General features: G+C 28.4%; 1 long non-coding RNA gene across 1 annotated transcript; it reads left to right on the plus strand.

Annotated features, from left to right (window-relative positions):
• The first annotated feature begins 5,381 nt into the window (after nt 1-5,381).
• Nucleotides 5,382-37,244, plus strand: LOC136084214 (uncharacterized). The gene is made up of 3 exons (XR_010640396.1): nt 5,382-5,466; nt 36,686-36,787; nt 37,013-37,244. It is a non-coding gene; the product is annotated as an uncharacterized LOC136084214 (long non-coding RNA).
• Nucleotides 37,245-72,089: the final 34,845 nt, after the last annotated feature.

Here is a 72,089-nt window from a genome sequence, read left to right on the forward strand (position 1 = left end):
AATCAAGAGGTTTATTAACTAAATATTAATTTTTTTATTTTAGGTGCATTTTAGCTTAATTTAGTTACTTTGCTAAAGAAAATTGGTGGAACAGTGCTGGTAAAAACCACTGAATATGTTATGTCGCAACGTTACTAATTTTTTTATGTCAAAAATTAAACATGGATGGTACAGGAAATTTCGGAAACTTCCATTCATAAAATCCTCTATTAATAAAGTTGCTCTGTTTAATTCCAATTTTGATTTATGAACTTACATTTAAAATGTCAACTATTTTACCCTAGTTTTTTGCGGTTACAAATCAGGTTACTAAATCAGACGATCAGGATACTAATGTAGAAGATGATGTTGCACAAACAGGTGCATGATAAACAAATGGTAGACGGTATTCTAGGAAGATTTTTGATAATGCATAAACCAGAGAAAACAGTGATCCAAAATATTTGTTTGAGAGTTTATTAATTTGTAATATTTGACTTAACGTAATTTTTTATTTTCTGCTAACTCTCGTTAGCAGAAAATAAAAAATTACGTTAAGTCAAATATTACAATAATTTTGGATCACTGTTTTCTCTGGTTTATGCATTATCAAAAATCTTCCTAGAATACCGTCTACCATTTGTTTATCATGCACCTGTTTGTGCAACATCATCTTCTACATTAGTATCCTGATCGTCTGATTTAGTAACCTGATTTGTAACCGCAAAAAACTAGGGTAAAATAGTTGACATTTTAAATGTAAGTTCATAAATCAAAATTGGAATTAAACAGAGCAACTTTATAAATAGAGGATTTTCTGAATGGAAGTTTCCGAAATTTCTTGTACCATTCATGTTTAATTTTTGACATAAAAAAATTAGTAACGTTGCGACATAACATATTCAGTGGTTTTTAATTTAATCTCTTAAATTAAAAAAATATTTGATAGAAATTGTTACTATAAAATTTCCACTGCAAAAATCTTTATCATTTAATTTTTTTTAATAATCGAAAGATAAACAATTATAGTGCACAAACATTTTTTCTCTAAATCCCCACAATATGAAAACGTTTTAATTAAGTTTATAACTTTATATATAGTTTTATAAAATAAAATTATAGTATAAGTAGTATAGTATAAAAGTTTATAAACATATTATAATAGTTATAAAAAAATATCAAAAATAAGACCAGGTCTTTTATAACTATATCTTATTTATAAATTTCAAGACCTATATAGCTCTTATTACTTATGTAAAGTTAAAAAGTTTTAAAGTTTTAAAAGCTTTATATACGTATAATAATTCTATAATAGACGTCTAAAATACGTTTGAATATAGACGTTTTGTGGACGTTTGTTCTAAACGTTAATCTGGGTTTCATTCTAAACGGATAATCGACAAAATCTAAACGTTTTGTCGAAACGTTATTTTGACGTTTAATAGACGTATGTGTGTTTACTGAGAACATGGTTATTTCTACTATTTGTATGAAGCAAAAGAACGGCATTATCCAAAGATTTTAAATGATTCTAACAAATGAGCTGATCCTGTATAAGATTTATTCAATCGAGTTTAAAATGATCAACAACTTTATTTATCATACTTTCATTTTTAACTTCAACAATGTTTTTTGAACCAAAACTATCACCTCTCTTTTAACATTTTTTTTTAAACATCTTCGCTTCCAACAAGGCTGCACGCAGACACTAATTAAAGTTGGAAGTTACTGAAAGAGAAAAGATGAAGATTGTAGAGCAAGATAACGATTGACGGATGACTTAAAAGATTGCAAATTATATGAATCAGGAAAGCAAGATGGAGGAAGTGAATGGAGAAAGATATTTAAATATTACGGTTTTTGTAAATACGTGAGAATAGGGCTCGGTGATAAGACTAAATTAGTCTTCTTCTTGCCCTGTCAATATTTATTTTTATTTATGTGCTTCAAAACTGTATGTATTATTTAACGGCAATTCCAAAGAGCTGATGTTCGAGGAAAAAAACTAGACAAATAAGAGTTTTTGTAGCACTTAGGAACAGTCACAGAAAAAGCATGACACTTAATTCAATGACGAGTAACACGAGAATGAATTATAGTATATGGCATAAGAGACGCTAGCTCTTTAGAGCAGTGCCCATTATAGTATTTGTAGAAAAGAGAAAGAGAAGCAACATTACGACGATGTGATAATGATTGGAGGCAAGAGCAGGTCCAACTATGTTTACAATACGTTTTTGCACCTTGTCTAAAAGAGAAAAGGGCATCATTAGAAGATCCGCCCCAGATATGGCAACAATATTCCATACGAAGCCGGATTTGAGATTTATAGAGATAGAGAATAGAATCAGAAGTAAAAAAGTGACGAGCTCAATAAAGAGATGCAACCTTAGCAGATGCTAATTTTGCAACTGATTTGATATATGGTTTCCAAGCAAGGTTGGAAGTAAGAGTTAGTCCTAGAAGATGAAGAGTAGGTGACTCATCGAGTACATCACCGTTCATAAATTTAGGAAGGTCTAAATTATTGCGATAACGATTGGCTGAAAAAAATTGAGTTTTATCTGAATTAAAATTCACCAGCCACTGAGAGCCCCATGCTGTAGCAGAAGTGAGATCCTTTTCAAGCTCAAATGCCTCCTCCAAGCAATCAGAGGTTGTTGGTTTCTTATCACGACAAGAATAAATGGTAGTATCATCAGCAAACAATGCCACCTTAGATGTGAGAATATCTGGAAGATCGTTAATGTAAATTAAAAAGAGTATAGGGCCAAGGATAGAACCTTGAGGGACCCCTGAAGTTACAGAATAAGAAGAAGAGTGTTGTCCATTGAGGATAACTTTTATGCTACGATTGGAAAGGAAGGATTCAATGATCTTAAAGATGTAGCCGGATACACCAAATGAAGAAAGCTTATGGAGAAGACCAGCATGCCAAACTTTATCAAAAGCTTTTGAAATGTCAAGAGCGATGGCCTTAACCTCTCCACCTTTATCTAATGCACGATAAAACCTGTCAATTATTACTGTTAGCAAATCAGCTGTGGAACGAGAAGATCGAAATCCATATTGATGGTCAGAAAGTAAGTTATTAGATTCAAGATGAGAAATTAAGTGTTTGTTAATTAAAGATTCAAAAACCTTGCTTATGATAGGAAGAAGACTTATGGGACGGTAGTTAGACGAATCAGATCGCTCTCCAGAATTTTTGAAGATAGGGATAACAGATGCCGCTTTCCAGCAGGCTGGAAAGCAAGACTCTGATAAGCACTTTTTGAATAGTTTTGAGAGTATAGACGACAGCTACGGAGAACACTTCTGCAAGACAATAACAGGTATGTTGTCCGGGCCACAAGCTGTAGAAGAGTCTAGGCAGGAAATCACTTTAGATACAGATGCTGGAGTCATATGAATGTCAAGCAGTGGATCAACCTGTTTGTTGGCAACATCAGGTAAAACGCAACTAGTGGAATCAAGAGATGATATTGATAAAAAGTACACAACAAACATACACAACAAGCATACAAAACAACGTCTATTTCTTAGATTATTTAATAACACCTTGTAATATTATTATATAATTTTTTTCATTTTTAGTAATATAATAAAAATCTTTAAATGATTTAATTCAAATATAATAAAAAAAAATTTGTAAAACTTTTCTATCCAGGAAATATTAAAAAACTGACAATGAATATTAGAAGCTTTTATTATTTACCTTTAAATAACTGGATTTTAAGTTTGAGGTAAATAATTGTTGTTCTAATTCCTTTTTAATCGTTTTATGATGTGGATTTTTAGTTTACGCTATGCAAAGTTTTCAAATAAATAACGTACAAGTGTACATCATGTGTAAACTTGCGTATATGTAAACGCGTACATGTTGAAAAAAGAGATTAATTATTTAACAGAGTTTTAGTTCTTTAAATTTTTTAGGTTTAAAATTTTTTTTAAGTTGTAAAATGTAGTTTCATATTGTTTTCTAACATCATTGGGCGTAAATATGTGTTTTAGAAAAAAAAGGGCAAAAAATATATGTAAATCGGACATAACTTTTATATAACAAACCTTTTTTTTATATAGTATTTTCTTACTTAAATTCGGCTGAGCAATATTTTGTAAAGTTTGACAAATACAGTTTCATGATCACAGTATGAATGAAATAAAAAGGGCAAGCTTAGTGAATTCAATTTCAACTCAATTTTAGTAAATTCTAGATTAAAACGTACGACAAAATCGAACAAACAAAAAATTGGTTTACACTCAGTGAATACTTTTAGTATTAAAATAAATTAAACAATTTAAAAATAAGTTTTAAAACAGAACAACAGGAACTGTTGTTTATGTTAAAACAGCAAACCATTTTAACAAAAGCGATGTTCAAACGTCCTCGTCTATTGCTTTAAACTTTTTATCGTCGTGCTGTACATTCTTCCCAGTAGATAGTAAGAGACAAGACTTCGTCAAAGAACATAAAGTATATCGTTTTGGATAAAATATTGCATATCGGGCCGGATCCTCCTCTACCAACCTTTTTCGAGTTTGTTAGTTCAAATTTTTGACTTATAAGAATAAATAATAACAATAAAATACTAAAGGTAGTTTTTTTAAAAATCTCTTTTGTAACTCTGACATTAAACCACAACATTCTTTATGTAGAAGTCAACTTAAATGCGTACTTGTATGTTTACTATTTTGTAGATCAAAAATATGTTTTGCACATACGTTTTTTTTTTAGACAGTTAAGACAGTTATTGATTGTTTAATTTATCCTAAATATTTTTATATTTAGGATATATTAAACAATCAAATATACAACATCCTTTACATATTGCGGTTGTATCCGTCTGTAAGTTTCTGTATTGGTTGTTTCCGCCTTTACTATTTTTGAGTAATTTTTTTAATTTTTTATTAAATGTGTTGACTAAAGAGTATGCTGTTTAAGCTTTTCTAATTATTTCGCTTTTTTTGTTGCATATAGTTTACTTTTTTATTCGTTTTAGATTTTTTATATCTGTTTTAAATGTGAGGGGCTATACTAAAAAATGGTTTTTTTTATTCGTTTTAGATTTATTATATTTAGGTTTATTATATTTTTATTCATTTTAGATCTATTATGTTTAGACTTGATCAAGCCATTCTTTACCCTTGTCTTGTATAGACACGAGTAATGAGTAATGATGGCATTTACATTCAGCAAGAGTATATCTTGTCTGTATGCGGATATCCATCTCTGAAATTAAGTTAAGAAAATTAGCAAAGTAATTTTTACAAATCATGACATCAATATTAAAGTTGCAAAGTATCTTTTGTAGCCTTTACAATTTTTGTATTAAAATCTATGCTATTAAAGCTAAATCTATGCTATTAAAGTACCATTGCATAAACTTTATTTATTTTGAAAGATATATATTGTACCAATAACATATAACATGCATAAAGTGAACCAAGTGTCTGCGGAGCCATGGCGATTAGAGGGATCCGTCGGTAAGGATTTCATTTTTTCTTCTGTAAAATGAGTTATGAAATTTTAAACAAAAAATAATCACAATATTACAACATTTTGTTAAATTTTTATCTATTTAATTTACTGTTTTAAAAATGAAATAAAAAACGGCAAATATTTTTATATGAGTTCTTATGCATGTTAGAAAACTATATATCTGAAAATATAATAATCTTTCATGGGTCAGCTTTTTATTAGAAGTTAACAAAAATAATGAAGATTTTCACATCAAAATTTATGTATCTTTATCTACCCACCACTTTGTTTCACTAAACAAAAATAGATAATTTTTGTTAGGTTACGAAATCATATATTTAAAGTAACTATTCTGTAGTAGTATTTATTTTCTTTTATAAACAAACAGTTTATTGGCATAACTACGGTAACAGTCTCCAAAAAAGTAACTTATACAAAACTGCTACTTAAATGAACACATAAGTTGACAATGTTGTGAACAGCATTGATATAAAATGACTATCATGTTACCATAACATTTAAGTTTATTATCATCGTCATCACAATGTGTACAATTGAGTTTATTAGAAAGTATGGAATTTAGCAGCAAATTAAAGTAATTATAAAACAAAAATCAAAAAATGTTTGCGCAGGAAAAAAAGCTACGGTTTTAGTTTTGATGTAAAAAAAAAAAAATTTCAATATAATTATTTGCGTAAAAATATTTTGAAAGTACTAATTACAACTTTAAGAAACCGAAGTATGAACATTGTGATGAACAAGTATTAACATTGACTTGAATGTTTCTAACATTGAAGTAAAAGTTAAATCGTAACAATTAATGCATTTGTTTAATTTCTCGAGAAGTAAACATATCCATAAAAAACACGAAATTATTTATAGGTTGGTTTCTTATAAAAATAAGGATTAAAACTATATAAATATAATTTTTTTCTTTGCAAAGTAAAATTCCAAATTTTCAAAATCATCATGCATTTTTTTTTCAAATCTGTTTGATTATTTATGAAAATCCTCAAAAATCCACTGCAGATCTTTTAAACAAAGAACTTATTAAAGCATGTAATTTGTTAAAAGAAAAGAAAAATTGTTAAATTTATGGACTATTTAAATTTACTGGATTACGTTTCCCCCGATAGACTATTGAGTAAAATAAAATCAATACATTGGTTTAGTTTCTTTGTTTTTATGTAAAATAAACATGAATATTCTGAGTTATTCTTTTGTTCAGGTGCATAATTTTATCTAGAACTCTTATATGATTGCACAATAATCTGTAAAAAAAACACAGTGCTAAACAAAAAATAACCGCCAAACAATAAAATTTCTCTAAAACAGAAAATTTGGAAGTGAACTTATCTTAAAAAGCATGTTGGTAAGAGTACTGAATTTTCACAAGAAAAACTACATGGTGAAGATAACCATTTTGAAAAAGAAGGAAGAAAATCTGAGATGGTGGGTTTTAGGTCTGTCCCATTTTCTTATGAAATATCCCATTTGTAAACATCATTGATATAAAATGACTATCATGTTAACATAACATTTAAGTTTATTATCATCGTCATCACAATGTGTACAATTGAGTTTATTAATTGAGTGAAGTTAAAGGATAACATCAGCATAACATCAAACACTTAGTTAAATACTCTGTAAATTTAAATATAATCAATATCTCAAAAAGAATTCACAACTAAAAGTCTACTTACAGTTATATTCCAACGTAAGCTATTGGAATTTTTTTGGACCAAAAATTGTATTATAATTTAATATTGCACTTTTAGGTACGTTATACTGAAAAAAATGCATAATAATTGATAATGCTGTAGCAGATTTAAATAAAACGATACAATGATTAGAAGCAAAAGTAGCCGATTTAACTAAGAAGAATGAATATTCTAATTAGGGTTGTTCGGCGAAATACATTTTCATAGGGGAGAGCCGGGTAGCCCCGGACACTTAAGTAACGGACAAATGTAATAATTTATCTATCAAACAAAAAAATAGTTATTGACAACTTTAATAATATACAAAACGAAAAAGAAAAAATGTTAGAAAAAAGGCATGTTTCAAAATTGGATGGTAGCTTCCGACACGTAGTTTAACCAAGAATTTATATTACTTTTACTCGTGTGACACAAATATAATATATAACTATTTAGCATTGGACTGTTCTCAACAAATTTAAACAAAAATTGATATATATATATCCTCTGATATATAAGGAATGGGAATGAAAATGTCATCATTTAGAAATATAACCATTAGCTTTTTACTAATGAAAATAAACACTTTAAAAGCACTTTTTTTAAATCTTAGGTTTTTTTATTGGAACTAAATGAATTACTATTATAGGTTTGTGTATAATCTTAAACTTATTATCATTTATATAAAAAAGTTGCTTGTTTTTAACATGTTAACCAATAAAGTTCTCCGGAACCACCCTCCAAACATGTGTCCGATACCACCCGATCATACCTCATTCGCAAATACTAATTTTAAAACCAATGTATTAAAGTATTAAACGAATATTTTTTTTATTAACTATTGTAAAATCTTTAATCAATAAAAATTTATTTGTTTACTTAAAAATTATTATTATGTGAATCATATATGATGATACATCGCTCTTCTGGTGGTGGGAAACAATATCTTGCACTCCCCGCCAGTCGCTTAGGCATATTATAATAGATATTTTGCATATGCCATATTTTCACTGCCTGTTTCTTAGTTAGTTTTTGAACCAGTCAAGGATTATATTTTTATCCCATAAATTTTCGTCTTTTTAAGTAAGATATTTTAATTTGCAGTATCAAATGCTTTTGACAGGTTTATAAAGATTAGTCATCTGTTTTTTTATCAAAAGAATATACTGAACATACTGTTTTTTATCAAAAGAATAACCTATATTATTAACTAGATCTAGGATTACGTGTTCAGCTGAATATTGTTTTTGGGAACCGAATCACTTATTATTTAGAATTTTATTTTGGGCTAAGTACTCATATAATTTGCTATAGATTACACTTTCGAGAAGCTTAGAAAAAGTATAGAGTACCGAGATTGGTCGCTATTAATTAAGATTCACCTTTTTTAAGTTTTTATACTACTTTAGCTACTTTTAACCGGTACAACTCTGTTTTAACTTAACCGGTACAACTCTGTTTTAACTTAACCGGTACAACTCTGTTTTAATCGAAGACTTAAAAAGTTTTAATATAGATTTATTTATTGTTGTAAAGACATTTGCCACTACCCTACTACAGATATCATCTATACCTGGAGTATTATTTAATTTTAAGGAATTTAGAGCAACATTAATTTTTTGGTAGTTTAGTTCTTTGTATTTTAATTTGCTCTGATATCATCATTTAGGTATGATTCAAATAAGTTATTAGAAGACTTAATTTTTGAGGCAATATTAGGGCCAATGCTAATAAAAAGTTTGTTGAATTCTTCAGTAATCGTATTTTTGTCACTGTACTCTATATTGTCTATGACGATTCGAGGAGGTAAACTATTTAATTTAGCTTTTTTGTTCCCAAGTATCTCTCTTCTAGTGTTCCATGTTTTATTAATGTCACCAGTAGCATTTTTTTTTTTTGCTTCGAGTAGTAATTTTTCTTTGAACTTTTTATTATTTTTTCAAATAAATTTTCGTATTTCTTGAAAGTATTTAGATTCTTTTTCATTTCTATTTTTTAAATACTTGATGCAAAGTTTTTGTTTTGTTTTTAAAGATTTTTTTATACCTCTAGTAATCCATGGACATTGTAAGTATTTTACTTTTAATTCTTGTTCTTTAATTTGGAAGTGACTATTATAGTGCTTTAAGAAAATTACTATAATTCATTATAAACGGAGTCGGTATGCCCAAGGTTGCATTCTTGATCTTATAATCTTCATTGTTTAATTCTTATTCGTTGAATGAAATTTTAAAAAGTATATTTTATGAAAGTCTAGATTTATTTATAAAAGTTTACAACTGAACTTTATCAATATCATATAAAAATTAGCATTTTAGTTTCAAAGTTTATTATACATATTTGATTCATTAAACGTAATTAAATATATTTTTAATGTCGTGTTTTATAAGCTTTTTTTCGTTAACAACTGTTTCTCAAGTTGCTGTGCGAAATAGTTTCGTTTTTATCATTATTTCAAAAAGTAAAACCTTAAAATGTTACAATGTTGCAATGCTGAAAACAAACTTTCTTTATAGACTTCAAAACGCCGTTTAGCGAAAGAGCTCATATCGCAAGTGCGACTTTAGCACTACTTTCGTATGTTGCAAAATAGTTTTATTTCGTAATTCAACGTGCATAATGCTACATTTTTTATCTAGCATTTGCAAAATGAACATCGGCAATTTTAAATATTTCGTTATATCCGTACGAAAAAAAAAAGAAAATCCTGATTTTGAATGAATCGGCGAATGTTAAAAGAGCGGATGTCCAATAATGTAAACTTTCAGGAAAATATAAAAAATTTGCAATTTCCCCCGTAGTAAATTTGTGTTAATGGTTCAATAATTTTTTTTGAAGATGAAAAACATTATCCTATTCAAAATAAAAATTATTAAATCATTAACAAACATTTACTACGACGGAAAATGCAGTTATTTTTAGTTTCCCGAAAGCTTTTATAGTTTGACTTCCGCCCTTTTACGATTCACCGATTCAAATATCTTTCCGAAAGAATTTTATTTTTCCGGAATTGTACGAAATCTTCCGCTTAACAACTCTAATATTAACAACTTTTATTTTTTAATGCTTTGATACGTATATTGATAAGTATATTTTTATTGAAACTTTTTATAAGCACAACTTTTATATTTTTGTGCTGGGCTTAATAATCAGTATAAGCCCTGGCCTTCTCTTTTTAAGAATAACACACTCGTGTTTAACAATAATAAGGCGTCTACTAGTTGTGAAAGATTGCGCTTGATTCAAGGAAAGATATGTTATATCTTTTTAACATTTTCCCAATAAATCTTACAGGTTTTATATTAATAAATGAAAAAATTAAATTAACTTTCAATAACAACAAAAAAAACTGTTAATATTTGGATGATCAAAAAAGGCTGAGATTGTGTTGATTTGATCAAAGCAGAGTCCTAAACATCAATTATTGATGGTAAAGTACGTTTTACAAACAGTAGAAAAGTGCTTCAGCGGGCCAAAGATAAGCAATAAAGTCTCATTTGAAAAAATAACCCAGTAACTTTACATTTATTAAAACAAATGTAAAGTTACTGTGTTATATTTTCAAATAAGACTTTATTGGTTATTTTTTGCCACACTTTTCGACTGTGCACTTTTAGAATGTAGTAAAAATTAAGCTATAATAAAAATTATATGAGCATATATGTGTACACACGCACGCGCGCTCATATCCGCGCACATACTTTTAAAGCAATGATAATTATAACAAAAATTGCAATGACAACAAAAAAATTTCCTCGTATTTAAAAAAGATACAACAAATTAAAAAAAATATTAAAAAAAGATACAACAAATACAAAAAGTTAAATGAACATATATGTACACACACATACGCGCGCACACTCACATATAAAGCAGCATTAATATTAACAATAATTGCAATGATAAGAAAAACTTCCTCTTGTTAAAATAAAATAAAATACAGCAAATAAATACCAAAAATAAAATTTTATTCTGCTAATCAGACTCCGTTAACTTTTTCTTTCAGCCAAGAATGATAAAATATAAATAATGATAAAATAATACACAAAAATCAATGTATAAATTAAGCACAAATTTTGTCATCAATTAAAAAATCCATCTATAATTTTTCTGTTTGTTATTTTGATTTTTCTATTAATTTTATTCAACTCGTAATCCACTCAAAATAAAAGTTTGAATAAAAATAAAATTTTGAATGAAAATAAAGAAAGCTTCAAGTTTTTATCGACCTGAACAAATTTCTTGATATGTCGTTATTGATACAACTTCATCTAAAAACATAAAGTATGTTGTTTCTGAAATAATTGTGCATATTGGCCCAGATCCTGTTTGCTCGTAGATTTGTCTTTTAGCTCTTAAGTGGTTTGAGTCGATAAATCTGAAACTTTGCGTTACAATAAAAAAATTATTAAAGAAACACAAGTTGCATATTTATTGTTTATTGTTGCATATTTATTTGCATTATTATAATGTTGCATTATTATTATTGTTGCATTATTATTATTGTTGCATATTTATTGTTTATTATTGTTGCATAATTACGTAAATAATAGTCTTGAAAATTGTCGAAGGAAGCAGCCCTAATATAAGCTAACGATATAAAAACCTTGTGAAAACAACGTTTTTTCTAATATGAGTCATAATGGTTAAAAAATATAAAATATAAAAAATATAACTAAAGAAAAAATCATGATTCTTAAAGAATATTTAAAGTATATCTTGTTTTAATATTTTGTTTATTAACATATTTTGAATTTTGAATTTATTTTCTCATATAAAAATGCAAAAAAACTTCTTAAATAACTTTCAACATATATATCGTATATCAAACAGAAATATCATAAATATTTATTAAATCGGCATAGAAACAAAACAAAAATCGTTATTAAATTCTTGATTGTAATTATGCCGATAATTCTATTCTGTTAACGTTAATGGTTAAAGTATTGATGGCACCAAGGTTTATTGTGTTTTATCGATTTTAATCATAATCATAAGAATAGCGTTAAAGAGCAAAGAAACAGCTGACAGAAGACAGAAGAACATAACATAAAAAAACTTAGTAGTTTTGGGTACTTTAGTCACACACAAAATATTTAAAGAAAATCTATTTTTATTATATAAACCATATGCAAAACACGCTAAGTCGTGTTTTGACCAAAGAGGAGCATTTTTTTGGAGTAAATCCATGATTTCAGATGGCAGCTTTTCCCAGGTAACTTTGAAAACATCTATTCATTTGTAGGTACATTTCAGATGTAGGTACATTTGAAATTCAAGGTTTAAATTGTAGATGATGTAGGTACATTTGAAATTCAAGGTTACAAATAAATAATTAAATAATAACCTAACAATTATTAACATCGAAATATATATTCTACAGATAACTTTGTCAAAAACCACAATTTTTAATAACTTAAATATAGATCAGATAATAATTATAATTTATTTAATTAAAATTTAAATAAAGTAATAAATTATTTCTATTGTTCTAGCAAAAGACAAGAAATTCATAAGATAATTGAGAAACCAGATAATTCATTTATACTATTTTGGTCATTCTGAAATTCGGACTTAGGCCAGAGATGTTTTTTATCATGATTAGTTTACATCTCAGACTAAAAAAAAAAATGACTCAAAAGTTTAACTAAAAGTCAAGACAGAAAGAGGTTTTTCATTTTCAGAGAGAGAGGTTTTCAGCCATATTAAAATATATTTATTTTTTTCAACCATATATTAATATATGGTTAAAAAAAAAAAAGATTTTTTTTCTCAAGGTTATGCGTTCTGCAATATTCGATTATTGGCAACTTTGATATTTTTAAGAAGCAGGTGGATACGTGCCTCAAAGCTTTTTATTTTTTTAAGTCTTTAATTTAAAAAATGAATTACTTGAGGAGCAAAGTGCCTAAAAATCAACTTCGAAAAGTTACGATAAACCTTTGTTAAAATTATATAATTTTTGAAAAATGGCAAGACTCCTATATATTTATATATATATATATATATATATATATATATATATATATATATATATATATATATATATATATATATATATATATATATATATACAATTTATTTTAATAATGTAATTTATATATATCATAATTAATAAAAGGTGTGTGTTTAGGTTTGTACTCACTATTTATATACGTCAAAATAAAACATTTACTTTAACATAGGTTTGGAATGTTTCATTCAAATTAACAATTTTTTATTGAACTTTTCTATTACATTTAAGAAATCTTTTTCAAAATTTCTTCTGATAAAACATTCCTCTTAATAACTAATAAATGATTTTTAAAATTAACTGAGCATTTTCAAGTTTTTAGCCCTGAATGTTAAACTTTCTTTAGGAATAAATTTTCCTAAATTTTTTATAATGTCAGTTTTCTATCGCCTTCAATACCAAGAGCTTGAATGATTTATTTGGGAAATTCCCTATTCGCCAATTTCTTCCAAAAATCCAACTTTTTATAGTTTGATTCTGGTAATTCATTGAAGTCACTAGTGAAAAACAGGTTTAGATTTCCTCTCACATCTTTTAATTGTTTGATTGGTTAGGGTAAGGTGATGTGGAACTAATCAACATTGCTAATCAACAAAACTGATATAAAGTTTTTCAGTAGAAAGGTTTTAAGTAGAAGTTTTTTCTCTCAAAAAATTACTGGAAATGAAGTATGTTATAGGTGGTCAAAACAGCTCTCTAAATTTTAGTTATCAGTTTACAAAGTTTTTAAGTACAATTATATTTTTTTTATTCAAAATGGCGCATACATTTAAAAAGAGATTTTTTTAATCGAAAACCTTAAACTTCAAAAAGAGGGTGTTAAAATGGGGTCTAACACATAGAAATTGTTTTATCTGGAAGAAAAATTACCAGATAAATAGGTTTAATTAAGACGAAATGATGCATAGTTTTTTTTGAATCAAGTAACATTTTTGGGTGGGGAAATGTGGGTCTATATGACAGTGTGCTTTGTTCCGTTAAGAATATAGTGCTTATACAACATCAAATACCTTTAAAACAAAAATTAGATTAAATTGGAAGTCTGACTATGTTTCTGGATACATTTTTCTAGAGTCATGTTGCTATGGATTCTAATAGATGATTATTAAAGATATAATGATATCATATTTTCAATTAAAACTAGTGAATGACGCAGCGTAGCAGTTTTGAAGGACTTTTTTTGATTTTTATTTGTTTGTTTATTTCACCGTTTAATAACTTTTACAATTTAAAAGTTTATCAATAAAAACACTGGCGGGGCAAGTAGAAGACATTATTTTGTCTTAGCACCGAGCCCCAATCGTACATATTTACAATAACCGTTTAATATATTTATACTTTACAAATTATTTATTGAAAATTATAAATGTAAAAAATAAATAACAATTAGTTTAAGAAATACTTCAAGAACAACACTCATTTAGATTAATAATCAAGTAAACAAGAAAAAAACAAAAACAAAAAATAAATTAATAAATTAAAGAGCACGTGTTTACAAATGCCATACTATATACGCATAATATACAAAGTATTTATTGAAAAATATAAAAATAAAATATATGACAATATGTAATAAAGTAATATTTAAATAAAGAACAAAAAATAAAAAATAAAAGTGTACTTAATTTATAAAAACCTTAATATTTATGTATATTTTAAATACCAATTTGTATAAGAGTAAAATAAATAACAATTCATTGATAGTTAAAAAAACAAGAAAAAATATTCAAGAACTCAGATTAGATTTCAACAATAACATTTAAGATTAGCGGAAACGCTATAACTGAATTAATGAAAAAGTTGATAAATTCTGAGACATGTTTTATATAATTGAATTTTAGTTTAAAAGAAGCATTTAAAATTGAATATGTTAAAATCCATAAGTAATAACACCTTTTTGATTCATTTTTCAACTGCTGTATAGTAACTTTTTTCGTATTTGCAATATTAGGAAACTTTTTCCACAAATATGGTCCACAATATTGAGTTGAATATGCAGTTTGTTTTGAATTATACTTAGGGACAATGTAGTTATTATCTGAAAAATTTGTCGGGTGTTTATGCAATATTTTTAAAAGTAGGACTGAAATATTTTACGAGTCCCATCTTTATTTTATACATGAGCATTAAAACTTAGAGGAGGCTTGCGTGGTACAATATTATCAGCTCCAAATAATATTCTGCACGCATGTTTTTGTTTACTGTACAATATTTTTGACTTTGTATGATTATATGAATTTCAGAAAATTAATCAACTGAACTTGCTTGTATTGAATTAGTTGATCAAATAAATAATGGCTTCAAAGGATTGAATATGTAAATAATGGCCACACGGATTGAAAACAATTTGCTTTAAATTAAAAACACGGAAAATTAAAATCCCGTGTTGAGTACCGCAATGATCGACACTTGGTCCTCTCTTAATCGTAGTTTATGTAAATGACTTAAATAAGGCATCAGTAAAGTTAAACCCAATTATGTTTGCGGATGATACCTATTTCTTTCCAACAATAGTATCAAACAACTTTATGCAGACATGAATTTTGAATTAAATAAGATAAATGACTGGTTTATGGCGTATAAATTCTCATTAAACGTTGAAAAAACAAAGTATACCTTATTTCATAAAAAAATGCAAGAAGAAAATCTTTCCCTTAAATCACCAGACCTATTTTTAAATAACATACAAATAAAAAATCATGACTATATAAAGTTTTTAGGAATACTTGTTGATAATAATTTATCTTAGCTTCCCCATATTAAATATTTACAATCAAAAGTTTGTAAAACCATTGGTCTGATGTACCGAGTTAGTCCAAATGTAAATACAGTTTGTCTAAAGTTAACATGCTTTTCTTTAATTTATTGTTTCATTAGCTATGCTAATATTACATGGGCTAGTACACAACCATCAAAACTTAAAAAAATACATAGTTTGCAAAAACACACGTGTTGAATTATTTACGGGAAAAAAAAGAGGAGAGCATACTAAACCCTTAATGAGAAATATGAAAATGATGAGTGTATACGAAATAAATTTTTATCAGCACTTAATTTTAATGTATAAATAATTAATAATAACTCCAGCTAATTTTATTTTTAAGTTTGAGAAAAATGTAAATGAAAAGTATTTCTTAAGAACAAATCGATAATATTCCTAAACTGCCTAGAAAATTAAATAAATATACAGAATATTTGATAGCATATCGAGGACAAAAGTTTTGGAATTCTTTTTAATAAGCTAATGCAAATATGATAAAATCATTAAACTCATTTAAGTTTTAAGCAAAAAAACACATTTTTAATTTTGCGGAATAATAATTCCAAAACAATTTTGTAAATTTATTCAAATGAATTTTACTTATTATTCTAAGTAGTTACTAATGATATACGTGTCTTTTAATGTATTAGTTATTAAATCTTTTTGTATATGTTTGTATTCATTTCTTTGAATACCTAAAATTGCAATATAGTTATTGCAAAATATCATTGTAATTGTAAAAATAGTTTACTTTTTTATTATATCTTTAGTTTATTTTATATATTTTTTATTTTACTACTTTTATATTTTTAATGGATGTTTATAACTCTTTTTGAATATTTTATAATTTAAAATATCAAATTTTATTATATATTAAGGGGCTCTATGAAAAGGTCGAGGTGATATTGCATCATCCATATCTTCTGTGAGTCCCCATTTTTAAAATATTTTATTTATTAATATTTACCATGTAAAATTCATCTGTATTTTTATTTTAACAGCGAAATATAAAGTAAAATGAAAAAAAAAAAAATTGTACTCGCCCATGTAATTTTACAATAAATCAAATAACAATAAATGAAAGAAAAATATAAACTTTTTAAAGATTTATTATTTAGAAATGGTTTAGCCCTATATATCATGGCAATACATTTTGATATTTTTCAATGCTTTTCATATGATCACTCCAACGTAAATGTTCATCTAATATTACACCCAAAAAGTTTAATGAAATTTCTCTTTTAATGTTAGCATTATTGATTATTATATTTGGAAGTTTAATGGGAAAATTTTATTATTTAATTTCAACCACTGCATGTTGAGTGGAAATTTTTTTTTTAAACCCAACTGTTTTGAATACAACATATTGTTTTCTGATAAATAATTAAATAGCCTGTTGTAGATTATTCTTTCAAGCAATTTTGAGAAACACGGTAATATAGATATAGGTCTATATATAAAAATAGTCATTGCCAGTCTCAAAAACCGGTGTGATTCGTGCAATTTTTAATTTTTGCGGGACAATACCTGTTTTAAAAGAAAGATTAAAGATGTGAAACAAAAGAGTTTCAATTATATCCTAAACAGATTTTACAACATTAGTGTTAATTTTATCAAATCCAGCACTTTTGTTAGTTTTAAGATTATAAAAAGCGGTTCGCAATTCCATTAATTTAAGATAAGTTTCATCCATAACTTTATCGTAACTTTTAAAATAAGACTCAAATGAAGTTTTTGATGCCAAGTTTGGACCAACATTGATAAAAAAGCTGTTTATTTTTTCAGCAATAATAAATTTATCATAAATATTTTTTTCATCAAATGTTATTTTTAATTGGCAGAATGTTTCTCGCATAAATATTTTTACCAATTACTTCTTTAAATACATTCCAAATTTTTTTGGTGTTTCCGCTTGCTTGTATGGTTCTCATCAGATCATGCAGGCTATTGGTAAAACTGAAAATGGTAAGATAATCTGTACCCTAAACACAATGGAGAAGTAAAAGACGTTTAGCTTAGGCCAGGAAGCGGGAGCGATCGCTCTCAATTACTGACCACAGAAAAAATATTTAGTTGCGAAAAACTGGCCAGGTTTTTTTGTTGTTTTGAGAACATTTAAGTTTAAAATGTATGTCCGTGGAACAAAAAATTTTTGTTTTACGGATATACATGGAAACATAAATAAACTTAAATGTTCTCAAAACACCTTGGTGCGGAAGAATAAAAAGAATATTCGCGAATACTCAAAACCCGTCAAATCTAGGAACAAACTAATTCTATCGGTTCAAAAAATATACGCTGACTAAGCGAAAAAGTTCTAGAGTTTTCTGTTGAATTGTTTTAAAAATTGTATTATTCGAAATGTGTTAAGGTTTGAGATGTCTAGCATAAACTGTTATAAGTAGGATTAGGACTATTGTAATTGTAATGAAAACAATAACAGTAACAATAATTATTGTTATTGTATTAACTTAATTTAGAAACAATAACAATACTTGTAATTTACAACTATTGTAATTCTGTAATACAATAAATATTGTATTGTAATTTGTCTTTGTAAAACAATAACAATATATTGATATTGTAATAAAAGACATTAACATTTTTATTTAAGAAGAATTATTATGTTTAACTGTTTGTGTTACTAAAGTTAATTTTCATATATATTATAAGTTCCTTTGCAGCATTAAAATCAAGAGGAAAAAATAAAAGGGCTGAATAAAATAATTTATGAATGTTATTTTTCATAATAGTAAGGCTATCATCAGACAGGCAATATTTTGCGGCCATTTAGAGCTTAGAAATACATAACAAGATAGGTGATGCGAAATCTAAATATGTAAAAAATATAATTTGCAATATATTGCAATTCCGTAAATAAAAAATAACAATAATAATAGTAAGTTCGTCAGAGATGAAATACGCTAAAATACGTTTAAATACGTTAAATACATTAAAATACGTTAGCTTTTTACTTTAATGTAAAGTAATACACTACAATAGTTATTGTAATTTTATTTCATTAAAACAATTCAATACAATAGTTCTCGAATTTTATTGTATTGTTAGAAAAAAAACAATACAATACTTATTGTAATTGTTTTTCATTTCAATACAATACCAAAATAATTTTTTTTTATTGTTTCTGTAATATGTGACGCATCTGACCAAAACCAGTCGGATGTCGCGTTATGTTATATTGTGAAAACCATCAAAACATCTCAAAAATTCAATTTTTATTATTACTTATTTTTTTGCATAATTGTTTACATAATTATGTAAACAATTATGCAAAAAAATAAATAATAATAAAAATTGAATTTTTGAGATGTTTTGATGGTTTTCTCAATATAACCTAACGCGACATCCGTCTGGTTTTGGTCAGATGCGTCACATATTACAATACAATATTTTTGTATTGTAATGTGTAATTGTATTTGATTTTTACAATTACAATTACAATAGCCCTACTTTTAACAATAATTGCGTTTTCAATGAAATTATTAATAATCATCAAAGTTGATAAAACTAATTATGAAATAAATATACAAGAAGTTTCTGGTTATTAAACACAAACATGCATACAAAGTAACTGGCGAATGAGCAAGCACCGCGCCTGAGGTCACAACACAATACATATATATATATATATATATATATATATATATATATATATATATATATATATATATATATATATATATATATATATATATATATATTTGGGTGGCCCTTAGCTGTATTGAACTTTTCGAAATTGAAAATGTTGCACCTCCCAAATAAAGAATTGTGCAAAATTTTAGCTCAATCGGACAACCGCAAGGCGACTCTCAAACCCCTTTAGGTTGCAACGTAATATGCATAATGATTAATTCCGTTCAAAAGCGACATACTCTTGTCTATATCGACCAAGTTCTTATTTACTGCACCAAAAAGCTATAAGGCAAAAGCATTTTCATGTACAACAATAACGTCAATAGAATCAAGACATAATGTGAATCAATAAACCTTGAACATTACTGTTTCATAAGACAGGATTTAGTAGCAGTTGGGTACTTTTTACGGTCTCCGGCAAGTATCTGTAAAACAAATTGTCTCTCAATTTCGTCTTTGGTGAGAATGTTATTATAGTCCTGAATGAGCTTGGCTCCTCTTTCCGCAACATCATTCACAACCAGTATTTTCTTAAGTTTTTCAATTCCACTTTTATAACCAGGATTATCCTTCCATACTAAAAAGTCTTTGTTCAGAAAATCGGTGCTGAGAGAAAGTCTGTTGAAGAATGTTTTTGTACCAGGAGTTAACAGAGATGGAAACTCGATGTTTGGAAAGGAAGAAAAGTCTTTTTCGGGAAGAACGTATCTCTTGACTTGATTTTTTTCTTCCTCCGCTTCTTCATCTTTGTCGAGCAAAACTTGAGCCATATTTGCCTTAACTGCTGGTGGAACATTGTCAACAAATAAGGCGAGAGCAACAGTTTTGGGAACTAAGTATCAGAGGTGGTTGGAAAAATTCTTTGCAGCAACCTTACTGACTTGTGGATCTGTGTCTCGATAATTAATCAGTTGGCACATGAATAGGAAATCATGATATGGTGCTGTAATTGCTTCTGATGATAGAAAACAGGCTTGAACGTACACTCGAGCAAGGAACATACATATTCTTCTTAAAGAGTTTTTCTCCGTATGTGATAACTGAAATTGATTTTGAAACAGGTATATCTTGAACGCATAAATTGCCTTTGCCATCCATTAAGCATAACTTACAGCTCCTGGTATACGAAATGATATTCCGTTCTTCGAAATGCCACCGAGAAAGATCATTGTTAACCAACAATTCTCGATAATCATCTCTCTTCTGTTTTTGTGTAGAAAGGTAGTGTTCAGTAAATCCAAGAATGGTACAGCGGACATCATCAGGCACTGCATTACTACCAGTTATATAAACGTTCTTGAGGAGTTTCGTCCAGGCTTCTCTAAATCTTTTGAAAAGCGCTATGTCCAGAGAAGAAGTTGCACCCATCAGTGACTTGAAACAGCTCCTAAAAACTCAAAAATGTGGTGACGGCAAGAGAGGCACAATAGGTCACGATTGAACAATTTTTCTAGGTTTGTACAGGCACTATTTACTCAACCTATGCTGCTTGCTGTTGTATCACAGCAAATTGCCTGAACTTTGTCGGTTAAACCCCACTTCTCCACTGCTTGATAAGCAACCATTGCTTGCTCACCTGAAGATGTTTGGATATTAGGGACTCCCAACAATTGCTCCTTGCCTTGAAAAGTTACTATTATTGCCAGTTCAATCTACCTTTTCAACACCAGTGAGTGCTCGGAGCGGCTTTCCATCCCAGTGTAGCACTAATTCTTGGCAATTATATAGGTTAAAGTTTTGCTGATTTTATGAGTGTCTTGTTTCTCTAACTTTTTTTCTAAGGCGTTGAAAAGAAGTGCGATTTATCAACAGTATCACATCCGAAAGCTTCTGCAGCAGTCATTAATATGTAAACCCCATTTCTGTCAGTAATTTTGAACCTATCAATAACTTCTGCGAGACGGGAAGTGAAAAATGGCAATTTACCTCGTGTTGTTGGAACTTTTGCTGCTGCTCCTGCTGTTGATATTTGCTGAACGATGGCAGATGAACTTTCACTGTATTCACCACTATCAATGTCTTTACTGCTTGATGCTGAATCATCAGTTTTTGATGTAGAAAGCTCATGATTACCAAAATGTTGTTCCATTTCTTCATAAGTCCTTTTTCTCCTGGCAGTTTCCATTGCAGTGCGCTTCAGTGCCCTTTCTTCCTTGTGTTTTAGTTTGTGATCCGCACCAAGCATAGACCCTCATAGGTCGTCTTTTTTGGCGCTGAAGGATAAGGAAATTCTTATCTTCTTCATTTTTTATCTGTTCCAAAGCTTCTGAATGATCTATGTCAAACAGATCATCCATATTGTCTTCAAAGATATCTCTTTTTTCTTTGTCTTTGCCTGCACCTCTCGTCAAATTCTTTTGTAAGCCTTTCCATTCATCATACAGTTTCAGTAACTACTCAACACAGTGGTCAGTTCTTTTTGTAGTAATTCGTGCTTTTTTGCCAAAAAATGGAAATTTCTTGAATCACCAGTATTGCACTTTCCTTTGTTGTAAGCTTTACAATTCTTACATTGTAGAAGAAAACTCGTAAAACTTGCCGGTTCGAAGGCAATTTGGCTCCAACGATTTGATTTGAAATTTAGCTAACAAGACAGACATGAAAATCTTTTCTTAACTTCTGTGACAAACTCCGAGACAAACTTGATGCCATTTTACTGTCAAAAATTTCGAAACTTCATGGACGATGAGGGTCGACTTACAATTGTCCGATTACGCTAAAATTTTGTATAGATCAATATTTTCATGATTGGAATAAGGGGTTGAGAGCTAAACAATTTGAAAGTTTAAAAATAAGGGCCACCTTAATATATATATATATATATATATATATATATATATATATATATATATATATATATATATATATATATATATATATATATATATATATATATATATATAGAGAGAGAGAGAGAGAGAGAGAGAGAGAGATTTATATATATATATATTAGGGCCCTGCGAATCACTATTTTTAGTTTTTAATCAAATCACGATTCGAAGCAAGCCTTGATTCGCAAATTGAATTGAATCACGAGTCCAATAAGCGTTTTGAAGAAATCTAAGTTTAACTGAAACATAGATATCCTCAAAATGCTAATTTGATTCGAGATTCAACTCGATTTGCGAATCAACGCCTGATTTGATTCGATACCATACCAAAAAAGGTGATTTGCATGGCCCAAATATATATATATATATATATATATATATATATATATATATATATATATATATTAAACAATATTATATAATTTCGTTAGAAAATATCAAATAATTGACTAACTAAATTAATTTAGAAAATCTATATTCATTTAAAACGCCTTAAAAAGAACCTAAACAAAGGTGCCATGTCATACGCTGAGACCGCACTCTGTGTAGGTTCGTAATTTCACCTTTTCTTTATTCATTAAAAAAATACAACAGATTTTTTCACAAATTTCTGTACATAGAGATTTTAGGAGATAATATTTTCATTTTGCTTGAGTAGCTGCTTTTTCGATTAAAACTTCTGCGAGATATTTTGATTGTGTTACCGTTTGGTTATTTAAAATAAACTGACTATATTTGTTAGCCAAATCTAATGAATCTGACGAAGCATCATCCAGGAACTCATTGCACATTTTTTTACGCGGATATATAAATTCAAGAGAAACATAATTACCTACCGCAATCATACTGTACACAAAAGTTACAGTTTTTCCTCTTACTGAACCTACAACTTTAGCCAATCTCTTTACTTCTTTTTTTAAGAGTTTTTTTAGAAGCTTTGTTGGTACAGTGGTCACACTTGTTTTGTCTACATTGTGTATTCTACTGGCTGAAAACTAATTCCAAAGTAACAATTTATGAAGATTAAAAAACTTCATAACCTGAATTTCATTTAACCACTTCATTCTTGCGAGTGATGTCTTCACTAATACCCTTACTGATATCTGACTAACTTGTTTCATAAAACTTGCAAGCGAATCTTTACCAGCATATTTTTGTACTGTGATTAAAACAGTAAGACAAGTTATTTCGTTCATCAAACTCATAAGCTAACTCTCTAAGCTGCAGAGCTGTAAATCCACGGTTACTCGAATAGGTGAGTTACACGAAGTTACACGTAGGTGAGCAATGTAGTCCATCAAAGATTTTTCCATCTCCTCAAAAACTACTTTAGGGAATTTTCCATTATTGACTGGTTACTTTTCTGGAGACTTGTGTATATAACGATGAAGTGCGAATTCAGGAATTCCAAAATTCGTTGATGCTTGATTTATACTACTTCTTCTTTTTTTCACGGCTTCAAATGCGAAACAAAATGTTTAACTGGCCTAATTACCATTAACACCTCATGTAGTTTTTCTTAAGTATATTTAAACCATTTCATGAACATAAACGCTCATTATCTTGCCCCGACCAACTTGCCCCGCTGACACAGTTATTCTAATTCAATCAAATAACTCTAATACTCTACAACAGCTGCACATTCATTTACTATAATAATATTGAAAAAATGTCTTTTGTACCAAATAAAAATCTTACAGAATTTAAAAGGTAGCGTAGTCTGGAATAGTAAGTACCAAACTGAAAAAAAATATTATTTCAAAAATAATTAGAATTGTTCCGTTCTCCTTTATCTATTTTTTGCCGACTGAGGCCATATATTTTTCTTTGCCGACTAAGATTTAAGTCAAAGAAAGAGTTAAAAAGAATTTCATTGAATTATGACACAAATGTTATAATGAACAAACTCTGATTATGACAGTTAAAAAATTATGAAATTTTAGAATTTAGGGGAGTGGAGGGTGTGTGTGGATAAATGTGCACGGCTGAACTAAATGTTGGAATATACACCATTTATGATAGTATTACAGAGTTATAACGTCTACGTCAAGTATGTCTATAAATAGGTAATTTTTGGGAAAAGTCAAATTACCTATAAAATTTGGCATCTTAAATTTAGATTTTTTACTAATATTTTGGTGAAAAAATTGTTTACATAATAAAGTATTCGTATCGTATCAAATCTCTCTTTTTTCAAAAAGAAAGTGCATTTAATAAATACACCTATGACATTAGTAAAAGAAGTACCGAAACCAAAATTTTGGTTCAATAGAAAATTGGTTCAAAATTTTGATTCAATAGAAAATTTCGGCGGAAACCGAAACCAGCAATTTCCAATCACTGAAACAAAACAAAGTTTAAATTCGATTAAATTCCAGTGTTTGGTGTTTTAATCCTATTATTAAGATTTGTTAAACATTTTGTTTTGTTTAAAACAATATATATATATATATATATATATATATATATATATATATATATATATATATATATATATATATATATATATATATATATATATATATATATATATATATAAAGATATACATATATATACAAAGATATATACAGATATATATATATATATATATATATATATATATATATATATATATATATATATATATATATATATATAATATATATATATATATATATATATATATATATATATTTTCTAGTTTGTGTGTAGTTGTAGTGTACCGTAAACCGGGTAGCTTTAAATACAAATTTTTTTTTTTTCAAGTTGTAATTATGACTACAACTTATATGAATCTATTTAAACCTTAAACATCAAAGTGTTAAAAATTGTTTATTTTTTGATTATTTAAAGTTTTACTTTGTTTATTGGCTTTTATTGCTCCTTATAAAACGAATTAAATATTTCGGATATTTTTCTCAAAAAAATTAGTCAGAATACTTTGTACACTGCCTCAGCTATTGTAGCAGCTTGTTGTCTAAATTGCATAATTTTTGTTTATAAATTTATTAAGCATGTAAAATCTAAAAATGTTTGTTAGCCTACCATAGTTGTGTTCCATTGCTATAGCATAGCATACTTTTTTGTATACATTTTTTTGCATATCAGGTAACTTTGAATAAGGTTCAAAGTAAACCCACTACATAAATAATGAAAAACACAAAACAAGTTAAAAAATTCCTTTGTCATCCATGTATTATATATAATATTATTATGAATTAAAATTAAAATATCATTTGTATAAACAGTAAGTCACACATACATGCACATCGTTTCTGTATGTGAACACACACAGATATATAAACATTTATATGTGTGTGTGTATAAACATAAACACATATAATTTATATAGACACACACACATATGTTTATATAATAATTATATAAACATATGTATGTGTGTCTACATCCTAGACACACACACATATACACACACACACACACACACATTCACACACACACACACACACATATATATATATATTTGTCTGTGTGTCTGTGTATATAAATACTTGTGTTGCAAAACTTGTATGAAAAATATCTCATATAATATGTGTATGTACATTTAATATTGTGTTGAATGACGTTTGTTGAAAGTACTGTTTTTTAAATTTATCTTTAAATTTGTTTTTGTTTAGCATTTCATAGCAGTACTATCCCAAGTTTATACAAAAAAATAATTGGCATAAGGCAGTATATAAATTATACTAAGTGCCAGTTTTTAAATTTTATGTTAACAATAAAAATTATAAGAGGAGCCGGCTCAACAGCGTGGCCAAGCACCAATTGGCCACAAGCGCCGCTTCAAAGGGGGCGCAAAAAAAAAATAAAAAATTCAAAATTCAAAAACAAAAAAAAGTTAAAAAGAAATATAAATTAAAAATAAAATAGTTTTTATATTAAGATTTCAATTTTATAAAATTTTTTTTTAAAGAAAATTTTCCATAATTGTGGGAACTCTAAAAAACAAGTTTATACAGTACTACTGGTATAATCCACATTGTACAAGTTTTTGCTTATGAAGCTAACTCAATTCAATGCATGTTACATTTTTTACACTTTACAAATTTATGTGAACAATAAAATGTTTCAAAAGAGGATACAAAAACAACCATCATGTTTGGAAAGAAAAAATTATCAGGAGCTCAAAACCTAAAAAGAAAACAAGAAAAAGATGTTTCCCTGCCAAAGTATAAGTGAAGTTTGGAGAAGTATTTGAAAAATTGCTCAGAAGTTGTGTCAGTACCATCTATTAATTCCAAAAGTATTCAAAACATTCAGGTAAGAAAATCAAACATTTAACAATTCATCATATATTAAATTTGATTAGAATATCATTAAAAATTTGAGTAATATTTAAAAATTTGATTACAGTGTGAGCCATCAACTAGCCAAAATGGTCTCAATTGTAATCATTTTGAAGCAAGCAACCAAATGGACGCCGTCATTGAGTCTACAACATGCGCAGTTGAACCGAAAATCTCCGATAATAACTTGGATGTTGGAAGCTGGCCTAAAAACACTGTGTCATTGACAGATCTATTGGTTAAAATTGATCCAATTCAAATAATAGATTTTGACTTTCCTTTCACTAGTCAAGAAGGAAGAAAACGAAGATTTAATATAAGTCATTATTTTCGAAAGCTACCAAATGGGGAAAAGTATAAACGTGAGTGGCTAGTTTATTCTTAAACAAAAAACGCTGCCTTTTGGTTCTGTTGCAAGCTCTTTTCTAAAAAGGTTACTGAGGTTTCTGGTGAAGGCGCATCAAAATGGAAAAACTTAAATAAGAGATTGAATGCTCACGATACCAGTTTAGATCATTTGAATTGTTATATGACCTGGCATGATCTTATTAAAAGGTTCAAAGGATCATCTACAATTGATGTAGTTCAGCAGAGACAAATGGACGAAACTACAAAACACTGGTGGCATGTCTTAGAGCAACTTTTTTCCATTATAAAATTTAATAGGTCCCAAAATGTAGCTTTGCGAGGAATTTCAGATAAACTTTATGATGACAATAATGGTTGCTTTTTGAAAATAGTGGAACTGCTTGCCAAGTTTGATCCTGTGATGAAAGAGCATATCAGGAGAATAAAAAGCAAAGAAATTTACAGTCATTACTTGGGTAAAAATATTCAAAATAAAATTATTCAAATTTTATCTAAAGCAGTCAAAGAAAAAATAGTAGTTGATTTGAAGGCAAGAAAATACTACTCAATTATTGTTGACTGTACTCCAGATATTTCCCATACTGAACAGATGACAATAATTCTACGTTTTGTGTCAATACTGCCCACTCCAGATGAAAAGGAAAGCTACGTTGATATAAGAGAGCATTTTTTAAGTTTTATTGACATTATTGATACTACAGGCGCTGAAATGACTAAAAAAATATTAGAAACTTTGGATTCTCATGGAATTTCTATGCAAGATTTAAGAGGATAAGGGTATGATAATGGATCGAACATGCGAGGCAAACAAAACGGAGTTCAAGCCAAGATCTTTCATCTTAATTCAGAGCCTTTTATGTTCTTTGCTCATCTCATTCACTGAATTTAGTTGTCAATGATGCTGTTGGAAGCTGTTTAGATGCAGTAACATTCTTTGACATTGTGCAACATTTGTTTGTATTTTCTCATCTTCAACTCAGCGATAGAACGTTTTACGTCAATATGTCAAAGGTTTAACTTTGAAAGGACTTTGTGAAACCAGATGGGCAAGTAGAATTGATGCATTAAAATCATTAATACATCAACTGAGAGAGATAGTACAAGCTTTAGAAAGCTTTTGGAATATCGAATTACCTGTATCTTCAGTAACAGCAACCAAAAATTATTCTGAGTCCAGAGCACTACTGCAGAAAATTGACTTTAAATATGTTTGCTGCCTTATCACTTGGTAATATATTCTGAGTATATATATATATATATATATATATATATATATATATATATATATATATATATATATATATATATATATATATACATATATATATATATATATGTAAATATATATATATATATATATATATATATGTAAATATATATATATATATATATATATATATATATATATATATATATATATATATATATATATATATATATATATATATATATATGTACGTATATATATATATGTATACATATATATGTGTGCGTATGTGTGTGTGTGTGTGTGTGTGTGTGTGTGTGTGTATGTGTGTGCGTGTGTGTGTGTAGATACAGACACACGCACACACACACATATACATCTGTATATGTGTATATGTATGTTTGTGTATGCACGTAACAATATAAAATTTTTTATGTTTTTTAAAGCCTTTTTTTTAACTATATTTTTGATACGTTTGTTATATTTTTTGATTTTTTGATAGTATTACTTTAACTTTAAATACTTTTATCTTAATTTTAATCTTTTTTGTTATTGTTATTTTCATTATAATTATCGTTATAATTGGAATTATTATTTTTAATTTTATCACTGTGCTCTTCTGAGACCGCCAGGGTAAATTTTGGTTTACTCTAATTTTTTTTGTTTAATTATTAATATTGGGTTTAGGTAAGTGTTTTAAAATGATTTTTAAAATCTAAACTAACTTTTAAACATATTTTTTTTGTAAAAATAGTTTTTACCTAAAATAACATATGGAGGGGAGGGGATAATATGGGGAGGGCGGGGATTTTTTTTCAAAGTTTATAGTGTATTACACCTCTAAAACAATTTTTGTTAAAAGAATACAACTTTGAAATGAAAAAATGAGATCTTTTATGATAAAATTGAGATAAATTCCAGAGTTAACAATATAACATCAATGCAATAAATGTACCAATTTAACATGAATTATTGAAATTCCTTATAAAATAATTCAATCACTTCAAAGTTCACAATAATTAAAAATTTTAAAAAAGGAGAGAAAAGGACTACTTCAAACTGTTTATACCTAACTCAATTACACTTTTCTTAAGCTGTTTTGCATAATCATTGTGTTCCAAACGACGCTTTTATCGCTTCTATACTTGATAGTGATAGTGAGCACCTTTTCCTGCCTGCTCGGCATATACACCAAGCCCAAACTGACTATGCTGAAGAAAAGGAACATGATGACATACTAAAATATGAACTTTCCATCTAATATTTAATTGGTAGTTAAACTTTTCTAGAAGATAAAGGTGCAGATTTTTGAAAGCTTTTTTAAAATCTAAAACTGATTCAGCAATAGATTCTCCAATAAACATGCTAAAAGCTTTTGTTTAAATAATTGAAAACTTTTTAATACAGCTAACTACAGGTTGGAGAAATATCATATTTGGTAATATAGAGGCTGCACTTAAAAAGTTAACTTCTAAAATATCTAATTTATCTAAAAGTCTCTGTGAATTGTTACCATCCAAACCAGTTCCGTGGTAACCTCTAAGGATTATATAATTCAACTTTAGCCACGAATCGAAATCAGGCCACAGTGTAATTAATATTTTTACAAACATAGAAGTAATACCAATAAGAATGTGCAACTCTGGTGGAGGAATGAGATGTTCCACTAAAGTTTCTAGAGGTTCAAAAAGGTACACAACTCAAGGTACACAACAAACAGAAGGTACACAACAAAGGAGAAATACAGTTTTTAAATTCCATCATGTGATTTTTTTTGCATCCATCTTCAACGAACTTGTTGTAGTTGATATCAATTGAACCTAAGGTTCTTTTTTTTTTCCGCTCTCAAGAGTACTTTCCCCTTCACACCAGAGACATGCATACTTGCCGGTGTGACTGCTTAAACCAAATAAAAAGATTTAGATCAAATGCTATTGAATATTTTACATCACTCAGAGCTAGTGGTTTCAATAGTTTACTAAGACTACCATTATGCTCGAAACATCTTCAACTAAAGCTAAAATCAATGATCTTTCAAGATCATTGATTTTAGCTTTAGAAAGTCTTGATGATCCACAATCATCAAGACTTTCTGAAGTTGTATGTTTACGCAGTGGATCAAAAACATTTATAACGCATTTAAGAAAACCCTGTCCACCATCAATGGAAATCCTAGCAATAGTGCAATAAGGATTCAAACCTCTTTCATTAATCATACGAAGAATTAAATCAGAAGTATCTTTTACAAATACCAAACTGCGACTTATCTCTTCATCCCCTGAAATGAATGATTCAGTTTTGACATGGCAGCTCCTCTATCTGAGTTGATATATTAGGTTCTAACATTTTCTTCCCTAAATTTGTCGCATATGTTTACAAAGTAGCTTAGTCTTTCTTTTACTCAGGTTTAGAGTATTAGAGATTTCCATTATAGTTTCTAGAGATAACTTTTTAACGAATGCTTTGCTGCATTTATTAACAGGTGTGCCAACAACAACAAGGAGATTGTTTTCAAAGGTTTTTAAAGGAAACTTGTCTCCAGATTTAATTTTGTCTCTTTTCATTTTTATTTTGATAATCCCAGAAGCAACTTGCTCACTGGATACATTTCCAAGACCTTCAGCCAGCATAATTAGGTTTTTTACGCTTCACACTTACACCAAAAGTGTAAATTCCTTTGCCTAAATAGAAATTTAAACTAGGAAAAACTCTGGTATTACTATATTTGTAAAACATATAAAAATAATACACTAATATTTAATAAGTCTATCATAGACTATGCATTGAGTAGCATTGACTCTATTCTAAATTTAATTTTTTTTTTTATAAATTGAAGAAATAGTTTATTAACTAAAATTGTATATAAGTTATACAATATTTTTAATTTGTTTAAGGAAATCATACCTATTGTAGAAAAGCAAGAAGGACATGTCTTTTTAACAATTTTATCAACGATATTTTGGTTATTTGTTGTGATCTGTTCAGATATTTCACTAATATCAGATGATCTTCTGAGTCTTTGTCTTGAGATATTTTCTCAATCCAATCATTTAATTTTGATGTTTCACCCCTGTTCAATGAATATAAATTTGTTTTGCAAGAATTACAAATGTTTTTTGGACAACACTCTTTTACTACATCATATTCTCTCCAAATCAAATTTTGAGTATAAAGTTGTACTGCGTTACTTTAATAAGTTTATGTGATTCTTTTCCAAAGGAAATAAAGCAACATGCGCAAGTTAGACCTTTTTCGTCGGCCATTTTGACAAAAAATATAAGTTTTATATGACCGCTTTTTACTGTAAAAATAATAATTTTCATCTGTATTTCTACATTTTGTACCAATTTGAATAGATGATGTAATCATAAAATGACACAACTTATTTTGGACATTTTAATTAATTAAATCTAAAATTTCTATGTTTAAAAGTTAGTTTAGATTTTAAAAATTATTTTAAAATACTTTATTTAACCCAATAATAGTAAATAAACAAAAATTTTTAGAGTAAACCAAAATTTACCCTGGCGGTCTTAGGAGAGCACAGTGTTATTAATGTTCTGATTTTCTTTTTTTCTATTTAAATAGTTGTTTAATGTCATTATTAGTTGATACGTTTTATCAGTTTTTTTAACTGTTTGTAACTGTCAAACATTGTACATATTGCTATTTGTGTTTTTTTAAAAACATGTAACTTATTATTATATTTATCATAATTTTTATTATTGTTATCATTATTATTATACGCAATGTTTTTCTGTACTTTTATGTTGTGATTTTAATGTTTATTTTTTTTAGATATTGTCTTTATTATTATAACTAGAGTAGAGTACATGACAAAAAATTTTTGGAACGAGTGAATCCTGAGACCTTTTGATACGCTGAACACAATTATTAGGAAATGCTTGGCCTACTCACACTTTTCAAAGCGGATTATTTTTTTCTCCAAAACAGGGCTAGTTATATGTCATTTGTAATGTTTTTTGGGTTGGGGAATTCAAAAACACACTTAGATTACCGTATCTGTCAAGGCGTTCGAGTAATCTAAAAAAACATGTTATTTTTCTCGTTTTTCGCGCAATTGCACCGCTTTCTCCTAAATGTATCTTCTCACCACGTGAGTTGTGCGGCAAGTCACGTAAGCACATACGGTACACATGACAGTTGTCATGTCCGCACAAGTATAAAACAATGACTACTGCTCCAGAAGCCATCATATTGAAAACATACACTAACTATTTTTGCATTTAATCTACTGGTTTTTTGCACGAATCTGGTGGGTTTTTTTATTTAATCTGGCGGTTTTTTGCATTTAATCTGGCAATTTTTTAAATTTATTTTGGCGGTTTTTTGCATTTAATTTGGCGGTTCTTTGCATTCAGTCTGGCGGTTTTTCTTTATCATGATAAATAGTTTTGTTTTTATTGCTTCATTTTATTTAACTTCCTTATATAGAATTTAAGCACGTTTTTTCTGTAATTTTATAAATCTCTAAAATGAATAACACACGAAGACAATGCTCAGAAATTAATGTTGAAGTAAGAAATTTGAACATTAATCTTGTAATTAACAAAGAGAAATGTGTAAAAGAAAAATTAGAACTCGTGCATAGAAGTGAAACTTCAATACGATATATATCAACAGATAAATATCCATCGATATATATTAACAGGTAATACCAATCCTGGTTTTAGAGGCGATTTTCGACAGTTAGGTTGTACTGAGGAAATAAGAAATAAGCTATATGAGATAAATGGAGATAACAGAAACTATAATCTACAGGAGATAAAGGTAGAACTGGGAATTGATGTCAATGCCTCTACATTATGGCAATGTATTTTATGGTTAAAAATGTTAAATCATACATATAAAAAAGACCATTCGTGAAAGACGCGATACTGCAGAGGTAAATGAAGAAAGAAAAACATATATTTCATGGTATTTAAACTTTAAATAGCAACAACGTTACAGAAATATCATTTATATTGATAAAAGTCTAGTTAATCTTCATATGATAAGAAACCATGGATGCAGTCTCCGAGGAATGAACCCAAATCAAAGTGTATTGTCATCAAGAGGCCGTAACATAGTTATGATATTAGCATTAAATTGTTTAAACATAGTACACAATAAAGCAATAATTGGCGTAAAGATGACAGCAGATATCTTTAATAGATTCCTAAATACACTTAAAAGTATTTTTTTTTTGGTGGTGGTGGTGGTGGGGGGGGGGGGGAAGTTTACCTTGTAAAACCGGTAATATTCAACAAACACAGTAAATCAAAGAAGCGATCGTGTTGTGAAGTGCCTCCTTCGATAAAGTTTACAGCAAAGAGGAAAAATTCATCGCTCGGCTTAAACTCTAGAGTGGAGCACACATGTTGGGTTAAATGCTTCATCTGTGCACCACAAAACCAGGACAGAAAACTTTGTCTCAAGAGGCTGCCAGTAAAACTGTAGCTGAAAAAATTATCGAAGAATGGATTGCGAAGAACGTTTATCCTTTACATGTCAGTAACGTTGCAAAGAAATTTTGCACTAACTATCAGAGGTTCATCAAGCTCCGCAAACAAGAGAGAAATAGAAGTTAAAACAAATCGGACGAATGGTACGAAGAAGTAAATGAATTCAATGACAACATGATAAAACACGCGTGCGACATACATACTAAAGATAAGTTGTACCAAAAAAAACTGGAGCCACAATTTGGCGTGATAATAACAGAAGAAGATAAACTATTCTATTGAAATAACTATTTTCGGGTCTTTCACTTTTACGTGTCTCGGCATCGAGACGCGTAAATGAGAAAAGTCACCATAAAATGTTGACGGCAGCCCTCCCAGTGATTCTGATCATGAAATCAAACTTCTTACCATGAATCTGGATAAATCCATTACATGCAAAGATTTGACTTACGTATTTCCAGTCCACGATGCATTGATATGTATCTTCAAGACGCGGCGTTTCTGAACTTGAGCATGGCTGTCAATCTCATACTCAATAAAGGTGATTCAGTCATCACAGTAGGTCTGGATGATACGACCAAAGCAGTGGACCATCGCATGTACGACATTAAAACCAATCATAAAACTATGATCAATCCAAATAAACAAAGGAAAACAGTCATTACCGGCTACGCAGAAAATGCTATTCAAGCATTTTATGTGTAGACTTAAGTTGCGTACATTCAAAATGATTGGTTTCAGTTGTGTGCCGAAATCTATGCTGAAATTGGCGATATCTTGATATTTCCAATAATGGATCTTCTTGGGGTGAGTGACCGTAAAATCTTCACGAATAATGAACAATCTTGGGATGGTGTGCAAACAATTTTTAAAATCGAAATTCGGGTCGGGTATCAGTGGACCCGGACCCAGATCCAATTTATTAAACGGGTTCTGGTCAAGACCCAACCCTATCAGTTATTTAAAAAAAAAACGCGCATTTTTTGTTTAAAGTTGCTCTAAGAAGTGCTAATAGTCTTGTCACAGAACAGTATTAAAGAGCTGGTATTGGTCTAATAAATACAAGTATCATCATGGCAGAAGAGCAAGATAGTAAAGTATGTCTACTGACGCCATGGAAGTATAAAGGAAATCCTTATGCCGTTAGAGTGTTTGAAGGCTTTGGTGGCTTACTTTTTTTTATCTCTAATATTATCTATATTAGTTTGAAAAGAACCTGCCTGTAGCTCCTGATATCAGGCAGAGAAGACATGTGAAAATGGAAAAAGGACAAATCAAAATGCAGAAATTCACTCTTGACGAATTGATAATTTCTTTAGGCGTTCTTAAGTCTGTGAATGATCTTGTCGACAACATTGATCGATTACTGAAAGTGTTATAACTGCTGAATAAATACTCAATAATATATTCTATAACTGCTGAATAAATACTCAATAATATAATCTATAACTGCTGAATAAATACTCAATAATATATTCTATAACTGCTGAATAAATGCTCAATAATATATTCTATAACTGCTGAATAAATACTCAATAATATATTCGATTCGTGATGAATATATATGAGAACAAACTGTGGCTAATTCATTTCACCTCTGAACCACTGCGACTCGAGTTACGGATCAATCTCTTAACTTTTAGAATGTATTAGAATCGTAAACTGAAGTATTTCATTCGCATTAGAAATAAACCATTGTTAATACGTCAATTTTACATTGAAATTTGAATTCTTTGACTCAAAAAACCATAGAAAGAACATATCACAAGGTCTAATCTAGATCAAGATGTAGGGGCCTGAAAAAAATTTTCATTTTTGCAGCCATTTTAAAAAATGGCCGCGATCCGACATCAAACAATGTAGTAGAGCAAAATGCTTGATGAATTCGTGTTCAGCATGGAATTTGGCCTGAGAAAAAATTTGTGAAGTGCCATCGGTAAATTCCGATCGTGGCTAATATTAGGTTTAATGTATTTATTTAAAGGTATTATAATAATATTAAGCATTTAAATTACATACTTAACATGTTCCTATTCATCAGAAGTGATTCAACCTACTAGCCTATGCTATTGGCAACTAATTAATTGGCTTAACCATTGGCCGATTAATTGGTCGATGGCATTGGTTGATTAATCGCCATTGGCCGATGCATCGGTATTGGCTATTAAGCCAAACCAAACTGGAGCAAAGGCACACCTTATATATGCAAGTTGCATACCTAATATTAAGATATTACCTTTATATACATACATTAAACCCTATAATTAGCCTCAATCGGCCTTTGCCGATGACACATCACTAGAAAAAATACTCTTTCAGTAAGACTAACTTGAAAAAAGTCCTCATGTACACTCTCTTATTATAACCATTATTATTTTAATCATTTTCATTAGATGTTTCTTAATTTTATTAATATTACTACTTGTAAACAACTTTGAAATGTAACCACTAACTATTTTATAAATATATTGATGGATTATATATTAAAGGTGCATCAATGCCTACTTTTGGCAGATGCCGATTGGTACAGACTAATGCATTAGCATCAGCCCATATATATAAATATATATATATATATATATATATATATATATATATATATATATATATATATATATATATATGTATATATATATATATATATATATATATATATATATATATATATATATATATATATATATATATATATATATATGTATTTATGGGAATAAAGGTTCTCAATTGTAATGTCATCACGGATATCGCAATGAAGAAAAGTAAAGCATTAATTTATTTATTTACTAAGTCAGAAAGCACAGTAGAAACAAGATATAGATAATGGAGTTGTTTCAAAAACATTTCTTTAACCAATAATACTTACTATTTTTGTAAAGAAAATCAGTTTAACCGATTTTTAATTTAAAATGAAAAAAGTTGTCTTTTTACATGTTTAAGGCTGATGGCAAACAGTCTTCAATCAAAGTTCAATTGATTTGAAGGGAAAAAGTAACTGTGAAATTACCTATGGAAGGATAAATATTTACAAAGCTATAATTGGTAGGATATTATTTTGATTTTAAGAGTTGATTTTAGTTAAATTCACAAAAAATTGGTTTAAAACTTTCCTTGAACAAATCAGAAAATAAAATAAATCAGTTAATATGAAAAATGTCAACTTCAAGTATTCATATGAAATAATATATATTGAAAGTTTTCTTTTCTCCTTTTTCTACAGTTTTATTTGCTTGACTAAACTTGAATACTTTTGCATTTATTTTCTAGAGTTGATTAAGCTCTATCATGCAAAAGCTTCAGACAAAGAAACTCGCGCAAAATTAGCTTCCTGGTTGAAGTATACACCTTATCGTTTAAATGGAAGTAAACGGAAATCTTACAAGCTCGAAATAGAAGGTGAAGAAGTTAATAAAAGATGATATCTGTGAAGTAGATAGTGACGTTGAGTCAAACGAAAGCGAAAGTAGTCGCAAAAATGAAAAATAAATAACGCTTTTTCCCCAAGTTGCAAAACTTTTTAAAAAATAAATTTTAGGAAATTTTTTAAAGAGTTATCTTTCAATAACGTTTAAAAAACGTAACTAAAGTTCAACGTTGTTTTTTTGATGTTGAATCGATGTTGATATTTCAACTCCGATTTCTTGTTTCCTTATCAACGCTTAAGAGTCATTTTTTGTAAGAATCAGGCAGTCAATGGAAGTGACCTCCTCCAAATTGCTTGAATTTTTTATATATTGATCAGAATATAGAGAAAACCTGTTGGGGACAAAAAAAATTTTCAAAAATGTTTCGTTCACTCTTAAATTTTTGAGATTTTTTAAAAAATTTTTAGAAATTTAGTTTTTGCCACCTTTGAACCCATTTTTTTGGCAAGGCAAAAAGTTGCACATAGCTTTTGTAGTTAATATCAGACGTAACCCAAAAGCTCTCTCCAAAAAATATAAAAAAGTTGCGTGACACTGTGCGGTTGGCTAATTATCATAGTTCAAAAGTACAAAATCAATCAGTTTTGTCAATTTTTAATCGGAGTTAATTCTAGCGGCGAAGTGTTGCACACAATTTTTCTTTTAGGATTTGAAATTATCAAAGGTATTGAGTCTAAAAATGCAAAGAAAGTTATGTGATACCTAAGGCCTATTAATATATTAAGGCTTGAAATTGGAAAAAAATGTCTTAGTATACTTACAAAATGAACCATTACGGCAGAGGCGCTTAGTTTTGTAAAAATGTAAACATATCCAACTGTCAATACAAAAAGGTCCTAACATAATAATAAAAAAAATTCGTGTGATCTTTAGATATTAAGTTAAAAATAAAGGTACAAATTGTTAAAAATGATTAAGTACGAAGAGATATTTTTTTGGACACACAGATGAGGTTTTCGCTCACAATAAAATTTCTATCATCCAAAATTAGCATTTAGCATTACACAAAACATTGCACGTAATGTTAAGAAAAAATTTAAGCGTTTCTGACTATGATATAGAAATCATAACAATTGAAATAAATAATAATAAAAAACAATACATGATCAGAAGTGAATTATTTAAATTTACGTCAAAACCAAATAACTTGTGGTGATCGAATGGAAGAAGAATCGCTGATATCACGATTGTGGAGAAACAAGTTAGTGGGCGGTTGTTTACTTTACCATAAAAATGTCTTAACTTTATTTTAACGATCTTTAAAATTTGCATAAATAGAGTAGATATTTTATCATTGCTATTGAGAAATAGGTACTGCATAAATAGAACTTGTTTTTTAGTTGAGTATGAAACAAAACAAATATTTTTACGAAAACTGTTGTTGCTTTTCAAAAGGAAATTGTGGATCATTCAAAAAACATAAAATTATAAACAAAATGTTCTACATTCATCAGCTGGGAGATGTTGATGTTAAGAAACACCTCATCAACTTAAAGGTAATTATGTATTTTAAATTTACGCAGACTGTAATATAATTTTTATAATTACATACTTTATAACTTCTCTGCAATAAGATTTTGAGACAAAGTTCTTTAAACAAAAAAATATAGCTCTTTTAATTAATTCCTCACTCTTTTAATAAATAATCACTAAATTAATCACACTCTTGCAATATTGTATTTTAATAATAACAACAATGTATTTCAAACTTGTAAACATTTTTCGTGAAGAGTCAGATTATAAACAATGCTTTAAATGACACACTTAATAATTGTTTAAAAAATTGTTTTTAGGTCATGCGATTAAACGATAATAATATTTGGGAAGAAAATGGACTTATTGCAAATAGACTTAAAAGAAATCTTGAAAAGGATGAACAAATATGTGCTTTTCACCGGTACACGTTTGGTATTGCATGGAGTCCTCCAAAAACATGCTTTCATCCTCACCATCTAAATATAAAAGGAAAAAAATCTCCCGCTTTAAGGGCATCACCAATACATGTCGTCATATCAATGTCAAAGCGATACAATGAAGTATTTTCAGTTGGTGCAATGCTGTGTTTTACTAATTTAAAGCAAGAAACTGCTTTATCTAGAGTCAACGAAAACACCAATTTATGTACAGAAACACAAACACAACAAGAACAAACATATATGACACCTGCTACTCAAGATGAAGAATTTGATCCCGGTGAAATTAATGTTTCACAGGAGATTTTGGACGAATCTCTAAGAAGCCGTGAGAGTGTAACTGAGGTTCTTAATGCAAGTCCAATAAAATTTAGATTAAAAAGGAAGTTCGAATATCTGGAAGATACTACTAAAGATAAGTTAAAACGCAAGTATCTCTCGAAGCTGCCCTTGAAAAAGGAAAAAGGTATTTGAAAACAAGTTATTAAACCAATTGTAGTGTCAATGACTCAAACATTTCTTCTCATAGCTCAAAACATGCCTTATCAGATCCATCTGAAAAAAATCTTCAATCCAACACAGAGATACCAGAAGTGGTATGTGCCGATTGCTATGATTTGTGCAAAGCTATCGAGATGATCAAAGAACTAACAATTCAAAATTCTGACAATGCTGATTCTATTTATGATTTGGAAATTGCTGTAAAGGATGTATTCAACTACATAAAACACCTGATGAGAGATTCTCAACAGAAAAAGGCAAAAATCGAAGCTTTTAAGCAATTAAACGATGAAACTGCTTTCTGGCTTAAAGATTTTTGTCAAAAAATTCTTCCGGTTCGATACAGAGAGGGCCAAAGAGAGTATTTTGGCAAGAAAGGAATGAGTTTACATGTGGATATATTCTTCATAAAAATAGCAGGAAAGTTATTCAAACGTGTTTACTTTACTTCAATGTATAGGTGTGATCAGGGAATAGGTGATGTTGTTTCGTTAGCCACTGCAGTTTTAGACCAATTCAGAATTGATCAACCGCATATCAAGAAAATGTTTACCAAATCTGATAATGCCGGCTGCTATCAGGGAAATCTTTCAGCTGAAGCAATCTACAATGTATGCAAAGAGAGAGATATAAAGTTGCTGAGATATGATTATAATGAACCCTGTTATGGAAAAAATCAATGTGACAGGGAGAGTGCAGTTGTAAAGACAATTTTAAGGAGTTACGTTGACTCTGGTAATAATCTTTTGACTGCTGAAGATATACACAAGGCTATGCATTATAGTTTTGGCGCTAAAGATGCAAAAGTAGCAGTTGCTCAAATTAGCAATGATAAAACTGTAGTTACTGGACCAAAGATTAAGAACATTAGCAACTATCACTCATTTGAGTTTGGTGAGAAAAGTATGAAGATGTGGCGTTATTTCAATATCGGTGAGGGAATTGAACAAGAGTATGGAAATCTTAAAATTCAACCCTCGATTAAGTTGTTGTTGCCATATAGCAAAACAGATAATTCAATTAAGCGTAACAAGTCACTTAAGGAAAAACAGAAAAGAAGTGACAGGCAATTATATTCATTAAGATTTTGCACTGAAATGAATTGTACTTTATCATTTGAAAGCGATGCTGAGTTAGAAGAACACATGCTATCCGGTCTTCATACAGTTCCGAAATCATTAACATCATTGGATAAAGTTCGCAACTCGTTTGTTCATAAGATGAAAATTACTTCACAACTAAATATGCCAATTTCTTCATCCTCTAACATTGCTTCCGTAAAAGACAAACCACATTGCATGAACATTTTTCTATTGCAAGGTTGGGCATTACCAGTTCGAAGTTCTTTTAGATTTTCAAATCAGCAGAAAGAACTGTTGTATAAATACTTTATTCGTGGAGAAGAATCAGGTAATAAAATGAGCCCTGAGCAGGTTCACATGCAGCTGAGGAGAGAACTTCCGCCTGATCAATATGTAACTAGCCAACAGATAAGATCTTTATTTTCAAGGTAGGCATTGTTGCTATCAAAACTTTTGCAAATTAGATTATGTTTCTGACTGTTAAATAGTTCTTTTACAAATATGAAATTAAAATTTAGGTGAAAGTTATAATTTTGTGTGTTTGTTTACATATGTTTAAAAATATGTACAATTGATATTGTTATAGATTTAGTAACCTGAAAAGAAAAGGTAAGCTGGTAGAACCGACAACAGAAAATAATGAAAATAGTCAGGTTAACGATAACAAAGAAGTTTATGGCGAAAATGATGACTTTAATCTGGCAGGAGACAATGAAGATGATAATAAATATGAGGAAGACATCGCCAATCTTGCAAAAGAAATTTGTCTTGTATGGAAAGTGAATGATTGGGTTGTTGTTGCATATGAAAAACAATGGAATAATGGATATATTGTGGAGGTAATATTATTCAAAGTATATATTAGTTTCAAGTTTTTATTTTGTTTTACAAAACAGTGCTCTAAAATAAAAGGAATATAAATAAAATGTAAAAATAATTTCAGAATGACATTATATAAGACTTTACAAGTTTTATTGAATGTAAGCAAAATTAAACAAATCATAAACTCTTTATTATATTATTTTAAATGTTGCGCTAATACTTTTAGGTATCTATAACTGGGATCAGAGTTAATTGTATGATTAACGGGCAAGAGAAGAATTCTTTTCGCTGGCCAGTTACTACCGAGGAGATAAATAACCAAACTGATAAAATTATCTGTTTAGTAAATGCTCCTTTTCTAATCAGTGGTTGTGGCGATTATTCATTATCCGAAGAAGACTATAATACAGTCATATCATTATTCTTAGAGAAACTTACTGCAGCAGAGTAGAAATTATGTGTGATGTGGTGGATAATGTGTGTAAATGACTCTATTAATAAATGAAAAACTAATTTTTAAATGGAAAAACATTTAAATGTTTGATTTATGTTTTATTTAATTAGCAATATAGTTATCTTGATGTTAGATTTTTGTTCAGTTTTTAATTCATGTTATATCATGCGTGTGACAAAATCACACGAATTTTTTTTATTATTATGTTAGGACCTTTTTTTATTGACAGTTGGATATGTTTACATTTTTACAAAACTAAGCGCCTCTGCCGTAATGGTTCATTTTGTAAGTATACTAAGACATTTTTTTCCAATTTCAAGCCTTAATATATTAATAGGCCTTAGGTATCACATAACTTTCTTTGCATTTTTAGACTCAATACCTTTGATAATTTCAAATCCTAAAAGAAAAATTGTGTGCAACACTTCGCCGCTAGAATTAACTCCGATTAAAAATTGACAAAACTGATTGATTTTGTACTTTTGAACTATGATAATTAGCCAACCGCACAGTGTCACGCAACTTTTTTATATTTTTTGGAGAGAGCTTTTGGGTTACGTCTGATATTAACTACAAAAGCTATGTGCAACTTTTTGCCTTGCCAAAAAAATGGGTTCAAAGGTGGCAAAAACTAAATTTCTAAAAATTTTTAAAAAAATCTCAAAAATTTAAGCCCAGATTCCGAGTGAACGAAACATTTTTGAAATTTTTTTTTTCCCCAACAGGTTTTCTCTATATTCTGATCAATATATAAAAAATTCAAGCAATTTGGAGGAGGTCACTTCCACAGTTTCAGGAATTTGCCTGATTCTTAAAAAAAACGGCTCTTAAATCAACGCATGTAAATCAACGTCAGTTTAACGTTTATTTATAGACGTTAAATCAATGTTGATATTTCACCGTCAATTTTTTGTTTCCAAATCAACACTTAAATCAACGTCCTTAAACCAACGCATTTTCAACGTTAAAATGCTTGCTGGGAATTGCTAAAAAAACTAAATAAACCGTTAATAAAATTAGTCGACTAACCTTTTAGTTTAACCAAAAATGATTTATGCATTTTATGTAAAGATTATTTCAAAAAACACTAAATGACGAAACAGTTTTCGTCGACTAAAATTAATTAAACTAAAACTAACCTTAAATCCTTAAAGAAATACTAACCTTAAAGAAATACTCAGAATTTTTCTAACGGACTGAAAATTAAATTAAATAGGGGAAGGTTGCATAGGATGAGCAGGTTCCAAAGATGGTGTAACCTCTTTTTACTACTACAAGTTTTTTTGGTTAAGTATATTCATTCAAGTTCGGCGGTGTTTATTTTAGTTTCTTGGTTGTTCCTTTCATTGTTTTATTGTTAAAAAAATTTACCATCCCTGTTATAATTTTTTATTATTCAATATTTTGTAATTACGTCAGAACGAAACAAGACTATCAAAAGTTTATTAAATCCTCAATATTTTATGTATATCTACTGCTAATTCCATGGGTTATATGAGATAATAAATAAGCTGTTGTCATGCTATTTAACCCTTTCGCGCCGTAATTTATTTTGACGACTTAAAAAACGCAATAATACGTCACGTTAACACTTAAATATATTAGTTTCCTTAGAAAACAAGTTCTACAAAGTATATATCATTGGAAAGCAGACAAAATTTTAGTTCCAAAAATTAAAAAAAGAAAGTAAAGGAAACAAACTGATAACTTCTGCATTATTTCATTTTAAAGACAAGTTTTGCCAATCTAAAATGTTTGGTCATTAAGCCTTTTAAATAGCGATTTATATTACTTTAGAATTAAAAAAGATTTTAAAAAAGGTGCAAAATTTATTAAGATTTCATTTGATGGGTTACTTTCCTAATTTAGATGACTAGAAAAAAAAAAATTAATATTTTTTTCTGATGACGTCAATAATTTATTTATTATTATTTTTTTACCTAGTTTGTGTTGCTCAGTTAAAATACAAAAAGTACCTCAAAAACTATTTTGATTAGCCAAATTCATTAGACGCGGTCCGCACACTTATGTTTACAATGTAGAGAAAAAAATAAAAATGGTAGCTTTTCAGTTTGATAAAGATCAACAAGTGTTCCACATCTTAATATTTACACTTTTTCTGACTAAATTTTTAAAACGCTTTATTTGTATTGTGCTTCTGATTTATGCTTTATAAATATTTTAAATCAAAAGATTCAAATGGTCTGCTCAAATACTATCGTTTACCAAGATCAGAAAGTGTACAAAAAACCTATATGAAGTTATTTAAAACAAGTTTATAAAAAGAGAGATTTAATACAAACAATTTGCCAGAAATACAAAGAATTTGCCAGACATTATTTCAGTTAAATAATAAGAAAGAAGATGCAAAAACTGACTAGCTAAAATAAAACTTGAATCAATTATAAAAACAAAGTGATATGAAAAAAAAAAAAAAAAAATTCAGCAGAGAGAAAATAATTTTTATAAAAGTTATAAAAGGAACCCTTTATATTTACAAATTCAAAAATAAAATTTTCAAAATGTTAAAATTGCTTTTATCTCGAAAAAAATACAATGGCAAAAAACTTTAAGTTTTTTATAAATTTTCTTAATATTTTAACATAGCAAAACCAGATTGTCAAATTTGACTTTTAACATAACAAAATTAGATTGCAACCCTTGATTTCAAGATAATTTCAGTTTTTCATTTTCTTTTAATCATATATTGAATTTACTGTTTCTTCAACAATTACTAATAAGGTATTAATCTGTTTAATTTAAAAATGTTTGATGTATTGCATCTATACACTCAATCTGTAGCTGGCATTAAACATAAAATTGAAGAAAATTTTCTACTTGGTTTTCATGGCCCAACACATCTAACACAATCTTGAGTTTTCTAGTCTTACAAACTTCTTGATAGGTCTAATTTATCAGGGCTACAACCATATTGTTGATTAGCCTAATAAAGTATAGGTATTTTTCAACTTTTGTTTTAGAAAGTTTTCAAAAAATTTACCTTTTTGAATATTTTCTAAATGGCTTAGGCCTGGTGTAAAAAACATTGTAAAAAACATTCCAATATAAAATAACTTAAAAAGTTTTCCAAAAAAACCAAGTAAATTAGAAAGTCAAGCAGCTGTAACTTTATGTTTTCTGTAATCATGCTACCTTTTTGTATTTTGTTCTATGTTTATGTAATTAATACCATATTATTTTGGAGCCATGCGGTTACTAAGGTCAATATTTACAATACCAGTATTAAAAACTTATCTATTAATGAGAAATATGCTATGCCTTTTAAACTATCACATGTTCTTTGTACATCAGTATTTTTAGTCTTATTTCGAATGATATTAGGGACAATTTTGGTATTATTTTTAAAAGTGTTAGAATAAGTTTCTTCATGTATTATTATAATTTGAATCTTCCGTGAGTTTATTAATATAGAAGTTAATACTTTCAATTTTAGTGTTATCTATGTGAAGTATAATTGGGTCAAATAATGAGGTATTAAAACAAATATAATCTGATAAAACAAAGGCAGTTCTTTGTGACCATTTATAACATAAATTTGACAGACAAATGATTCACTTTCAAATTTCAATTTCATTTGTACAAAATAAACACGTTACAACTAAACAGCCATTTCTTAAAAGTGTTATTTCAATTTTTAAACAATGATACATCTGTTTAAAAATAGTTTGTTTCTGGATATGCTGATATAACAATTGTCATCTTTTTTATTTAGGACTCAGTTAATTTTAAAAAATAATTACACTTTGTAACTGTTCTGTGCAAGAAAGAGCCTAAATCTTTTCTTTTATAGTTTTTATTGTATTTAGTATTTTATCATTATTGTGTTTTAAAAAACCCAAAAGTGAAAGTAAGTACATACAAAAGTGAAAGTAAACCCTACACAACCTATTAGAACTCTCAGGACAACTTCAGTGTTCTATTTTAGGAATAAATCAATCAAAAAGTAAAACAACTGATCTCAAATAGTCAATAAATAATTTTATACTCATAGATTTAATGCATGTAACATTTAACCAGGTAACTATTTTATTTTGCAACTTTGTAGCATTTGTTGTTTTTCCAGGAGGACGTAGTTCCCTTCCTTTTTATGGTCACAATATCTGTAAACGATATCTTCACTAATTTTCTTATCGTAAAATATCTTGTTTGATGACCATTCAGCTGTAATTTTTGGTACTTTAAGAGATACTTTGTTAAAAATACATGTTTGCTAATTAATAACAATATTCAATAGCCTATTAGGCTTCCTTTTTTTCTTTTAGCTTTAAAAAACGTAAATACATTTGCATTTTCTTTTGCAATTTCTCGAAAGTATCTTTTTAATCATTTAGGTTTTTAATCATGATGAATTAAGAACTAATAGTAGCAGCGACAGTATTGTTTAGTTGATTTTTTTTTTATAACAAAGTAACCATCTTTACTTTTTTCCCTTCATCGAATTAATTTCGAAACCAGGCCTCTGAAGTGAATTTGGCTAATGGGCTATTTTCCTTATTTAGATAGGTAGAATATATTTAGTTTACACATTTTTGAAAAAAAAGAATATACATTTTATAATACAAGTTATTTTATCAATTATATTTAGTCAACTCAAGTGAATATGTACATAAAGTTTTAAAAATAAATTGAAGACTGAATCAAGGAAAAGACAATGTAAGATTAGCAAAAAACAAGTGATGTACGAATAACTTTTGAATGTCGCTGGGACAGACCAACTAAAATAGCTTTTCGAACCTTTTTAGGACAATTTTTGCAATCTCTTAGCTTATCGTTTACCAAAGGTTTATGAACTCCAACATTTGTATATCGTAACCTTATGTGTTCATTTGAATTACTAGGTCTTTCACAATTATTATATCTATTTCGTCATTATTTCGTCATTTTACACATTTTACAATGTTATCTATAAATTTAAACATATATATATAATTACAAGCTGACTGGGGCAAGTAGAAGTCAAAATGACTTATCATCAAGCCCCTTTGTGAAATACAAAAAAAAAAAAAATACAATTAAATTTTACATTTTCCAATATTACATAAAAGAGTGAAATTATTAAGTTTAAAAAAAAAAAAAAAAATTGGTTAGAAATTTTAGAAGGTTAAAGAAGAACTTAAAGTTAAAAAAAAGAACTTAAAGTTAAAAAAAGAAGAAATTTAAGATAAAGTTAAAATATGAAATAACAAATAAAAAATTACAAATCTGTACATATTCGTATACATATTAAAGACAATAAACAGTTATTAGTAAGTGTTTTTTTATAGTTCTTTTAAATGTAGCAATAGATTTTATTTTTTTCATATTTTCGTCAAGAACCGAATTCCACAAGCGTGGTCCCCGGCATATAGTCGAGAAGTCAGATTTTTTGAGTGATGTTAGTGGGATGTAGTAATTACTCATTGAATGTCTTGTTTCATATTTATGATTAATTCGAGTGAAACTTTTAAAAAAATATTTTGGAATCATTTCATGTTGAAGTTTAAACATAAATAACAAGTTATGGTATATATTTAGTTTGTATACATTTAGAGCATTTATTTCCTTGAGTAACGGCTCGGCACTTTCGTATCTACTTGCGCCCAAAACTAATCTAGTATTTCCTACTAACTGTTCAATAAGTTCCTCACGAAAACTTTAATGACTGAAAGCATGATGGTTAGTAAACCAAGACTCTAGAATAAAAGTATTATGACCACATATTTCCAATAAAAAACTATTGTTTTTGTCTCCGGTAGTCATGGATGCAAGTTTTAACATTCCCCTCGCTAAACAGATTGCTCTAATTACTTTGATATCAGTTGACGTAACATTAACCAATCTATGCTTTATAGAGAAGATTGTAGCCTTCTTGAATGTTAGTGATTTTTTCCAGTAACAAGTTTTTGTATTTTAAAGCATTATCAAAAAACGAGTCAAATAAATGGATTGGTTTGATATTGACATCACAATTAGTAATTGCAGATTTTCTAAACGTTGTTCCTGGTGTTTCCGTATTTAGAATAATTGTTAATTTTAATTTTTTCCATTCTTTGTTGTTTTTGCTAGTATTAGATTTCTTAGCCTTAATGGTATAAAGTTTCTTATGTCTTGATAAAGGTTGATTTCATGGTTGGAATAGTTGGTTGTTTGCATATTTTTCTGTCCTTGTTTATAGTAACATTGTTATCAGCAAATGTTATTGCATAGAGTCCATTGTTATTATTAGTTTCTGAGTTAATAATAGCAAAGTCCAAATCCGTTATTTTCTATTGAACCATCTTCAGAACTTACAAAATCTTCAGACAATGACGATAAAGTAACTTTTAATGATGATGACCAACTTGCTGACAATAGAGCTGTTGTCTATTTTGTCTATGAGCACAAAAGATTAATATTTAACACTTAATAGGATTGAACAATAACTTTTATAGAGATATTTTGATGGGAATATTATAGGCGCACATTTGAACACTTTCGGCACGAAAGGGTTAATTAACATATATCCAATAACTTAATAATATAATATATGATCCAATATTTTGTGGAAAACACGCCGGCTGGTTATTAGCATTAAATGCTAACCACTGCGATAGCCATGTCGTTTAATTTAATTGGTGACTATTTTATTACAATTTATTTTACCTGCAATTTATTGCCGGGTGTTAAAGAGAAAATATAACAATATCTTCTAGGGCCTTTTTGTTTATTGTTTACATAGGATAAGATATTTACTTGTCATTTACTATACTTCAATTTGTTTGCTGACGACACAAGTTTTTTAAAGCCACTCTAACATTAAGACAATCTTTATCACTATGAATCGTGAACTTAAAAAAACCTAAAAAAATTAAAAAAAAAATTTTTACGGTGCCAACTAAGTACGAAGACCTTTTCTTTTTATCATATCATATCTTTTTATCATAAATATCAAAATATTTATTGCCTAATTAATAAGTAGCAAAGACTGTGGTAAAACAATCTGGAAAACAGTCTTCTGCCTGCTCCGTTTATATTTTAACGAATATTTTTTGTAAATAATTTATTATAATGATGACGAAAATAAAAAATAAAAAAAACAAACAAACAAACATACTAGTTAGATAAAATTAGTCAATATTTTATAAGCGTTTATTGCGTTTAACTTACATACTCACAGTTCAAAACTTAAGTTTGCTATTAGACTACCCCATAAAAGTTAATAAAAATAGTGTTATGGATGTTTGGACACTTCATTTCCGTAATCAAAAAAATTTAAGAAGTATCATATTTTTTAGAAAACTGACATTAACAATCTGCTGAAAGTTATTAAATAATAAAATGTATAAATTCATAACTAACTCACTTTTCAAACTTTACAAACTTTTTTTTCAAATAATTTTTACCTAAGGTTAAAAATGTTACATCTGCTTAAAATTAGTTTAGAAACATAGTAAGTCGCATCACAATACTATATAATAAATACTAACTAAAAGGTTTTACAAATTTAAAGTTTATAATTGAGTTGTTAACCGGAAGACTTCTTACATATCCAGAATAATAAAATTCTTTCGGATGTATATTGAGAATCAGAACTTTTTTTTTTTTTTTTTGTACCGAACTTTACGAAGCAAAAGAAAACCCGTCGTTGTTCATTTTGCAAATGCTGCTTACGAAATGTAGTCTTTCACAAGTTGAATTACGAAATAAAACTATTTTGCTACATACGAAAGAAGCGCTTACGAAAGTCGCACTTGCGAATCGAGCTCTTTTGGTAAACGACGTTTTGAATTCAATATAGAAAGTTTGTTGGCTAAACGGATATAGTTGTAAAAAATAAAAAAATTTATTTACCGAATGTTTATAATAAAGTTTTATTTTCAGTATTAGAACATATTAACATTTGAAGATTCTATTTTTTGAAATAATGATAAAAAACCCTATTTCTTTCGAAACGAAACTCTTTAGTACCGTAACTTGCGAAACAGTTTTTAACGAAAAAAACTGACGAAACGCAGCATAATAAATATATTTAATTACGTTTTATGAATCAAATACGTATAATTAACTAAGTAATTAAAATACTAACTATTATGTGATTTTAAAAAGTTTCAATTGTAAACTTTTATAAATAAACCAAGACTTTTATAAAATAAACTTTTTAATATATATATATATACAGTATTGGACAAAACATTTGCAACCAACATCGAACAATGCTAAAAAGTGTTCCTAATTTTACATGTCTTAAAAACGAAACAAACTATACTACCACAGCAAACAGTTCAGGAGTCTGGAGTCAAAGCATGCCATGACATGAGCAATCAGCTGACAGGTGACAGCACACAGGCAGAATTTCGTTGACAAGTGCAATTTTGCAGCGGACAAAACAAGTGCAACTTTTTTGGTTTGTTTCATTTTCTTAAGTCTGGTCCGTGTCAACGTCACGGAAGTTTTTTAATAATTAAAGGAAGTATCCAGAAGTTTCGAAAAGCATGCAGAAGCTTCCAGAAGTTTCCAGAAGAAGCATGTGGAAGCATCCAGTAGCATCCTGAAATATCCAGAAACATTCAGAAGCATCCAGACGCATCCAGAAGCTTCCAGAAGCATCGAAAATAGGCATCTAGAATCTGCCAGAACAGGTTCACACAGGTTCATTTTACAATATAAGAGACATGTAAATCGACATGTAATTCAGTCAGTATATGGAAGTCAATCAGTCAGTATTATCAAGACAATATATCGAAGTGAGTTTTATCAAAGTGTTTTATCAAAAAACATCAATACAAGAAGTGAAATACAACAAGTGTTTCATTACATCAATACAGTCCACATCCAACCAAGACGTTGTGTTCCACAGAGCATTATTGTATCATCACAAGGTAAATGTAACACGGTAAGCCTTGAGAAGCGTGATTATTTATTTTTATTGTTTTTATGACTTCAAGTGCAAAATTGGCTCCCGACAGTCTTGGATTGGAACTAAGAAAGAAAATTATTGGCGATTACGTAAGTGGAATGTCACAAAAAAGTATTTGTGATAAATATCGCGTGAAAAAATGGACCGTATCAAGACAATGTTCCAAATATTGTTCTACGTGGAAGTTGGCAGGAGATAACCAAGTTGGAAGACCGCGTTCCACCACTTCTAAAGAGGACTCTATGATTGTCAGATCCGTCAAGAAGGATCCCTGGATATCATCAGTCGAAATACAAAAGCAATTAGAGCTGCCTGTATCGGACCGAACAATTAGACGACGTGCTGTTAAAGCCGGATTGTTTTCTCAACGCCCTGCAAAGAAACCGCTGATTTCACTAAAAAACCAGAAGAAAAGACTTCTGTTTGCTACATCTCATATTGACTGGAATGTGCAGAAATAGCGAACTGTTCTGTTCAGTGATGAATCGAAGTTCAACATCATTGGGAGCGATGGCATTTGCCGTGTATGTCGACCGGCCGGAAAACGCCTCAATTTACGTTACTGCCATAAGACCGTGAATCATGGTGGAGGCAATGTAATGGTCTGGGGGTGTTTTTCTGCTAACGGTCTAGGTCCAATACATCGAAACGATGGAATAATGGACCGTTTCATGTATAAAAATATCCTAAAAGATGTTATGTTACCTCATGCTGAATAGAATATGCCAATAAAATGGGTTTTTCAGCAAGACAACGATCCAAAACACACTGCAAAAGTAGTCAAGCAGTGGTTTCAAGACAACCATCTATCGGTGATGATTTCGCCGCCTAAATATCCGGATCTCAACCCTATCGAGAACCTGTGGGAGATCGTCAACCGCAGAATTAATTGTGAAGGTGTTCGTAATAAGGATCAACTGTTTGAACAAATCCAAAAGGCCTGGGCAGCGATTCCACAAAGTTTCATTGATCACCTGATTGAATTTATGCCTTAAAGATGCAAGGCTGTGATCTACACCAAAGGATTTGCCACGAAATATTGATAGCGAAATACAGCTTGGTCAACATTTTGAAGTGTTGCACTTGTTTTGTCCAGAAGGAAACCAACTTTTTTTTAATACTTTTAATTAATTTATTAATTTTCGTGTACAAATAATGAACTTTGTGATGAATAAAACTTGAAGAACTTTGTCTCTAAACGGTTACATAGTTATTTCTCTAAATTGAAAAAATGCAGCACTTTTATATAAAGAAACTAAATTAGCATTATTTGGTTGCACTCGTTATGTCCGACACGGCATACATGTATATATATATATATATATATATATATATATATATATATATATACATATATATATATATATATATATATATATATATATATATATATATATATATATATATATATATATGTATATATAGGGGAGAGTGGGGAGAAGTGGGACAGCCTGAAATTTCTAAATAGGAGTGGTGTCTAAATACTTTTATTTAATGTAAACATTTAAATTTCTTCCACTCTGTTTAGCAGAAATTACTTTGTTTCCCTGCGTGCGCTAGAAGCCCTAATTTTGAAATATACCTTGTGGAAGTGTTTACATTGGGGTGAAGTGGGACATAAAAAAGAAATATTTATGCCACGCTTCTTCCCGTTGCCATTTGATTATATCGATTGGTGAAAGCTTTTAAGCATTTTTATGTCGATTAGGTGATTTTATGATTTTATCAGTTTCTATTTAATAATTTGTGTTAAAATATTGTTTTAAATTTATTGTTCCACTTCTAATCACACTTGTCCCACTTTACTCCAATGGCACTAGGATGCAATGGGATGTTGCATATTAAAACATTTTCCAGAGCTAACAATACAAGGAGGAATAAGTGCCCTTACCACCTTCCACTTTTTTTTTTTTAAAAGAAAACATTTTAGCAAAAATTTTTGAAAAGGATGTCTTTAAATTTTTTTGAACTTACTTGTTGTTATTAAGGTAATAAAAGCGAAAGCTCATACAGCACCTCAAAAATAAAAAAAAATGAAACTAAGTATAAAATCATTCAATTTGAAAACAAGTGAGAGCTATTTGTCGGCATTTTAATATATAATTAAGCTTTAGCATAATTACTTAAATTAGGTCTTTTTTTGATTTTAACAATAGCATTGTTTCCCAATTACGCAGTTGCATTCGTATGATAATGTTGTTCAAGTTATCTTCATTATTTAATTCTCATTCATTAAATGAAATTTTAAAAAGTTTATTTTATAAAAGTCTTGGTTTATTTATAAAAGTTTACAATTGAAACTTATTAATATCATATAATAATTAGTATTTTAGTTACTTGTTAATTATACGTTTTTGATTCATAAAACGTAATTAAATATATTTATTATGCTGCGTTTCGTAGGTTTTTTTTCGTTAAAAACTATTTCGCAAGTTGCGGTGCTAAAGAGTTTCGTTTCAAAAGAAATATGCTCTTTTATCATTATTTAAAAAAAAGAACCTTCAAATGTTAATATGCTTCAATATTGAAAATAAAATTTCATTACAAACATTTTGGTAAATAATTTTTTTATTTTTAACAACTATACCGTTTAGCCAACAAACTTTCTATATTGACTTCAAAACGTCGTTTAACAAAAGAGCTCGATTCGCAAGTGCGACTTTTGTAAGCGCTTCTTTCGCATGTAGCAAAATAGTTTTATTTCGTAATTCAACTTGCGAAAGACTACATTTCGTAAGCAGCATTTGCAAATTGAACAACGACGGGTTTTCTTTTGTTTCGTAAAGTTCGGTACGAAAAAAAAAATTGTTTAAGTTTTCAAAAAAAATTTTTTTTAATTGTTTTTAACGATTTATAAATTCTTTGAACTGAAGACTTAAGGCCTTCTTTTGCTGCTTCCCTTATTTTTGTCGCTGTAGTGTTAGACTGCAAACCTGTTTAAAACATTTTTTATCTTTGAATAGCAAGATTCGAATGTCTGCTTGTAAACTGTTCAAGAATGAGGCATCAAACAAAAGGCATCAACTCACATCAACAGGCTTTCAGATGTGCAGTTAACAGCTCACAGTTACCTTCCAGGTAACTGTGAGTTATTTTATCTAATAATTACATAAACTTTTCATACATTTTCAATAAATTAGATTTAAATTTTGAAAGAATACTACAATTACCTCTCTGCAATAGTCTTTCGCATCCCGTGACTTTGTGTAAAATTTGTATTCATAACTGAATAGTTTGGGTCAAGATATCACGAACAACAATAATAAACTTTCTCATTGTTTTCTAGAAAGGGTACAGTTCAGCATATAACTATTTAAACTATTATAAGTATTTCTCTACATATGGAACTTTTCTTCTTTGGTAACATTTATTTTTAGACTACACATACTGCGTGGAACAATCTCTAGAAATTTCAGCAATCTCTAGAAATTTCAACAATCTCTAGAAATTTCAACAATCTCTAGAAATTTCAACAATCTCTAGAAATTTCAAGCTAGATAAATCAGCATTTTTCAATTTAAAAGTAACTTGGCCTGAAACACAATAACCAGCTTTGCAGAGATATAAGTTTTTCTTACAACCAGGGCATGACCCTGTAGGGTTTGAAACCTGGCATAGCCCTGTAGGATTGGCGAAAAATTTCAGTGAATACGCAGGCTTACAGAAAACTAGGCTTTGCAAATTTGTAACTATTTATTTATAGAAACAGCATTCCGGTTTTAAATTAAAAAAAAAAACAAAAACAGGAATGCTGTATCAATTAAAGCAGTAATAGCTGATGATCTTTTGAAAAAATACATGATCTCTTTTTAAAATTATGTTTTCCACTCTCCTTAGAGAGCAGAGAAGCAATAGTATTTAATATGTTAAATACCTAAAGTGAAAAAAAAAAATGCACGATTAAATTTATATAAATTCTTAAAAAATGTTTTTCCATCAATTTATAGCAGGTGTCAATAAAAAAAATACAAAACTAAAATGCTTGAAAAGTTGGTTTAGGGACATTTTAACTTTCTGCCAATATTTTAAATTTCAAAATATACAAAAAAAAAGAAAAGACTTTCAGCATACTTTCCTTATATGTCAAATTTCTAAAAGTATGATACCTTTCAAAAAGTATGATACCTTTCAAAAAGTATGATACCCTTTCAGATTTTCCTGAAGGTAGAAATGAGTTTTCCAGAGATCAATATTTATATTAACTTTTTTGGAGTACCCTTAAAACTTAAAACTTGAATATCTAGACTATGTTATTAATTTACAAAAATTAAATGTTTACGATATTTTTTTTTAAATTAATTTTCTTCATTATTTTCGCAACTTTTAATTGAACTTATTCAACTTATCATTTTTTTTTTCTTTTATTAAAATTTTTTTTAAAGTTGTTATTTAATTAGGTATTCTGTATAAAACATCCGCTGTATTTTGATCGAATTAACCTTTAGCTAACAATTTAGTTTGGCCAACTAATTGTCATAAATTATATTAAGTTCATAATATGTCTCAAATACAGCAAATTGGAAGTAATGCCCTTAAATTAATTAAATTTTCATAGATTATATTTAGTTCTTAAAATTTGTCAAATCAAAAAAAAAAATGTAATGTTTAAATTATAATATCTGAGTAATAGTTTCTTTTTTTACGGCTGGCGCGAAAGGAGTGGGTGACACGTCCCCTTCCCTTCCTCCCCCCAATAAATAAATGATTAGTACCTATATGTACCTTCTGTCGGCGAATGAATTGCCGACTGAAGGTACATATAGGTATACCAATTTACCGAATGAAACAGCCAGCTATATTATTTTAGAAGTGAATAAAAGCTTGTAAAACGGTGAAAAATTTATTTTGCTTTTATTTGATGGGTTACTTTTCTAATATAAATAATTAGAATATAAATAAATAACATTTTTCTCTGGTGACGTCATTTTTTTCTTTTTTGTTCCTTATTTTGTTATTCAATAAAAATAATCAAAATTCTTATAAGGAAAAGTAACAAAGTTGATGGGATACTTTCCTTATTTAGATAAGTAGAAAATGAAAAGCCCACACTTTGTTTAAAGCAAAGACAAGATTTTTCGAGCTATTTTATTTATTATATTTAGTCAACACAAGTGAATATATATATATATATATATATATACATATATATATATATATATATATATATATATATATATATATATATATATATATATATATATATATATGTATGTATATATATATATATATATATATATATATATATATATATATATATATATATATATATATATATATATATATGTATGTATATATATATATATATATATATATATATATATATATATAATTTTAAAAATAAAACTATGAATGATACATATTCCAACAATTAGAGCCTGAATCAAGGCATAAATGGACTTTGCAAAATGAATAAAAAACACGTGATCTACGAATATCTTTTGAATGGCGCTGGGACTGACCAACTAAAGTAGTTTTTCGAACATTTTCAGATCAATTTTAATTGAGCATTTTAATTTTAATTGAGCAGCCGTGGCGCAGTGGTTAGAGTTCTGGCTCAGAACCCAGAGGTCCAAGGTTCGACGCTGGCTCTAGCCCAATAAGCGACATTGGTAAGGAAGAAGGCATGAACTTCTAGTTAAATGCTTTGCCGCGGTGCTCCGTGATAAGACCGTAAGGACTTCTGGGAGCACCTAAAGAACCTATTAAAAAAAAAAAAAAAAAAAATTTTTGCAAAATCTTGGCTTATCGTTCACCAAAAATTAATGAACTCCAACATTTGTATGTCGTAGTGTGACGTATTCATTTGAATTACTAGGTCTTCCACTATTCTTAGATCTAGTATTTCCTATTAATTGTTTAATAAATTCCTCCCCAAAACTTTGATGACTGCGGACACGCTGGTCAGTAAACCAAGACTCAAATTCAAATGCATTATGAACACATATTTCCAATAGGTGGTAAAGGATTCGCCAAAATCATTTACTTGATTTTCTTGACAATTATAATACTTTATAATTTGGTCTGCTGAATGCAAATAGTTTTACATTATTTTGTACATATTTTTATTAGGGGAAGATGCGTTTAGTAAAAGTGTATGTCTAGGAATTTAAAAAAGGATTAAGATTAATTTTTGACCAACAACTCTACCCTCCTTACCCCAATCCTAGCCCTTTTTTCTATTGAATTTTTTTGATCAAATTTAATCTAGTTAGTACAACCATTAATAAAAAAAAATATTTCACCATTGAAATCTGTTATAAAATGTAAAAATTGCAAGAGTTAAAATCAAATCTAAGGGCTTTGTGGTGTATATAGCAATAATATAATATTTTTACTTATCACGTAAATTTGTTTATATTTTGAGTTATATTATTTTAAGTTTAAATCATTTTGTTTAAACAATAGTCCAGAATAGCTGGCAAAGATCTGCATTTAAAGAAAAACAAACTTAAAAAAATGGGCTATGCTGGCATACAATTCAAGGCTGGTATGGAAACTTGAAGAGTGTCTTAAAGAATAACTTTTTCAATTAGTTTCCAATAGAAACAATTTGAACAGTTTGTGCTCTTGGTAGGCATTCATATACAAACCATAAAAAAACTTTTTCAACTGGTGGTTTTAATATATGGTCTAGTTGGAAACATCTCAAAAGAAAACAATCTAAAGTAACACAAATTATCTTGATCATTATTCTTGTGTTTACTTAAGCCTATTTCAGGTTATTAAACTGACGATGCAAGGGGTATTGGAGAACATTTTTTTAAATATAAACATCAAAAATATACTAATAAAAATAATGTTTGGATTTGATGGTTGTGGAAGCCATGCAATATTTAATTAAAAAAGATAATGTTAACAATAGTAATATTATACTAATAATGTTTTGTCCATTTTCACTTGGAACTGAAGCAAGTTTGTTAATATGGTTGCAAAAGTCACAAAATGCCCCACTGAGTCACAAAGTCTTCAAATGGAAAAAGAATTAAGAGAAACTCTTAAATCATTGTCTGTCTTCAATTCTGACATAGAAGAGTTAAAAAAAATAAAGGTTTCCTAGTGTATAAAGAATGAAAACAAATTAATGTAAAGTTGATTGTGCAGTTATATATAATGGGTATGAGAGCAGCAAATCTTTTTTCACGAGTTGGAGGTGCAAATTGTGATGACAATGGTTTGGTAATCAATCGAGACACTATAACTATGAATGAAATATTTAACCAACTTGAACTAGAAGACGTTTCTTTACTTAAAAAAAGACCCAATTTTATCACAAGGGCCGGACAAACCTTCAAACCAATTCCAACCTGTGATGTAAAGCCAATACAAGTAAATTGGTAACTTGTGATAATGTTCAAATTATTTATATTATTAATATGCGAACATACTTGATATTAAAAATTATTACATTTATAAATTACTCATATTTTTATAAGTTCTTCATGCTTTACTTGGACTATTTCACTTTTTCATGAAAACTGTTGTACATGTTGTACAACTGGTGTTTTTGATTAGTATGAGTCCCCATTCAGTACTTTAAATAGATTTCTGATGCAAGCAGAGACTTCATTACAAATAGAGATATTAAAAAAAAGGTATAAAAAGAGACTACCCTGACACGGTTGGAAAAAGGAGAACAGCAACAGCAGTTTATATAGCTAGAGAACTATTGCACAAAAAATCAGACAGGTATTCAATTATTGCACAATTATACGTTTAATATCATGCAACATTTCAAAAGTTTGAATTGGTGCTCTCTGTAATTCTTAGACTATTTTCTTCAAAAAGAAAAATTTATGTGGATCAATATAAAAACTATTGTACAGATTTTTATTTATTCTTATTTATCGAGTTTCCACTTGTTACAAAAATAAATTTACCTGGAACATGGATCAGTATAACACCATCACTTCACAAACTGATTGGTCATATTTGGGAACTAATTTTGAATAATGAGGAAAGTGGTTTGGGAATTCTTTATGATTCATGGTTAAAAGGTAATAACAAAATATTAAGATTGATACACACTAGATTCTCAAAAAAAAACTGCTAAATTGTCAATTTAATAGAAACCATTAACTGAATGTGGATATCATCTAATCAAATTTTTTTTGACAAAAGAAAAATTTGATTAGATACAAATTATGGTATGAATGAGGACATTCTGATAAATATTCTTATAAACAAAATATCTCTTATAACATCGTATTTGAAGATGACACATACTTTAAAACGTTAACATGTTAATAAATTACGTATTTTGTACTTCTTTTAATAATTTATATTATTTTTGCCATTGATGTACCTATGTTATTTTTATATTACAAAGTCTACATACATATTTATAAACATTTAAACGTATTTTTGTTATAACCTATAAGATAGCAAATTTTATGAAATTTTCAATATTGTGTTCTTTTAAGCTATGGCCTAAATATCCAGCAACAAAACTATTTTTTTAGTTTTTCCAAAATTTACACATAAAAATCTTTCCAAAAAGATCTTAACTAACCCCATTGCACTTTCCGTTCAAAAGTTAAGAACCAATGTCCGTGAAAACAGCTGTTTTCACGAACATTGGTTCCTAACTGTGATGACGGCTCACTGCAATAGACAACAGTGTTAAGACACCTATTTTTTTGTTTCTTTTGATATCTATTTGCTCTAACATTTTTTCCTCCATCAAAAGTATTTATCTCTGTTAAACCAGAAACAAATTCTAATTCTGAAACGAATTCTAATCATGAACTATTTTACCTTTACCACAATTAAATTATTGCCATAGAGTCATTCCATTATTGTTATGTGAAATTGAATGGATTTAACTGATATTTGTTACTTCGCTATCATTAACTGAATTTAACTTGTCAATTTCAACCACTGATACTTTTGAATCTTTTAAACCTTCAAAAGACAAAATTTCTTTCCTAACATCCTGGGCTGACGTACAATTATTACTAGCGTTGATATATGCATTAATGTATCTCTTAGCAACAGGACTTTCGCGATTACATTGTTCTTTACCTTTTTGTGGGTCATTACAATCGTATCTTAAAATTTATACGACTTTCACTTTGCAAATATAAAACAACGTTTCGGCAACTGACTTAGCTGAATAGCACCCTAAAATAAAAAACAGATATTATATAACAGATTTCTAAAATCTAATTGTGGATAAAAAATTATATCATCATACATTACAAGAACCTAAATTAATACCCCCTCCACTTATTATGGGATTAAATTGCAAGGCTTTTGATTTTTAGCAATAGTTACAATAGTTATATTCTTACCAGTTATATTCTTATCAATTTTTTTATAAATCTGTTTCACACTTGGAACATCTTGAGTAAACTGGTCAACTACATAGTCAGCCACACATAAAGTGTCTCTTGCATCCTGATTACTTTTTTTGTATTATTGTGTGATATACTCTTTTCTTTAATTCGCCAGCATCAAAAAAAAAACAGTCAATATGTATTGACATACCTTTCTTACCAAAATAGCCTTTCTGTCCTTCTCTGAACTCAACAGGAAGTATTTTTTAAGACCAATCACTTAACCACAAGCCAATTTAATTTGGCTCATAGCATACTCTTTGGCTTTGTTTTGTTGTACGTATTGAAGTATATGCTTCACCCAAGAATGTATTAATTCAATTCTTTCTCTTCATTTCGGGTAGATTCTAAATTAGATTTTCAATCATCTCTAGACATTCTGCGAGTAACGTGCAGTCATGACACTTTTCCGGATGGGAAGAGCAAGTGCTTGTTTTAAATTCGTTATTTTAGATTAACACAAACCACAGCTAATACAGTGTGAAACAATATTTGACTTTTCTAAGCAATGCAAGCCATACGTAGTCTTTAAATATCGCTTTGCTTTTTCTAAACGTTTTCCTATATCTTTTCTTGTGTTTGCACTTGTGGACGCTATGGCAACACATTTAATTAGAGAAATAAACTCATTTATGTCTTCACATGTAGTATCATCATGCCTGCATTTAATGCGGTTGGCTTGGTTTAATTGATTTAAGAATTTTCTAGAGCAATAAATCTAGCGATAAAACAGAAATTTGCGATAAAACAGATTGGTTTATTGATTTACAATGGTTTTGATACGAATTTATGGTTTGCCACTTTGTCATTGTTAGGACAGCTTTAGGGAGTATCTACACAATGAAAATAATTATTTAAAATGAATTAAGTCAATATTTAGAATACTTTATTGATATTTTAAAGACTCATTCTTGAAAACAAAACATAAAAAGCTGTGCTTCAAAGCATACAATATGATTAATTTGCAAACGGCATTAGAAATCATCAAACGCATTATATCTAATGTCAAATACCTGAACTTGGCATTCAAAAAAAATAAGTTGTATGTAAATAATGTACCTGTTGATGTCCATAAATTAAATTAATGTTGCTTGTTCCATGAGCTATATCTTGAATAAGTCCTGATGTAAAAATATAATTTAGGAATCGTTTTGCAAGGTCCATATTCATTTTTTGAAGAGTTAACTTCTTGTTTTGTTTAAAAGCTAGTGCTCCTGTTTCCTTACTTTGCTTCCATGCCAAACTAATTGTGTACTTAAAAAAAAAGTCAAAATGTATTTAGGTAAAACCAGTAGAAAATACTTAAATAAATATCATTAAAAAAGTCAGTATTAAAATATCAATACTAAAATATCAGTAAAAAATATCATTAAAAAACCTCTTATCATATTTATAAATGATATTAATTATTAGGCATTTTGATAGCAGTTAATTAAGAAAATTTCAAAATGTATAGAAACCGTAAACCACGTAAATATCCACAAATGTTCATACGCTTTACACAACTTAGATGTTGAATTATATCTATCCACTGTGTAAGATTTTTCACGAATTGTGTCATAAAAAATAACGGGCTATTTCATTATATATGAGTAATGTTAAATTATACATAATATTAAAAATATGTTATATAAATGAAAATAAATCTACTTTTTATGGGTAAAGTAAGTAAGATAATTGAATTCAGGGTTCACAAAGAAACAAATTTTAAGTTTTAAACAACTAACAGAGACCAAACAAAATTGAAAAATTTGATTTATTAAATATCAACCAATTCTAAGAGCAGTTTTTTTTTCTGTCAAAAGTTATTTTAAATTAAAAATATCTTCATTTAGGCAAAATCACCCATTGAAGTCCTTTAATCTATTGAAAGTATTTAAATGTATAAACTATTTTCAAAAAACTATAAGCCAATAGCTCCTTAGCACATTGACCTTTCGCTTCTCAAAATTAGCATAAGTTTTACCGTTTTTAAAGCAAGTGAGGGTTCGAGACATAATTTTTAGACTAAAATTGAGTTTTGAATCAATTTGACTGTATTTACAGTAAAAAAAACAAAGATTTTCTTTCTTAAAAACTTATAAGATACTAATAAAAGCCTTGATTAGCCAGAGACTTGGTACTCAAAAGTACAGAATTTGCATTATTGAACGCCCCTTGGGGAGTTTTGGGTAACGGGAAAAAGTATGTTGGAGATATTTTAAAAACTTAATTTTTTTCCCGAATGTATAAAATTTGATATTAAATTCGTTTATTAAAAATCAACACTTTCTATCATTTCAAACAACTTTTTTAACTGCAAGTTTCTGCATCGAAACATGGAAAACTTTGGAAAACCATTAAGTCAACATTTTATGAAACTTTAAACCGCAATAATTTTTGAACCGCTTTGAATTATGGTCTCAAATTTTCAGGTTTTTTTCATAAAATAATTTGAAGAAATGCCTGAAATTTTAAGAAAATTCAATAACTCAACTATTTCAACTTGCCTTATTTTTATAAAAAACGGCTTTTACAACCAAACATGATTCTTCGCTGTTATATTCAATCATAAAATGGTTTTTGTAGCACGGTTTTGAGCTTTTTAAAGCACTTCAATGTTCGCCCGTTAATACGGTGAGTACGAACATACGTGGTATATAGTTCTTTCCACAGTGAAAAACTACGGCTGCGACTAGGGAGGCTGAAAATACTTTCAGCCTAAGAAGCGCTTATCATTCACCGCAGCTACTGAAACTTGAGAATCAAGTTTAAGATCATCTGAGATAAGAACTCCAAAATCTCTCTCTAAATAAGCAACTTTGATTGCCAGATTGGCCGTCTCGTCCTGGCAGGAAATAGTCACTTTATTTCCTCGGCCAGTATGTATACCTATACTCTTTTCAGTATTAAAGGTGGTGAGCTAGCAATGTGACCATTCAATGGCTTTGTCTAAGTCAGCTTACAGACTCTCCGCGTCCCGGTCCCGCCAATAATTTTGCTGACATTAGCGTAGAGCTTGATATGATGTTCCAACTTGTCTGGAAGACAATTACAACTCTCTGCTGCCTTCCTGAGAGCCATGCTTTATTCCATGCGCGAAGCTCCTCTTTGATTCTGTAGTTTTGAATTTTGTAAAGAAACCTATTGCGTGGAACTCTGTTGAAGGCTTTTGCTAATTTCCTGAAGATTACGTCTGTAGCGTATACCTGATACATAGATTCTGTTGAAGGATCAAGTGTTTCCAGAAGGTTTGTCAAGCATGAATTTTTGAAAACAAAACCGTGTTGGTTTTTTGATATAAGACCGTTTATAACACAATGATTTAAAATCTGATCTGATAGGGATACTAGTGAGTAATACTGGTCTGTAATTAAATGCTTTTAGTTTGGAGCCCAAATAAAAGAAAATCACTTTTTATTAAATCTCAAAAAAAATTTAAAATATGTTTTAAGTTGGGATTGACCACCTTATAGATAAATTTCTTTTTCTTAACTTTGTAATAAATTTTTTTATTATTTTGAGTTTTTTTGAGTTCCATTAAAAAAAAGCTCATCTTTGGAAACTGGTTTCCTTAGATGAGATGATTGGGAGTGTTAACAATAACGCAATTTTCGGTGTAAAGATGTTTTTTAAATGAACTATTCATTTTTATTCTTTAAGAGGAAAGACTGAACTATGATAGTCTGCAAAAATAAATACAAATATTATGATATTTTGCCTGAAAAAAGGAATACCCTGTTAACATGCTCAACATATGCAACCTTCCCCTACTCATCAACAAAAAAAGTAGTTGATCTCAAAATGCCTATGTGTGTTTTATAAAATTCGGTTTTTAAATTTTTAGTTTACATTATATTATATTTATATTATATATATATATATATATATATATACTATACATATTATATATATTTATATTATTATTTATTTATTTATATTATATTTTAAAGGTTCTCAATGATAAGACTTCTACTAGTCTTCTGCAAAATTTCCTTCAACTACATAATCTTACTAAATTTATTATGTATATATATATATATATATATATATATATATATATATATATATATATATATATATATATATATATATATATATATATATATATATATATTATATATATATATATATTTATATATATATATATATATTTATATATATATATATATTTATATTTATGTATATTTTCTTTTAATGAAAACCACGAGGAAGTTTCTAGTAGCCCTGTGGTGCGACAGATTTGAGTATATTTTTTTAATGCATGGGTTAATAGCCAGGACTTTATTTTATAAACCACGAACTTTTAAAATATATAACTTCATCCCACAGTCTTGCAACCACGCGCTAACAGTAATTTTATCTTTCACTTATTGTAAATACATGAGGTGTAATTTTTTTTTTGGTTTACATTTGTTAATCATTGTACAGCTTCAAATAACCAATAATAAAAATAATAATATAAATTTACAATGATAGAAAATATAACAAATATAAACAAGGTATCTGAAAGATGATCGCAAAGATCTTGTCGTCAGAGCCTTAAATAAGCATTTAACAAAGTTAAGATAAAAAAAAATAATAAGCTTTTACAAAATTGCAGGATAAATAATCTGTGTCTGAAGAAAGCTCAAGAGGATCTTCTCATCAGAGTTTTATACTAGAGTAAACCAACATATAAATTAAAAAGTATAAGAACAATAAATAAAATAAGTAGGAATAAACTTCTATAAACGTAAACATGTTTATAAACAATAAAAAACAAGACCAAAATATATTTTTAAATTTTACTACTAATAATAACTCAATATATTATCTAATGAAAGAATGAGGTTTTTCGGTTTTTTTTCAAAAAGGCGAAAGGTAATAGAATCCTGAGAATACTATAGTGAATGATGAAATGGTAAATTAGAAAGGTTCTGTGTAATTTTTGTCACTTTCTGATTAAAAGCTTAGAAGATAAACGCAGTTCTTCAACTTACCCCGGCGGCCAACTAGCCCGGGTCTCTTATTTTAAATTTGGCAAAACAATTTTATTCCAAAGGTGTGGCGCCCGATAGGTAATACAAAACTGATTAAAGCTTGTTTGGCAAAAAGGTTTATTTAAAAAGTTATTATTTCTCAAAATCTATTTCCTGATTGGTTTTAAAGAGAAAAGATCTTTGAAGATAGCTAGGGATAAGTTATTTATCCACATATATACAAAACATAAAATATTAAATACATTTAACTCGTATATATTTAGAACTCTCATTTCAATAAAATAATGCTTCGAATGAGAGAAGCGATTTGCACAATTGATTATACGGATTGCGCGTTTCTGACGAAGATAAAGACGTTGCAACTTTCTTTTTTCTATACTTCCCCAAGCAATATTGGCGTACTTTAAACAACTAGGCATAAATGAGTAATAAAGTTGGATTAAGACTTTCTTATTGAGATAGATTCGTGATTTATATAGGATTCCCATGTTTTTATAAATTTTTGTACTTATATAGTCAATATGGCGATTCAAAGTAATGCTTTCAATAAGATAAACACCTAAAAATTTTGTAACAAAATCTCTTTTTATTTCCTTTTGATCGATAAAGATTTGAGGCAATTTTGATCGGAGAAATGGCTTTTTTGTAATTAAATGAAATAAAACCCATTTTGTTTTATTTGTATTCAAGGTTAACTTATTACACTCGAACCAATTAGATATATGTCTGAGTTCTTTGTTCACTGTTTTAAAAAGTTCAGCGATTTCAAAGTTTGAAAGGAATAAGTTTGTATCATCTGCATACATATGCTCGTTAATTTTGAAGCTTTATTTAAGTCATTTATATAAATTAAAAAAAGGAGAGGTCCAAGAATTAAACCTTGTGGGACTCCACAGTTTATATTAAAAAAAGTGGGTTGATAATCATTGTTAAATGGTACACATTGTTTTCGGTTAGATAGATAAATTTTAAGCCATTTTAAAATTTCATTTTTTGTTCCGTAGTATTTGAGTTTATAAATCAAAATATGGTGATCAACCGTATCAGCAGCTTTTGATAGGTCAATAAAAATTGCTAGTGTATATTGTGATTTTTTGAATGATTTTGAGATTTCACGTACAAATTGGATAATTGCATGTTCAGTTGAGTTATCTTTCTTGAAACCAAATTGAATGATGTAATGTAGATTATTATTATGAAATGATAATAATCTACTTTATGAATGCTTTATGTCGTTTTTAAATGTATTGAATAATAGAGAGTAAAATTTTTCTTCAGGTTTTTGTGAATTTTTTGAAGTTGTTTTTATTAAAAAAAATTTATATATAACTTTTATTTTATTCTGGATGTTTTTTTAAAACCTTTAGTAATGCAGGGTGTATTGATATTCTTAGTTGTTATTGTTTTTTCTACTCTTGGAAAATTAACTTTATAAACAGAAAAAAATGTTTTGAAAAAAGTTTCATAAATATTACTTGCGTTATCTTCAAAATTTATGTTTTTTCAATGCAGTGATGACAGGTGGTCTTTAAATAATTTAATATTAGTCTCATTATAAATGCGTTTTCGTATTACTTTTTTGGTATTAATGTTTCTTTCCGGGTTTGCTCTATCAAGTTTCAGGAATATAGGAAAATGATCTGATATGTCAGTTTTTATGATACCTCTTTGTATAATATTATTGAAAATATCAGTAGTTATAATACGGAAAAAAAACACATACTGAAACTTTTTAGTCCCTGTGTAATAAGATATATTGGTTAATTATGGCTGTTACAATGGATCAAGTAAAAAAAAAACAATACAAAAAATGTTTAAAGAATTTAAGAACGAAATAGACGAAATGATGAAGCAACATGAAAAAAACGTGTTAAACATATTAAGCGCAAACACGAAAATTATATACGATAGACTAGATAAAGTAGATCTAAAGGTTAATCATCATGGTCAATCAATCATCACAAATAAATATAATAGAAAAAGACGTAGAAGAAATCAAAAGAAGCTAAAGTTTTCACGAATAACTTTTTGAAGAAAAAATTAAGACAGCTATTACTTCTCAGGAAAAAAAACAAACATCTCACATCGAAAAGCAAAATCATAATTCCAACTATCTTAAAATAAAAAGTAAACTAAGAGAGATGGAGGATAGATCTCGCAGTAACAATTTAAGGGTTGACGGGTTAAAAGAAAACGAAGGTGAAACGTGGATTGACAGCGATTAAAAGTCAGTAAAGTTTTGAATAGCATTTGGGGTTAACAAATATTAGGATTGAAAGAGCTCATAGAACTGGTCAGAGAGATTTAAACAAATGAAGAACAAATGTATTAAAACTGTTAGATTATAAAGATAAAGTTGAAATTCTAAAAAAAACATCTCAATTAAAAGGTAAAAATATTTACATTAATGAAGATTTTTGTGCCGAAACTGTCACAATTAGAAAAACTCTACGGGATCAGATGAAAGTTGAACGAGCGGCTGGAAAATATGCATTCATCTCTTACGATAAGTTGATCATTTGGGATTGGGCTGCGAACAAAAGTAAAATATTATTTTCGTAACATATATATGCTACAATTTTATTTTACTTTCTATATAATACTTTGTTTAATTAATTATTTTAAATTTTAATTATAAAAATGGAGGTCAAATTTTCATTTAATTTTAATATAGTGATGATAACTATTTTAATAGAAAAAATTTAGAAAGCGAGTACTATTCAATTTCTGAATCTACTCAATATCTCTGTCAGAACAAAAATATCTTTTCTATATTAAATGTAAACATTCGAAGTATTAACAAAAATTTTGAAAATCTTAAACTCTTATTGCATCAACTAAACCACAAATTTCAAATAATTTGTATCACGGAAATTTGGCTTAAAACCAACGAAAAAATTCAAATTTTGAATTAAATAATTACGCATCAGTTCACCAACCGCTTTTTAACTACGCTGGTGGTGGTGTATTTTTGCCCACAAATCAATTAACTTTATTTTACGTAATGATCTTAATGTTAATGAAACAGATTATGAGTCGTTGTGCAAAGAAATTAAAAACAAAACCACCAAATACATTGTAATTAATTCTATTTATAGACAACCATCTGGTAGTTTAAGAAAATGTAAAACTTATTTAAGCAGTTTTTTAAGTTAAAATCACCGGCTAAGTAAACAAGTTTCCGTGTTAAACTAGTTTAACACGGAAACATGTTTACTTAGCTGGTGATTTTAAGTAACTTAAATTTGCTTTAATTATGCTTCAAATAAAAATGTTCAATACTTTTTAGAAACTCTAACCCAATATAACCTAGTACCAACAATAAATAAGTCAACGAGAAAAAGACTCCATCGTCATTACTTGATAATATAGTTACTAACAATTTTCAAAACTGTCGTTTAGGAACGGGCATAATCAAAACTGATTTAACAGATCACTTTCCAATATTCTTAATTACTGATAACATTACCCAAAATAATCCCCCCTCCAACTCTACAATTTTAACGCGACAGATTAATGAAAACTCCTTATTGTATTTTCGAACTCTTTTATCAGAAAATATCGATTTCAATCTTATTTTACAATCCCATGAAGTCAATAATGCATATGAACTATTTTTAGCGCAATTCTGTAAACAGTATGACATAGCATTTCCAGTTAAAAAAATAATTATAAAATCCAAGTCTCTTTTAAACCCCTGGATGACCAAGGGACTAATAAAATCGTCTAAAAAAAACAAAAACTTTATGTTAAATATTAAAAGCATAAAACATATAAAAATGAAATAAACTACAAAAACTATAAAAACTTATTTGAAAAAACAAAAAAATACTCTAAAAAAATTTATTATGCAAAGTTGCTGGAAAAAACCAACGGTGACACTAAAAAAACGTGGAATATAATTAAACAAATAATTGGTAAAAATAAATGTGTAAAAAATAATCTCCATCAAAAGCTTTAAACTGACGGAGAAATGATTTATGATAAAAAAAAAATAGCTCAAAAACTTAACTCATTTTTTCTTGAAGTAGGGCCGAACTTGGTGAGTAAAATTCCGCCAAGTACCATAGAGTTTGAATCTTATATTAAACCGTGTAATACTATTATGGAAAAATTTAAATCTAAGCGAGATAAGGAATGTTTTTAATAGTCTTAAAAGTAATAAAAGTGCAAGCATTGACAAAATTAGTATAAATGTTGTTAAGTCAGTTTTCGATTTCATTGAACCGTCATTGTTTCATATTTTTGACCTTTCATTAAAACTAGGTGTTGTGCCAAAAAAACTTAAAGTTGCCGTAATCACTCTAATTTTAAAATCTGGTCACGAAACTAATATTTCCAACTACAGACCTATTTCTGTCTTACCTTGCTTCTTAAAATTATTGGAACGAATTATGTACAACAGACTTTATAACTATTTGATGTTAAACAGTTTGCTGTACAGTAAACAATTTGGGTTTAAAAAAGATAATTCAACCAACAATGCGTTACTCGAACTGATTAATCATGTATCAGATGCTTTCAATAATGACCATTTTATCTTAGGAGTTTTCATTGATCTGTCATAGGCCTTTGACACTGTTAACGATAAGATACTTATAAAAATACTGGAACTCTATAGAGTAAAAAATAAAAACTTACTTTGGTTTAAAGCTTACCTGGCGAGCAGGTCACAATGTATTATTTATAAAAAAAATGAAAAAGAAAAACACATTACATGCGGTGTGCCCTTAGGTTCAATCTTAGGACCATTATTATTTTTATTGTATATAAATGATTTATACTTAGCATCAAATATTTTAAATGTATATTGTTTGCAGACGACTTCAATCTTTTTTATTCCAACAAAAACATAAAAGCTCTCTTATTATATTTAATGAAGAACTATTAAAAATAAACGAGTGGTTTACGAGTAATAGGCTTTCGTTAAATGTAGAAAAAACTAAATTTATTTTGTTCTCCAAACCTAGTAAAGGTGATGATGTTCCTCTAAAATTACCAAATCTGTTAATCAATAAAACATTTATAAAAAGGGAACCAATCCTTAATTTTTTAGGAGTAATACTAGATGAAAATTTGTCATGGAAACCACATATAAAATATATAGAAAATAAAATCTCAATAAATATTTCCAAAATCATATAAAACTAAACCATATCTTAATACTGCTTCCTTGAAAAAGATATACTTTTCATTTATTCATAGTTTTATTTCTTACTGTAATATTATATGTGGTAGTATTAATTATAGTAAATTTAAAAAAATTTATAGTAAGCAAAAATACGCATGCTGGATTGTATTTGGTGCTCACAGAACTTTTCATTGCGACCTCTTTTAAGGAAGCTTGGTGACCTAAGTATCTATAAATTTAATATATACCAAGTTCTTCAATTCATGTTTAAAATAAAACATGGGCTTTCTCCTAATGTATTTCAGTCTTACTTTAGTGAAATCTCGCCCGAATATCCTACTAAATTTTCAATTAACAACTTTATTGTACCAAAAACTAATTTAAAACTAAGTTCTTACCAAATCCAACACCGTGGACCGTTTCTATGGAAACACTTTCCAAATTTATTACAAAAAAAAAAGAATATTCAAAACATATCTTTGGAATAATTCAGGAAAGAATCCAAGAGTCTCTTATTACAAAATGACTTTGATTTAAAATATCTCTTTTAAAATAAATACATAAATGATATAAATTATCTAAAAAAATAGTTATTGAAACTAGTTCTCTTTTGTTGCAGTTTTATTTTTATTTAGGTTTTTTTTTTTTGTTAAAAAACTTTAATAATTTTATGTTGTTGTTAATCTTTGATATATTGCGTTATATTTCAACACTAATATTTATATTATATTAATATTTATATTGTAACTAACATGTGTAAAATTCTTATTATGTACTTGGCTACTTTTCATTTTTGTATATAAACTGACGATTCTTTCAATGTAAATGGGGCTCGATGATAAGACGGTTTATGTCTTCTGCTTACTCCAACTCTCTTATTTATTAACACGATTTATTTCATTATAAATTTTAATATACGGCAAATAATTATAATAATAAAAAAAAAATAATAATAATAATACTATCTATAAGAATTGCTGTGTTTATTGCTACCCTAGTGGGTCGATTTATTAAACTGACCCTGTTTTAAAAATTGCATCATAAAAATTCTTAATTTTATGGTCGTCATTATAGAGAAAACAGTTCGTATTTAAGTCTCCGAATATATAGTTTTCTTTTTTATCATTGGTTCCTTTTTTAATGTTTTCTTGTAAGAACATGCTCAGGTTTCGCCCACGCCGTCAGGAGGCCGAAAACAACTTAATGTTTTTAGTTTGATTATTTGCAATTTCAATAGTAATTTCAATTTCTTTATCACAGTCAGAAACGCTCAAATCATTCCTAAACATGGCCGTCTGTACTAACGGCCGTTAGTTCAGACGGCCATGTTCCTAAAACAATACTCAAAATTTTCGTCAACATTAATTAATACTCCACCGCTGCGCTTATTTGTTTTTCTCTCCATAGAAATTATATTAAAATGAGTAATATCAAAGTTACTACTTATTTCATCTACTGTGATCCAAGTTTCAGTTAAATAAATTTTATTAAAAATGTGTTTAGTTTCTTCTAATAGATTTACAAGTTTTTCAAAATTGCATTTCAAACTTCCTATATCGAGGCGGAGAATTACAATTTGATTTTTTTTTTTTCGCGAGCGTTTTTATATAACTTTTTAATAACAACTTTTTTGAGTGATTTTGTACACATACGTTTCGGAGATTGTAAACACTTTTTCTTGAATTATAAAATAATGTTTGTTGAAAAAAAAATCCCATCGCTTCTTTTTCACATTTTTGTTTAAAGCCTAAGTTAGAAAACATGATTAAACTTGATAAAACACGATAAAATTTGGTAATATACAATCAATACCTTAACCATTAA

Source organism: Hydra vulgaris, chromosome 08 (genome assembly GCF_038396675.1).
Source record: "Hydra vulgaris chromosome 08, alternate assembly HydraT2T_AEP".
NCBI classification, from domain to species: domain Eukaryota; kingdom Metazoa; phylum Cnidaria; class Hydrozoa; order Anthoathecata; family Hydridae; genus Hydra; species Hydra vulgaris.